The 72,089-nt window shown below is 36.5% G+C and overlaps 3 long non-coding RNA genes across 3 annotated transcripts; 1 reads left to right on the top strand and 2 right to left on the bottom strand.

The window, feature by feature from the left end:
* Positions 1–19,229: 19,229 nt before the first annotated feature.
* LOC118762802 lies at positions 19,230–35,792 on the bottom strand. The gene is made up of 3 exons (XR_004998550.1): positions 35,717–35,792; positions 26,694–26,699; positions 19,230–19,242 (listed from the first exon to the last, which is right to left on the bottom strand). It is a non-coding gene; the product is annotated as an uncharacterized LOC118762802 (long non-coding RNA).
* On the top strand, positions 23,927–69,274 carry LOC118762800. Its single transcript, XR_004998548.1, has 2 exons — positions 23,927–24,083; positions 69,236–69,274. It is a non-coding gene; the product is annotated as an uncharacterized LOC118762800 (long non-coding RNA).
* Positions 58,506–68,142, bottom strand: LOC118762801. Its single transcript, XR_004998549.1, has 3 exons — positions 68,042–68,142; positions 66,404–66,410; positions 58,506–58,515 (listed from the first exon to the last, which is right to left on the bottom strand). It is a non-coding gene; the product is annotated as an uncharacterized LOC118762801 (long non-coding RNA).
* Positions 69,275–72,089: the final 2,815 nt, after the last annotated feature.

Here is a 72,089-nt window from a genome sequence, read left to right as displayed (position 1 = left end):
TAATATACGATAGCTTTTCATTGGGCTTACGGAAAGGTTTAAATCTATCCGATCTTACATTAAAATTTACGTCTAAAAATCTACACTATTCAGGTTAGTATCTATCGTAATCCGTAAGCCCATCCTTTGAAAGAAAGCTATAAGGTCCTTCCTAAGTCTATCTGATTCATGGCCGTTTAGATTATGCGTGGCTATAAGGCCGTCATCCCTATATAGACCTGCATCTATAAATGGGAATTCTATTTTTAGATTATGGAGAATAAAGGCTCCTATGAGCATACATAATTCAGCCCTGTCGTATGCCCCCATCGGTACATCGAAAAGAGAATCCTCAGTCTTCTTAATCCAGGTGGAATCCTCGAAAAACAGAAGCGATTTCCTCGCATGCATAATAATTTCAATTTCCGAGCTATCGATGTTGACATACTGCTTGGCGAAGTCCAATGCCCTTAGGAGCAACGTCCTAGATATCGACGGGTAAAAGTCAATAATGTCGAATTGTGTGAAACTACAATTATTCTTATAGCTAATACCTTTAAACCACTCTATAACTGACTTACTATTCTTCCAAATTCTCAAGTCTACTTCACTATCTAACTTAACTAAAATACGGTCCAAAATATTTTTGCTAATAATTCCTTGAGATAGGAATTTTGACTCTTAAGCGCTACGACGGATCTATAGCAAAGTCTTATTGTTTCTACATATATATTAGGAAAAACCTACAAACTTTGTTTTCATGTTATTGTATTGCATTGATTACCTTGATTATTTATATTACCTTGATTATTTATAAATGACCCAAAATAGGATGTTATATTTTATTTTATATGTCTTTCGTATATATTTTTATTAATGCACCCATTTTTTAAAAGCAATGTTTTTTTTTTAAAAAGAAAGCAATGTTGTCAAAATTAGAATGTTTATATAAGTATATGTATAGCAAAGCATATGTATTTGTAAGCATGCGTATCTGTGTATGTGTAAGTGAAAGTATGCTTGTGCTTAAGCACGCATACACACGACGGTATGTATATGTATCAATTCAAACTTGTGTATGTATACTGGCCTCTATAGATGCCAATAACATCGCTACAAGTTTCCCCCCCTCTTTCGTTCCTTTTTCTCTCTTTCCCTTTCTTTCGTTCCCCCTCCTTGCTCAGTATATGAGAATTGCTACATAGATGAATTTTAGCTTGCGTGCGAGACGGTTTGCGTGAATATATGTACACATGCTTTTATGTGTATAATTAGATTCATATTCATACGTCTGTATATGTATGTATGGCGTTTACGCGCATCCTTTTGTGTATGTTGATATATATATATGGGATTTTAATATAAATATGTATTGCAGTATTTATAACAGGTTTAATTTCTATGCATTAATTTGTACTGTCTTCATTAACGGCAATAGGTTTTTTCCTCGGTTTTTTCCTCGGATTTTATAATTTTTATAAGTTTTTTATATATATATACATATATTTTTGACCTTTTTGTTTATCGCTCGAAGATTGACCGTTTTTCTAAAGGGCCAATCAAACAAGTCCATTCTTTTTAAAGGTGTAGCGTTTGTAAGAGTATAGATTGAATTAATATATAAGTTCCATTCTAGCAAAAACTGTCTGATGAACGGCAACGAGAAACTCAGAGTAACAGATTTTGTTGAATTTTCTGCTGCTTAAAATAAGTATATATATATATATATATATATATATATATATACAACTTGTTGAAGAAGTAAAGGTATGGAAACATATTATTAAAGTGGCCATTCTCTCTTTAACATGCTGTCTCCTAGTCTGCTTTCCCATAGCTGTGTATTACCAATGAAAATTATCACATTATACAAAATACATTTTGGTGTTAAGGACAGCATATGTCCATGCCTATGCAGACCAGACTAAGCAGTTAACGTGACTGGTAAATTCCACTACGGTAAAATTTCACGCTAGGTATATTCCACTATGGGAAATTCAACTACATTAAACAGTCTATAGAAATCTAATTACACACGCCTTTGTTACACACTTCTCAACTAATTAGACATTAGTTAAAGTATAGGTTTATGCCATTGTTACTAATTCTTTAACTGAATTTCACCGTACTGCCAATTTTTTCCGGATCTTTTCCTTTTGAACGGCAGTTTTCAACACAATTTCTAGTTAACTAAACACTTTTAAACTTCGTATACTGGTAGAATGTGTCAAAATAAAACATTTTTTTCTCTTGGCTTTCTTGAGAAAATTGTAATTTGTAAGTTTAACAAAGTTTAATTTTTCGAATTTTAACCAATCAATCGCCTCTATTGAGCTAAAATCATTTGCTGCGTCTAAAACTGAGACAACATCCTGTCACTTATGTTTACGTACGGAATGTTTACGTACAGAAAGCGTGTGTATAAAATTATAGAATTATTTTGTTTGTTAATTGTTTAAATTATTTTCCATTGCTTTCGTTTTTTTTCTCCCTTAAGCAATGGAAAATAGTTTAAACAATACACGTATATCTCAAAACAAAAAACAAAACGAATTTTAGACACGCGTAACAAATTAGTTTAACAATTAAGAAAAAAAAACGAAAGGCTAAAATTTAGGGTTAGGGTTAGTGACAGGATGTTGTCTCGGTTTTAGACGCAGCAAATGATTTTAGCTCAATTGAGGCGATTGATTGATTAAAATTCGAAAAATTAAACTTACAAATTACAATTTTCTCAAGAAAGCCAAGAGAAAAAAATGTTTTATTTTGACACATTCTACCAGTATACGAAGTTTAAAAGTGTTTAGTTAACTAGAAATTGTGTTGAAAACTGCTGTTCGAAAGGAAAAGATAATTTTTTTCCTATTCAGTTTAACTTTGAACTTTGAAACCCTCAACCATGGCAACATTTATAACATCAGGGAAGAACAGACATAAGCTTTGCGATGAAGAGAACCATAGATACGAAAAGAATGGAGTTAACAGTAGCAAAACAATAACATATTGGTGTTGTGAACGTTTTTAAAAAGGTTGCCAAGTTGCAAAATTTTTTTCCCACAAGAATTCCAGACCCCAGTAATGAATTCATTTGCACACAGCCAATCAGAGCTCACCTTGACCTTGTCAAGTTAACAAATGCATTCTACCAAGTCAACTCAAGACGAAGAACGGTATTGTAAGTCACCCGATTGATAAGTTATGCCTGATTTTAGAAGGAGACAAGGAATTAGAGAGATTTGCATATATACCTATTATCGGATTTTGTTAGGGCCCCATATGGTAAAGATGTGGATGGGAAAAATGTGGGTAGAGGGTGATGTGCTAGCAGCCCTCTCCACTTACTGCTTTACAAAGTAAACAACACAGATAACTACGCAGAGGCAGCCATGGTTGAAACAAAAACAAGAACAACAAGCATTCTTAAAAGAGAAAAGAAGCATGGTCATTCCTTATCCAAGTGACCTTATCTTATCGCTCATCACTTGTTATGCACTCATAAATTAGTTTGATAGTTGAGCTCTGATTGTATGTAAATGAGTTCATAACTGGGGTCCAGAACATCGTGGGGAAAAAAATTCACTAACAGACTAGACTACATACCACTTTCAACTCCAGTGTACCAGAAGTTATTTTTTCAAAGGCTCCCATAATCACTCAGCAATCAGTGTAGACTTTAATGCCTGAAAGGCAGTTAATTCAATGAAAAGTGGAGTAATGAGAACGGGCACAGTATCTTCGTGGGAAGTAATAGCGACTGCTGTACAAAATCTCGATGAGGAAGCACAGACATTGTTGCAAAATATTCCTAGACTTTCACGTAACATACGTAAATGGAAGCAACACGCTTTAGGAATACCAGCATTTCCAACTTAAGGGTTGAAATTCCTGATGCAGTTAAGTACTTAAAAAATAGGTCCTAGTTTTTGATCTTCGACAGTAGCATTGATGACTCAGACAGAATTTTAGTTTTTTTCTCAGAAAAAGGCTTGGATGATCTAGAAAGCTCTGAAAATTGGTCCTGTGATGGAACTTTTAATGTCTCCTAGTTTGTGGTGTCAGCTTTTCATGCTACATACCATCACTAAAGGGTAATGCGAGCCCAGGCTATTTTCCTTACTTCTTGACGTAAAAGAAGCCTCATACCATCATGTTTTGTCTGCTGTGCAGGATTTAAGGGCAAATTGTCAACCCGTGACCTGTCTCAAGGGCTTCGAAAAAAGCTCTCCATGATTCATATGTTTCTGTATTTCCTCATTTAGAAGTAGTTGGATGTGTTTTTCATCTCGGACAGTCTATTTGGTGGAAGATATGTGCACTTGGTGAGAGTAGGCGATACAACACGGATGAAAGTTTACAGCTTAAAATTAAGTGTTTTTGTGCTTTTGCATTTTTACCAATTAATAACGTTGTCAATGGATTTGAAGATCTGTCTGATTTTTATGTACTCGCCATCATTTTTATGTAAATATATGAATAAAATGTGAGCTAAAGTGTATTCATATTACCTATAGTGAAATTTACTGTAGTGGAATTAACCTAGAACTGCAGTAAAATTCTGTCTTTGTTTTGTTTATTACTTCAAGTTAACTCCCTTTGTAATGAAGATAAGGTGGTACTCATTGTAAGATATCAAGCACCATGTTCCAGAGGATCAAGTTTGTGCATTGTATTTCAGTATTCAGAGTCACCAAACTCAGTTTACTTTTAATTTTTTGATACCAGTGAAAAAAAGAGAACAAAAACTAACAATGAATATTTACCTTTTGTAAACAACATGGAGTTAATTGCTTAAGTCTCCTTATTCAACTGCCTACATCAGTTAGTGATTAAGTTGTGCTGACTTAAGGCAAGAGAATCCCCAAGTTATACAAGTGCTAGATTCTTCAGCTATACAAGTGCCAAAGAAACTTTCTTCAATTATGCTTCAGTTACTTGCAACAGTAAGAATTGATGGAGTGGGTCAGTAAGTGATCAATCTTGGTGATTTATATAAATGTGTCAAAACATCAGTTAGTATTTGGTAAAAAAAAAAAAAAAAATAGCAATAATAAACTAAGATTGATTAAACCAAACTTTGCCCCTCCTATTACAAAAACTTTGAGTGTTGTTACAAAAACATTACTTCCATGTATGTTGATGAAACAACCTGTTTTCTTGTGATATTTTTGAATACCAGTTTAAACTGGATATTGTGCTAATTTGATAATTAAAATTGAGCTCATCTTAATAATTCTAAAACTCTAGAAGATGTCATTTTGTACCTGAAATATCTCAGAAATAGTATACCTTATCTTAATTTTTTTTTTTTACATATGAAATTTGATACTTACTTTATGCAGGGCAGTACGAATTTTATTTATTAATGGAAACGATTAAATACAATTTTTGTTTGTTATTTCTTGACCAAAAAAAAACCCAATCCAGGTAAAAAAAAAATACAGGAAAAAGTCACAGGGGTTTTGTCCGAGGAGTGTGTGTGTGTGTGTGTGGGGGGGGGTTCCAAGTTTGTTTTTTTTTTACCTGGGGGGATGGATCCCATCAATTAATTATGACTTTTTTGCTGTGACTTTATTACTGGTCACCATAAGTTAATTGTGACTTTATTCCTAGCCAAAATTGTGACTTTATTATTGCGCCTTTTTCTTGTAACTTTATTACCGGTCACCAGAAAAACATGGCTTCCATGACGTCAACACACATACAGAATACACACACATATGATGTAATAAATGTCATGACGTGTGAATCAACGCAAACAGTTTCGTGCTCTCTCTCTTTCGTTTAGAGTCCGTTAGATTTAGCAATCAGCTAAGGATAGATAGGGCTAGTCTAGAGGGCGATTTAGTTAAGAATCTAGACGAGGCAATGGAAGCTGGCTCCGCATCCGGAGTGTTGGCGGCAAGGACGGTATTGTACCGTCACCTTAACTCCAAACACGAAGGTTGCAGAGTCAGAGCTAAGCTGCGCGCTGGGAAACGAGAAGGTATTAACGTGGCCGGATGGGCCCGTCGTGTGGAGAGTCAGAGAGGCAACAGAGCCTCAATCAAATCTTTGACTGACGAACAGGGACAAAAGATCTATGGACAGGAGGAGATGCAAAAGTTTCTTCACCAGCATTTCGCTCGCGTGTTTGGGGGTGGTGGTCCGCTGGATCGGGGGAGAGCCTTAAAGGACTTCCTAGCCGGCGGGCCGCGGCTCGCGGCGCGTGAGGTGGAGTGCTGTGAAGGAGCGATCACTTCCGCAGAGATAAAGGAGATACTGGCCGAATGCGCCGGGGAGAAGTCGCCGGGGTTGGATAGTCTGCCCTACGAGTTTTACCAAAGTATGCCGGACTTGTTCGGGGGAATACTGGCAGGCGTCTACACGAACTGGCAGCAGAATGGGAGAATTCCCAGTTCTGTAAGCCGGGGAGTGGTGACGCTAATCCAGAAAGACCCGAGCAAGGGGGATAATATTAGTAACTACAGGCCCATAACTCTACTTAATGTAGAGTTAAAGATTTTGGCCAAGGTATTAGCAAAAAGGTTGACGGTTGTCGTGGAGAAACTTGTAGGGAGAGCACAGACATGTGCAATTCCAGGCAGGTCGATCCAGGACAATCTTCACCTTATACGCTACACCTTAGATAGGGTGGGTAAATTAGCCGGCAAAGGCGGGGTAATGGTCCATTTAGACCAAAGTAAAGCCTTCAATAGGGTAGACCATAGGTACCTGGCGACGGTCCTCGAAGCGGCTGGGCTGGGCCCTGAATTTCGCGGGTGGATCTCCGCTATGTATAGCGGCATCAAGTCCACCGTCCAGATAAACGGTTACCTAACTGAACCGTTTTCGATCGAGTGTTCAGTGCGTCAGGGGTGCCCCTTGTCACCACTTTTGTACGTATTGGCCCTCGAGCCACTGCTGCGAAAGTTGGAGAGGCTAGGGAGTAACTCGGATGAAATCGGAGGTGGAGGACGGTTACTGCTTATGCGGATGACGTCACCCTCATCGTGTCCAAAGAGGCCCAACTACCTTGTGTAGAGGAGGCTATCAGAGGATACGAGGCGGTGGCAGGAGCAAGGTTAACAAGGACAAATCGGTTGGCTTGCGCCTCGGCACCTGGAGGAGCAAGTCGATATCGTCCAGTGTCGTGGGACACTGGACGGATGGCCCTGTTAAGTTGCTGGAGTTTGGTTTGGACCAGACTCCCAAACGGAGAAGAACTGGAGTGAGGTGACAAGCAAGGTGGAGGCCATAGTACGGACCTGGTCCGGAAGGTCTCTGTCCTTGAAAGGAAAGGCGGAGGTGGTGCAGATGTTCATTGCATCTGTAATCACCTACCGCCTGACCGTTGTCCCTTGCCCCGATTCATGGCTTAACAAGTTGGAACGAATCCTTTTCCGCTTTTTGTGGAAAGGAGGAAAGCCACTTGTGAGGCGCTCCGTTTGCTGCCAAGAACCGTTAAAGGGTGGGTTAGGGATGCCTTGGTTGATGATGCGCAGACATGCGTTGAGGCTAAGGCATCTCTGGCACCACCTGGAAGGTGATAAGGTGTGGAGTCCGCTGGCAGGGGGATTTTTCCCGAGACCGGCCTCCTTAGTGAATTTTAAACCCGGTTACATCAAAAGATGGAAACTGACTCCATGGCAAAAGGAGTGCCGACAGGCACTCACGCTGATCCACAAGGCGGGCAAGGCCGGCTGCGGAAATACCACCTCGTATTTTATAGAGGGCTGGTAAAGGCAAAAAACGACGACGTCCTAGGAGGGGCTCTGGGGTTTGATGAAGACCAGCTTGCCAACCTGTTTAAAAAAACTTTCAGGTCGGGGTATTTGGATAATTTCCAAAGATCCCTGGCCTGGCAGTGTTATAGGAATGCTTTACCTGTTCGCGAGAAGTTATCGCGGCACGGAGTTTCAGTGCCACCGACGTGTCCAAGGTGCGGGTTGGACGATGAAACCGTCCAGCACGCTTTTGTTCACTGTCGGAAGTTGTCCGACTTGATAAGTTACGCAGAACACGTGTTATCGCATCTGGGACGAGTACAGCTGTCGGCTGAGTCTATGATTAAGATGATACCGCCAACTGGACTCTCGAAGGAAGGTGAGGCATGTTTTCACTGCACGGTTGCAGTAGTAAAGGAATGCATGTGGAGAACGAGAATGGAAGGAGCCGCGATAGGATCCTTTGTCTCCGGCCCCAGCCTGCTCACTTACTTCAGATATCATCTGAAGAGCAAAATGGGGCTGGAAAAGAGGATCTTACCACGGCGTGTGTATGAGAAAAGATGGAAGGAAGTAGAAAAAAAGGTGGGTGTCAGAAACCCAGCTTGACCATGGAGGAGAGAGAGGAAGTGGAAGCTGCAGGGCCTCATAAATTGCCGGGGTGTAAAAGCTCCAGTGAGACTACAAGTTCATCTACTGTTGTTTGTTATACTGGTTATGCAAAGGATATTATTTTATAATGAATGTAAACAAAATTTTTAATCGAATCTCTTAAATGTTTTTTGTATGTATGTCCTGTATTTGTCCTTCTATGTTTGATTTTATAATCATAATAAAGAAATATCTCTCTCTCTCTTACTCAATATAAAAAAAACATCGACTTTTTGACATACACAATATTTTAATCATTTATAAATATTTTTAAGTGAATGTGATTTCAAAAATGGGAACTAGTCGCGGAGACTGGATCCGGTGCGCGCATCCGCGCTAGCCAGTCGTAGGTAGTCGATCCTACAGTGACTTGCGTATGCAAATGAGCTGATTAGAGCAACACTGCAAAAACTAAGTTAATAGCGAGCCCCTATTGAAGCTTAGGAAATATTTTTCAACGATATACAGTGTATATTATTTTAAAGACAATTGCGTTTTTGTTTTTCGTTACAAAACAATTAGAAGCATTGAAAAAAGAGCCAAACAACCTTAAGGACAGTCAAACATTTTTTTTTTGCAAAGTAGACCACTACAGGCGACAATTCACTTGTGTTTACTTTGAATAGCTACGGCAAACTTCGTTAACCATTCAGCTATGCTCGTTCTCTTTCAACTGGAATTTAACCCCTGACCAACCCTAAATTATTTGACATTTTGGTCGTGGCCATCCTGCTTTGTTGTAAATCCAATACTGCATTGTTCAGTTTGACTTAAAAAAAAAATTCGGCTGCTATTTCTAACAGCTCAGTGGAAGATATCTCTTGACCGAAGTTGTACAAGGTCTGTGTTTGCTACTTGTTTGCAGTTTCTCCAAAGACCCAACTGAACTCTCGTCTTTAACTTCAGCTGAACAGTTCCCAGTCCCAAGACTGCCCTGGTCGTGCAGACCTGATCAAAGGAGTTTATTTTTAACCAGACGTAAAGTAACTCTTTACTTCATAGAAATGTTTTATTTCTACGTGGGGGAAATTTGGTTTACTATAAGTTTACATTGAAGAGACTTGGTCGTTGACAGGAGCCTCATAAGTTAACGCAGTGAACCATTTCATACGAGGCAATTAGTGTTATCTTCGTCTGTGATCTGTCACAGTACTACCCTTCCTCTATCTGCCTGGCAACTAAATTCTGACCCCACGTTGTTGGCTTGTCACCAGTAACCGATTTTCCTGTTGAAGCCTACAGTAAAATTACCTTGTTGGGGAGGGGTTAAGCTAATTTTTAAAAACTTTTTTTTTTAATTTTCATGCTGCAGTTTGCCGTAGGTATTCAAAGTAAACACGAGTGAATTGTCGCCTGTAGTGGTCTACTTTGAAAAAAAAAATGTTTGACTGTCCTTAAGGTTGTTTTGCTTTTTTTTTCAATGCTTCTAATTGTTTTGTAACGAAAAAAAAAAAAAAACACAATTGTCTTTAAAATAATATACACCGTATATCGTTGAAAAATATTTCCTGAGCTTCAGTAGGGGCTCGCTATTTACTTAGTTTTTGCAGTGTTGCGCCAATCAGCTCATTTGCATACGCAAGTCGCTGTAGGATCAACTACCTACGACTGGCTAGCGCGGATGCGCGTCTAGTCTCCGCGACTAGTACCCAAAAATGTAAGTTGTTTGTACAGTAAGTATCTATATTTTAGCTTTCTTTAAAGACTATATTTTAGTGTAAAGTATAGAAGCCATCTTATCATGGCTAACCACATTGGGGAGGGGGTGTTACTGTAGCTTTATAGCCCCAAGAGATCTTCGACTCTAGCTGGCTTTAGACACAATATCAGTGTCCTTGGAGTATTTGCAAAGGGAGGCCATCCCTTCCTCGCAAGCCTGGGTGATACGCTCGAACTAGTTTCGGGATTGTTGTCCCTCGTCAACGGGCGGTAACCACCAGGTCGCGATGAAAGTGAAGGCTGCTTTGCAAACATATATAAGTTTTTCTAATGGCGTCTGCCACTGATGTCGAAAAACGAAATTATTTTTCAAGTGAATACCATTACAAACTTTTTTTTTTGTATATTTAAAAGATATTTTAAAGTGAAAATTACTTTAAAAATACGGTAAATATTTTGTAAAAGACCCATTCATAACCTCGGTGTGAAATAATTTTTTTCCGTTGGTTTTTTTCGAGTGCATTCAATGTATCACACCTCCAAATATTTGGCTGCTATTTCTAGCACGCCCTGCTACCACGTAACAGCTATTTGCGATAAAGGGCGTGCAAGAAACAGCAGTTAAATCTTTGCTTTTGTAGCGGGGAAGGATCCGTTTACACATGATTTCGATGTCACATTCGTTGAAAGCATACAAAATAATCTGGAAAAGAAAAAAAAAAAAAACCCACGAAACGAAACTCTGTTGCTGGGAAACTCAGACTTTCCTGGTAACCCAACAGGCAACATAATCACACGTACGCTATCTGTGACATATAAACACACATAGTCTTCACGTTAGCTCTCTCTCTCTCTCCTCTTCTCGATTCTATTCTCGAGTTACTTTTCATCTGCGTTCTGAGGAATTAGCTGCCTTCATTTAAGAGAGTTCGGATTTGTGCTATTATTGTTTGTGCTGATTGTTTTGAACAGTGCCCGTTGTATAACGGTAATTTTCGCCCTACGGGGCGGAAATTTTATATTGTATTAACTGTATTGTTATTACCTTCGAGGTAATTTTTGAAATGGAGTTCGACTTGGCGTCGAAGGATGATTTTCCTGTGATGGGAAGGAGTGAAACAAGGGAGACAGAAGTACCCAAACAGTCATTTTCGGCCGCGGTGGGCGGTGCCATGATGGATGTGGAGTTCAAAATCGAACAATTGTACAAATTCAGGAACCTGGTAAAGGTGGAAGGAGGCGAAATAAGGCTTGTACCGCCGCAGGCAAAGGTACAAGAGATTAAGGAGAGAATAGTTATTTACAAAGTATACAGCTTCAAAGAGAAGAAAATAATGGATGTAAAGAATGAAATGGTCGAAAAGTGCCTGTCCCCGGTGTGGGACAAAATTCGTCATGTCGCCCGAGGTGCGCGCAGTGCTACGGTTGAGGCACATTTTGACACAGCCGAGGTAGCGAGAGAGGTGTCGTCGTTGACCCTGAAAAACGACGACATCATGCTGCTACCCTCGTACATGGGGAAACGTACAGCAAAACTGCTGGTTGAGGACATACCCAGAGGGTACGACATTATGTGGGTAGCAGCAGCGGTCCTGCACAATATTGAACGGGAGATATCGATACTGCAGATGAGAAAGAAAGAGGTGGTACGATGGAAGGGACAGACCCTGGAACTCCTCGTGCAGGCGGAGAACAAAATTTTAGAAAACCTGCCCGATAGAATCTTCAATGAAGACGGTACGTCAATGAGAGTTTCAGTAGAGGGACGTAGACCCAGATGTTTTAAGTGTGGAGAGAAGGGTCACGTCCGATCGAATTGTATAAAAAAGAAGAGAACAGATGAAGCGCCTCCTCAAAGTGTCCCCAACACTGAAGGGGAAAAGACAGAAAAAGATAACAAAAAGACGAAGACAAGCATTGAAACAAAAACGGACTGTACCGAACCAATGGACTACACTCAAGTCACACATAAAAGAAAAAAAGACAACACCCAGGACTCCCCTCCCCAAACAAAGAAAAAAACAGCAAGCACAGCAGACACACACACCAAGCAAATCCCCCAACCCTACCCCCATGGCACTGTTTTCATTGGGAAACAGTTTGCCAAGCCCCTCCCCATAAAACAAGACGTAAAAAAGTGTTTACAGAGGAATGAGAGGATCATTGCTTTCGATGAGAAAAACGAAAGAGTGTATAAGTGTTGTAAATTTTCAAGATTTGTGTTGTATAGTAGGGCCACAGATGTGAAAGCAACCGCTCGCTTCGCGAAGGTAGGGGAGGACGAGTGGAAGGAGGAGGTTCTTCAGGAACATCTGAGGAACCGACTGATCAGAGACGTGACCAAAGAGGTAATGGAGGGCAAACTTGTAATAACCCCGGCAACCACACCCACCCAGAGCCCGGTGGCAACGCCGGTCAAGAGCCCTGCAGCAGCAACTACAAGGGAGGAAGAAGGGGAAGCAGGCAGATTTAAACTGTCATGCTCCCTTTCCCAACCGTGAGTACATTTATTTTTCTCTCTCACCTACAATGGCTAAGCTGGGTTGTATAAATGTACGTGGAATGGGGTCGAAACGGAAACAAATTAGTTTCCTGAACGACCTCACGACACATGGTGTAGATATAGCTATTGCAACCGAGTCCAAGATGAGCGAGACCCAAGCGTTCTCGCCTCTTCTAAATGGTTTCGAGAAATTTATTTCTCCTAGCCGAGGAGGAGGCAGAGGCGTGGCAGTCTTCATCAGGAAGAGCTTGGACTTGCAGGTAAGTACTGTCTTTCTGGACCCAGAAGGCAGGCTGGTTGTCCTGGATGTGACTCACGTAAGTAAACAGTCCTTCAGGTTGGTAGCTGTCTACGCCCCGAACGAGGGTAGACAGACGGGTTTTTTTCGGAACCTGGAGCCCTTTTTAGCGACGTCGAAAACAGTAATCCTAGTAGGGGACTTTAACACTGTCCTTGAAGCGCAGATCGACAATGTTGGCTCAACCAATAGGAAGGGGAACCCTAGCCTCAAGGGTCTACTAGAGAGCTTTGATCTAGTGGACCGTTACCGACTGGATGAGCCGAGCATTCCACAGTGGACGTGGAGTAACAACGACGGCTCACACAGATCGTATCTAGATAGGATATTTATTAAGAAAAGAGATAAGGATACGTTTAGTTGTCCACAATTTCATATTGTACCTTACTCGGATCACAAATTTGTGACGGGTAGGATGCAATTAGACAAGTGTCATAGACAGGGACCCGGGTACTGGAAGCTGAACAAGGCTATTTTGAATTGTGAAGACTTCCGTACCCGGATTAAGGTGTTAGTTCAGAGGGCATTGTGTGGCACCATCATTAACAATAGATGGTGGCACGCCCTCAAAAGAGCCATTCGTTCAGAGTCCGTTAGATTTAGCAATCAGCTAAGGATAGATAGGGCTAGTCTAGAGGGCGATTTAGTTAAGAATCTAGACGAGGCAATGGAAGCTGGCTCTGCATCCGGAGTGTTGGCGGCAAGGACAGTATTGTACCGTCACCTTAACTCCAAACACGAAGGTTGCAGAGTCAGAGCTAAGCTACGCGCTGGGAAACGAGAAGGTATTAACGTGGCCGGATGGGCCCGTCGTGTGGAGAGTCAGAGAGGCAACAGAGCCTCAATCAAATCTTTAACTGACGAACAGGGACAAAAGATCTATGGACAGGAGGAGATGCAAAAGTTTCTTCACCAGCATTTCGCCCGCGTGTTCGGGGGTGGTGGTTCGCTGGATCGGGGGAGAGCCTTAAAGGACTTCCTAGCCGGCGGACCGCGGCTCGCGGGGCGTGAGGTGGAGTGCTGTGAAGGAGCGATCACTCCCGCGGAGATAAAGGAGATACTGGCCGGATGCGCCGGGGAGAAGTCGCCGGGGTTGGATGGTCTGCCCTACGAGTTTTACCAAAGTATGCCGGACTTGTTCGGGGGAATACTGGCGGGCGTCTACACGAACTGGCAGCAGAATGGGAGAATTCCCAGTTCTGTAAGCCGGGGAGTGGTGACGCTAATCCAGAAAGACCCGAGCAAGGGGGATAACATTAGTAACTACAGGCCCATAACTCTACTTAATGTAGAGTTAAAGATTTTGGCCAAGGTGTTGGCAAAAAGGTTGACGGTTGTCGTGGAGAAACTTGTAGGGAGAGCACAGACATGTGCAATTCCAGGCAGGTCGATCCAGGACAACCTTCACCTTATACGCTACACCTTAGATAGGGTGGGTAAATTAGCCGGCAAAGGCGGGGTAATGGTCCATTTAGACCAAAGTAAAGCCTTCGATAGGGTAGACCATGGGTACCTGGCGACGGTCCTCGAAGCGGCTGGGCTGGGCCCTGAATTTCGCGGGTGGATCTCCGCTATGTATAGCGGCATCAAGTCCACCGTCCAGATAAACGGTTACCTAACGGAACCGTTTTCGATCGAGTGTTCAGTGCGTCAGGGGTGCCCCTTGTCACCACTTCTGTACGTATTGGCTCTTGAGCCATTGCTGCGAAAGTTGGAGAGGCTGGGGAGTAACTCGGATGAAATCGGAGGTGGGAGGACGGTTACTGCTTATGCGGATGACGTCACCCTCATCGTGTCCAAAGAGGCCCAACTACCTTGTGTAGAGGAGGCTATCAGAGGATACGAGGCGGTGGCAGGAGCATAGGTTAACAAGGACAAATCGGTTGGCTTGCGCCTCGGCACCTGGAGGAGCAAGTCGATATCGTCCAGTGTCGTGGGACACTGGACGGATGGCCCTGTTAAGTTGCTGGGAGTTTGGTTTGGGCCAGACTCCCAAACGGAGAAGAACTGGAGTGAGGTGACAAGCAAGGTGGAGGCCATAGTACGGACCTGGTCCGGAAGGTTTCTGTCCTTGAAAGGAAAGGCGGAGGTGGTGCAGATGTTCATTGCATCTGTAATCACCTACCGCCTGACCGTTGTCCCTTGCCCCGATTCATGGCTTAACAAGTTGGAGCGAATCCTTTTCCGCTTTTTGTGGAAAGGAGGAAAGCCACTTGTGAGGCGCTCCGTTTGCTGCCAGGAACCGTTAAAGGGTGGGTTAGGAATGCCTTGGTTGATGATGCGCAGACATGTGTTGAGGCTAAGGCATCTCTGGCACCACCTGGAAGGTGATAAGGTGTGGAGTCCGCTGGCAGGGGGATTTTTCCCGAGACCGGCCTCCTTAGTGAATTTTAAACCCGGTTACATCAAAAGATGGAAACTGACTCCATGACAAAAGGAGTGCCGACAGGCACTCACGCTGATCCACAAGGCGGGCAAGGCCGGCTGCGGAAATACCACCTCGGTATTTTATAGAAAGCTGGTAGAGGCAAAAACCGACGACGTCCTAGGAGGGGCTCTGGGGTTTGACGAAGACCAGCTTACCAACCTGTTTAAAAAAACTTTCAGGTCGGGGTATTTGGATAATTTCCAAAGATCCCTGGCCTGGCAGTGCTATAGGAATGCTTTACCTGTTCGCGAGAAGTTATCGCGGCACGGAGTTTCAGTGCCACCGACGTGTCCAAGGTGCGAGTTGGACGATGAAACCGTCCAGCACGCTTTTGTTCACTGTCGGAAGTTGTCCGACTTGATAAGTTACGCAGAACACGTGTTATCGCATCTGGGGCGAGTACAGCTGTCGGCTGAGTCTATGATTAAGATGATACCGCCAACTGGACTCTCGAAGGAAGGTGAGGCATGTTTTCACTGCACGGTTGCAGTAGTAAAAGAATGTATGTGGAGAACAAGAATGGAAGGAGCCGCGATAGGATCCTTTGTCTCCGGCCCCGGCTTGCTCACTTACTTCAGATATCATCTGAAGAGCAAAATGGGGCTGGAAAAGAGGATCTTACCACGGGGTGTGTATGAGAAAAGATGGAAGGAAGTGGAAAAAAAGGTGGGTGTCAGAAACCCAGCTTGACCATGGAGGAAGGAGAGGAAATAAAAGCTGCGGGGCCTCATAAATTGCCGGGGTGTAAAAACTCCAGTGAGATTATAAGTTCATGTACTGTTGTTTGTTCTACTGGTCATGTAAAGGACATTTATGTTATAATGAATAATCCAAATGTAAATGAAAATTTTTAATCGAATCTCTTAAATGTTTTTTTGTATGTATGTCCTGTATTTGTCCTTCTGTGTAATCGATTTTTATAATCATAATAAAGAAATATCTCTCTCTCTATCACTCTCTAAGAAAAAGAAAAACATCGACTTTTTGACGTACACACACTGACATAGGTTGTTTCTATTCTTTATTGCAGAAAACATTTATCAATATGAACTGTAGCGTGGAATATGTTTGTAAACCATTTAAGAACACACAAAAACCCTTAGTTTCACTTCAACATTTAAATTTAATTTGTGTCAGAATATTTTCGTCGCTCACGAAGTTTTGCCAGTTAACAGGTTGTGGTTTCAAAGTGACGAAAATATTTTGACACAAACTAAATTTAAATGTTGAAGTGAAACTAAGGGTTTTAGTGTGTTCTTAAATGGCTTACAAACATCTTCCACGCTGAATTGTTTTTGTTCAGTGCATGATCTCAGATCAAGTCACTTGCTATGCAAGTACATCTCCATAATTATTAATATCCTTTCAGACAATGTATTCATCTTAATAATACTAGAACTCTATTAACACAAACACACGTATGATATCTGTGATATATATGCACATACAGTCTTTGCGCTCTCTCTCTCTCTCTCTCTCTATCACTCCCTCAGGAAAAAAAAAAAACGTCTTTTTGACCTACACACACACTGACATAGATCTACCAGAAACGTTCCCCTTTAAATAACCAAGAGGTAAAGTTGTCTCTATTCTTTATTACAGAAAACATTATCAATATCCTTTCAGACAATGTATTCATACTCACAATTTTCTTCAGACAATGTATTCATACTCACAATTTTCTTCAGACATTAAATTGATTACTATTGTTTGGACAGTTCCAATTAAATAAGTCCATGAATTCCTATTCTACAAACTGACAAACAATTCCATGAATACTTTACCTGGCAACGCTGGGTAGTAAGTCTAGCCTTTTTTTTTTTAATCCTGATACTAAATTCCTTGTCTTCATTTGTTCTTTTAATAATCTAGTAGCAGTAACCAACCAAATACAGTGATTAAAATTTAGTTGAGGGAAATTGCTTACATCTTCCAAAGTAGTAACCAATAAAAGCTGAACTACCTAATAAAAGTCAAGATACTCAATAAAAGTCATAATACTCAATAAAAGTCATAGGGGGATTAAATTCAAACATATCCATTTCTATACACATAGTACCATCTTTTGTTCCTCTCAGACTTTATGCATTCAAGCATTATTCACAGCTATCTTACGCTAAACCTGCTTTAACTTATTGATTATAGTCTTTGAAAACATTCTACAAAGTAACTGTGCCAATCTTGTTCCTTTCAATAACACAAAGACATAACTACACACAATAAAAACAATATCATATTCCTGTTCTAAATGTAAACAGTATGCCACCAGAACCCTCAAATTCACCACAAATATTAGGTCTCTCTTTCACTGAAGAACTTTCCTGGCAATTACACATCCTCTACTTAGCAAAGGTTTCATCACAAAGCTGACCTTCTTCAGAGTCTGAACATCTTTCCCACCATCCACATCAACCACCAACCCTTCAAATCTTAAGGAAACTTACAAGGGAATACTTCTCTCATATTTGGGATAGGGTTGCTCCTTTTCATATAGATATTTTAGATAACATCAAAGACAAAAGTGGGAGGGAGGTCACCTAATGTCGATGGGCATGAAGTAATTCATTAACACTCTCTAAACTCTGGCCTACAGGTGTGCTGCTTTTTCATTCTACCTATCACTACTACTTTGACCACGGCTCTTTGGAGCTGGTTGTTCTTATATCACTGTCACCTTCACTCAGTTCCTCATAGCTCACTTGTTTCTCCTCTTCTCATTCATATTGTATCTACTCCTCTCAAATTCCTGCACAAACTACTAAATCCAATTCTTCCATCTCCATAGAACATCACATCTCTAGAATACCCTCCCTACTCCTATTCTTTCTGGTAACTATCAACTTGCATTGGTTCAAGAACATTGATTTTTTTTTTCATGTAGACACAAGGTCAAAACTTTGGGGAAAGGGAACAGTCAAGTATATCAACCTGTGAAGGATGAAAGGCAATGTTGACCTTATTAGGATTTGAACTCAGAATGCTAAGTGCTATAACAAATACCAAATGGTATAATCAATCTCATTGGTTTTGAAGAGCCTGAGAAGGCTATGAAAACAATCCCTTTCTCCAGATCAAACTACTTAAAAAAAAACCCCTCAAAGATAAATATGCAGTAAAACTGAAAAAAACATCTTAACCATTCATAGATCATAATTTCTTTGATTTTTATCATCATCATCGTTTAACGTCTGTTTTCCATGCTAGCATGGGTTGGACGGTGCAACCAGGGTCTGGGAAACCAGGAGGCAGCACCAGGCTCCAGTCTGATCTGGCAGTGTTTCTACAGCTGGATGCCCCTCCTAACGCCAACCACTCCATGAATGTAGTGGGTGCTTTTTATGTGTCACTGTTACAGGTGCCAGGCGAGGCTGGTAATGGCCATGATCGGTTGGTGCTTTTTACGTGCCACTGGCACGGAAGCCAGTCAAGGCGGTGCTGGCATTGGCCATGTTCAGATGGTGCTTTTTACGTACTGAGTGAAAATGGTGTACTCATAACAGAAGCAAAATATTTATTCTGGAACTATATCCTGTGTTCAATATGCCTTTTGACATCTGAATTTCAGTGTACTTTATGTAGACACTAGTTGGGTGGAAAGTTTTGTCTAATTTCAATTCCCACTGAGAACTAATTCCATTCTTTTACATTGTTAATGTTGTTGAATAAGTCATGAGCATTGTAATTTTTGAATTAGTTTTACTTCCCTGAATATTTCTGGTTCTGTGCTTATGTAAGAAACCATTATTTGAAAGAATTTTATATATTGTGCTCGTCAATGCTAAAATCGTTTTCTGTTAAAGAGAATGGGAGCTGTGCATGTATATGTGGACATGTGTATACACACTCACAAGCAGACACACACATGTACATGCACACACACACACACACACATGCATGCACATATAGGTTGAACATGTAAGCTGATTCCTACTGGGGTTTTTCCTGACACTTTTCTTTCTTTATCTCCTTCTCTTGCTACACTTCTGAGTTTCTCCTTGACTTTTCTCTAGCACTGGAAGAACTGTGTTCAAGACATAGTACCATTTACTCTTTTCTTTTTTCTTTGGGTGTCAAACTAATAATATTGACAATGAACATCTCTTGTATTCTTGTTTTGTGTTTTGCATTTCCATATAGATATATATACAAACACACACACACACACACATACAAATAGATGTTAGTGTGTATAAGAGATAGGTAGGATACAAGTATTGTTACATTCCAAAAATGATAATATACATGTGTATATATAAAATAAATGCAGTTGATAAATTCCATAAGGTTGTGTGTGTGTGTATGAGCATGTGTGTATTTACATTCTAAAGGATCTTCCTGAGGTTCATAAACAAGCAATTCTTCACTTTACTCTAACTAAACCAACTGAGCTTGGATGGAATTAACTTCCTAGTAGAAAAATATATTTTATGTGCTAACAAGAAAAAGCTTTAATTTACCTCTCACTTCCCACACACTGACACAAAAATTTTGTGGTGAGTAACACTTTAGTTGGCATATGACTTAAAAGGTATATTAGTGCATTTACTTGATAGATAATGAAAATAACAGTAAAGTCTCTACTAGAATTGAACTTTTTCCTGTTACACTCTTTCCTGTTCTTTCTATCTATTCTCTCATACTTTCATTCCAATTTTCGACTTAAACAATAAATGCAATGACTGCAGCATTGAGATGTAAAAGCTGCCTTTGATATAAACCAAAAATCTCTGAAATTTTAACACTTAAATTCGATTTGTTTTGTTCAAGGGCAAAATCAATTTTGAAGGATTCAAATTGCAAGACAATGTATTTATTTGAATGAAGATATAATTAGGTGAGAGGTGTGTTTGCGATAATTCAAGCACACTTAGCTACAGTAATAGAGAAATGAATAGGCATGAGATGTTGCGAATTTAGAAATATGATTAAATTGTGTATTGAAAGCTGACTTTTAATTGAACCAATAACCAACAAATTGGTAAGCTGTAGTGGATCAGTATAAATGTGGTTATGAAATTATGGTCATGTAAGCAAGGAAAAATTTGCTGCATTAAAAGGCAAGAAAAGTTGCTGCATCAGATTTGGATATCATTATGATAATAGTTTGTGTAGTCAATTATTTTAAGTACACTAAGTATAACAAAGTAATGTCTAATGTAGCAACACTATTATTAACTGTTATACAAAAAATTATAATCAAGATGATGGATCTTCCTCATCCTAATTGTTTTAATATCTGTCTTCCATGCTGGCGTGGGTTGGATGGTTTGACAGGTGGTAATGAATCAGAGGACTATGACAAGCTGTACTTTCAGCTTTGGCATAGTTTCTATGGCTGGGTACCCTTCCTAATGCCAACTACTTTACAGACTATACTGGGCGCTTTGTACATAACCCCAGCACCAGCAAGATCACCAAATAACTTGCAAGACAAGACTTCTTAACTGAGGTGGGAGTAGTATTGTGAGGGGCAATTTTATGTCTGATGATTATAGATCAGAGTATGACAGAGGGGATAGAAACTAGTATCTTGCAGTAAAAGTGAGAAAAATCTTTTCTATTAAAGTCACAAGGCCTCAAATTTTGGGGGAAGGGACTAGTCACTTATATGAAAGGCAAAGTCAACCTCAGCAGAATTTGAACTCAGAACATAAAGATGGATGAAATGCCACTAAGCAATTTGCCTGGCATGCTAACAATTCTGCCAGCTCACCACCTTGTAAAAGGGATAAAATATATCTTTTATATAATCAAAATAAGGAAAACAATGTATAAGTTAGAGTTCACCAGAGAATTATCTTGTTACTTTTTCTCAACTATAATTTACAAGGCAAAAACTGAGTAGTTTAGGACTCCTTGTTCTTTGACAATTGATATCCTGGTTTCTCTTTTAAAACCTATTCATACTTCCAGCTTATGGAATTTATTAACCCCATTCATTCTATATAATAATTCCAGTGCAGCTTTTTTTTTTTTAGTTGAAGTATTTGATACATAAATACTCTTTCAACTAAATTATAATTTTTAACTTGTCTCCACAAATTCTCATTTCTTTTAAGTGTTTTATTATTAAGTCTTCTCTATTCATTGCTATATTGCATCATGATATAGCAAAGGTTATATAAATCTGCTTTATATCAAGAGTAGTCTGTTATCATTTGCACTGGAAATGCAAGCCAATGAAGGAGTTTCAAGGAGAGTACTTAACATACTAAATATAACAGCTAAAATCTCCTTCATATCACATCCCCTCATCTTAAAGATGTTGTTATATTTGATAATGTGGTCCAAGATACACTCTATCTGAATAAAATATGGGAAAGTTACAGGTAGAATAATTTTGATCAAATGTCTATTCCATCAGAGATGACTTTGGGTTGAACAACATGAACCATTTCTTTAAGGTAACTACAAATGTTCAGCCTTGTAATCTTTGAATATCTCACATGGTCAAAGACTAAGCTTCTACAGAATAAGAAAGTACTTCTACTGTGATAAGTTGCTGACCTTCAATGATCAAGTGCAACCAACATTTATTAATCAAATACGTGAGATGGTACTTAAATGCACAAACATCCTTGACTTACCTCTTTAAATCCTTTCACTTCCTTAGTTCTTCCTAAACCCTTTAGCATTCAGATTACTCTGTCAAATGTAATGCTTATTTATTCACAGTTGTCATTTAATTATGTATTATCATGTAGCTTTGGGATTTCAATGATGATTATATTTCTTTATTAAAGGCATTGTTTGGTAGGTGTGAGAAGCCAGATCTGACCAGTTTGAACATAAAGCAGGTAGAAAATGTTGGGCCGGATATGGACAATTTAAATTTTAAAGGATTAAAGTATCAACCAATGGATGTTAAAGCTGAGCACAATTGGGTTGTTCACTTAGTGTGGAGTACTTAATTTTATCACCTGATTCCACACCAAAACCTGGCACATGGGATACTTTTAGTAGTATCATCCACCCTGTTGCAGACCCTTGATCGGGACTCTCCAGTTTGAGGTTACCTTATTCCTTCCCATCAGTCTCAGAAACCCTATAAGAGATCATAAGTGCTACCTTCTTTCCAGACTAAAAGTTTAAAAAAGAAACTGCATCAAACTCATCTGTCTAAGAAGGCCTAAAAGTGGCAAAGGAGCAAAAATTCCTCCTCCAAGTAAATAAATCACCATCATCATTGTTTTTACAACCAGTTTTCTATGCTGGTATGGGTTAGATGAGTCTGTTCCAACACAGCATTTCTCTACTTGTCATATATAATGTAAAAAGTACTTCCTCATTGCACTTTATAGAATACTCACTTCACAAGATTAAACTAAAAATTTATAATTTTTCGTATTACCAACAAAGAATTTCTTCCATAAACACAATGTAACTTCTTGTTATCTATTTCCATATTGTTTCCTCTTTTATTTATTTTTATGATATTTTTATTCTATTTTTTTAAGTCAAAAATTTCATTTTTATTCCAAGTCAGCTTCAAAAATGATTACTCAGGTCTTCAATTCTAGTTTTTTTTTTATCTTTAACCCAAAGATCACATCAAATTATAGACACAATTTCTTTTGTGACTGTTACAAGCAATAATATGTGTAAAATTATATTTCATTTTCAAATTGAAATGTTCCAACAGAGCAAATTTATTTTTATTGAAACAAAATTATTAAATTCTGTGCAATAATAATTGCTTGATTGAAGTAAAAATGGACAACCATTTTATAGGTTATGAGCTCACATCTGCTGTAGACGTTTTATTATATTTCTGCATTCCTCAGTTTAATTAGCGATGAAGACTAGTTCCTCCAGTGAATGTTGTCTGTGAAAACTGCTTACCTATCCAGATGTAAATTCAGCTCTCATTAATTAATAGATATTGAGTTCAAAGTTGATCATCCAATCTGAGACCCTGGTTCTTTACAGATTTTTGTTAAGCCCCAGTTTCCTTCAGATTTTAGCAATTTAGAATCTAATTCTAGTTTAGTGCTTTTAATATAAAAGGGAATTTCAGATGTTTCTGATGAATAATAGAGAACAGTCATCCATTCTTTATTGTTTTTTTTCTTTTCTATGATCTTTTCTTTCTTTCTTTAACTTGCTTTCTCAGTTTACTCTCTTAACCTTCTTTCTTCTAATAAGGTTGTCAATAAGATTCCGTTGGAAGAGATTCCTTCATTATATTAATAATACTTAGCCACAAGGCTTCCTTCAATGGCTTCAGTTCTAATCTTTGTTTCCAACTGAGTATCTAATTATCATAACTAATCTAATTAAAATTTTGAATTCCTTATTTCATGACTAAAATTAATTTAAAAAAACAAAAAAAAAGAACCAAATGATATCTTGGTAATACGATGCTTTATATCTCTTGAAGTTTGATATATTTTAGATATGACTCATGCATACTGACAGATGCTCACTAAGATATTCTGGAAACAGGGATAATGGTTTATGCAGTTGTTTGAACATCATGCATTCCTTTAATAATACTTTATATTAATCCAACAGGAAACAAATATCTGCATTCAGAATTATACTAAACTTGAAAAATTATAGTTTGATATTCCTTTGGCTAATGAAACTTTTATGGAATTTTAAAAAATATGACAATGAACTATTATTAGCTTTATTACATTTTCATTCAATCTTTTTGCTCGTTATATTCTTTAACATTTTGTTTTCTTATTCTTTACAGAACTTGTCTTTGAAAATAGTTTTTATCTGCAGGAGTGATCAAATGGGCTTAGAAATTCTACCATCTGCCAATAATTTTTATAACCTAACTCAATCAGTTGTAAAGAATATTAAGAAGACAAAAGAAAAAAACCAAAACAGAATACATCAAAAGAGAGAACAGTAAGTTTCATTTCATGCAGTATCCTGTATTAATAAACTGAGATGCCTTTAAGGTGCATTAATTCTTGTGAGAACTGATTAAAATAATTTCATTGTAGCAACATAAAATTGGACTTGCCCTCTCAGTTCTCTTGTTGGATACTTTATTGACTAGAGTACTAATATCTGAACAAGGTTAACATGCTATTTATTAGATGCTGAAAGATCAGGCTAAATATATCTCAACTAGACTATCATATTATTGGATGCCGAAATATTTGGAACTTGGAATTATATACTTACATTAGATGATTGTTCAGCTTTTGCTTGAGGCAATTTAAAGATATTAAAAGTAAAATTCTCCCACTTTTATATAATGACGCACCTGTTCTATAGCTGACTATCATGTTTTTATTTGTGTAAATATATAGTTGTAATAAGTTGTTCTTGTAAAAATTATGAAAAATTCTAATAAAAAGAGCAATAATCAATCTGCTGGATAAATTTCCTTTTCTATACCAACATCAGTGAGCTTTTGTTAAACATTCATTCTAGCCATTATCTTCTTCTAGTAACATGTAAGCCATATTACTACTCAACAAGGTATTCCTATCTCTAATACAGAGCATACTCTATATTCCATCTTGTTTCTAAAAGTTGGCATCTACATTATCTATAATTTCCCACTCTCATCTGGGAAGGGAAGCAGCTATAAACATGTCTGATCATTCTAACCCAAAATCTGTCATCTCTATTTCTTTACATTCAGCAGCAATCTCTACTGTTTGAACTCCACCTGCATTCAGCATTTGTTTGACCTCCAATCCTTAATGAGAGGTCATATGTCTCAGTCTATCTCTGTATACAGATATATTCCTTAGTGACAATGATGATAGAAAGGACAAATCATCAGCTATTTTGAACTGAATGTGCTCATTAGTGTTCTTGCTAAACCCATGTCCCTGATATGCAGTCTCTTCCAATACCCTTCACATTTTTGGCATCTCCAAACCTAACCTTAAACTTGTCATCACTGACTATATTAACATGGATTCATTTGATAGCTGTTTAATCAAGTGAATCCATCTCACAACTTCCTAGCAGAAAACAATACCTTCCTCCATCTCTGGAACTTTAAGTTAGTTAACTAAGTATGGCTCAAACCTGTTCTGAGCTAACTAATTTTTCACCTCTGTCCCATCCAAGACAGTGAAATAGGCAACTGGTGTCATTTTATTTTGTTGGATCCCTATGCTATGTATACAACCAAATATTACAAATCCCAAATCCCTTCAGTGTTTCCCTTGCTGATGCTCTGAAGATGGGTCTTCTGGCTCTTACTTGAAGGCTTTCTACTCCGTAGAATTCTTTTACTTTCCACATCTCCATAAAAATATCTCAATATCTTTCTCTTTCATTGATAAAGCCACCATATTTGGTGTATGTTTTGTTTCAAATGTTACATTACACATATGCAGCGAAACTCCTCCCTCACTCTTCTTATCCAATCCAACTGTCGCACCAAAGTATATAAGTACAATAAAAAAACTCCAAAAAACTCTTTCTCTCTGATCATTTTAACCCAACAAAGAGACTGCTTTTGTCATTGTCATTTCCATTAATCTCACTCTGTACACTAGAATTTGATCCTATTATGTTTAAATTCTCTCTCTCTCTGAACTTAATTATCTTCTCTTAACTAGATTCAGGTAAACTAGGCAGAGTGAATCTCATTCTCCAAAACAATAACCTCTCTAACCCACCAACTACAGCACTCGTGTCAAAGGTGATAGGAAAGCCTCAATTTTTATAACTTTTTGTCTTGATAATTGGTATAGCTTCTGTACAATGAGATCTACTGACTGTAGTCTTGCTCTGCTACATCATGCACCAATGCTCTTTTGACCTTCAGTGATTCTGCATAGCAATGCTGGTGCCATCAATATCAATGAAATATTTGATTGTATTTACCAAATGAAAATATGTTATCTACAGTAAGTTATCTGTGTGTAAAATCCCTTCACTTTTGATCAGATGTTTTCTACCAGACTATTTATTTTAGTAGGGCATGCATTGATCAATCTCTTTCCCGATGATTATCAGTGGAATCTGGTATGACTCAAGACTTGGTTATGTTTTATACACTTTTTTTTAAATCATGTATTAATAACCTATTTCCACATCTAGCCCCACACACTCTTGTACTTCTTTACTTCTGAATTTTCAACACATCCACACTTATGTAGTTATGACAACTTGCACTATGCATGCTCTGATTACATGAGCAAAGATAGCAACAACATCTTCCAATAGAGACATGACAACATAAGTACTTCTAATAGAACAAAACACTCTTGCTACAACTATGGAAATAATCTTGCAGTACCCTCCATATATCTCAACAAAACACAATTAAAACACTCAAATTTTATAATGATTGTTGAGTCCCACAATATGTAATCTTTCATGGCCAAATTGCATATAATATTGTCAAATATAAATCCAAAGTTTGGGTTTCCTCTTCAATTCTATGAAAAAATTAGTTGCTGCACCTCTGAAAATAAATGCAAGGCTCACAATGTTGTACTGCTCTGCTCTCATATTTATGATAATGTTACATGGCTGTCTTACAAACAACTTGATCACATCCCCACCAAAAACTATTGGTTGATTGACTAAGACTCATTCCCTATGTTTTATAACTGCTAACTCATAGGCATGCTTTTTCTATGTGATTCTTCTGTATCTTATAAAAATCTCAGCTTCTCTGATCAAGCTATGTAACATTCCCTTCTCGGTATTGTCTCTCATATCCTAAACTCCACTTGAAACACATTTGCAGTCAGTCCTCTCCTGAACTACTGTCCTTAATATCGACTTCCTTATTTACTGACACTTAAACTTTAAAAAAATTATCGGAGTGGCTGTGTGGTAAGAAGCTTGCTTCCCAACCATGTGGTTTCAAGTTCAGTCTCAATTCATAGCATCTTGGGTAAGTGTCTTCTACTATAGCCTCGGGCTGACCAAAGCCTTGTTAGTAGATTTGGGAGACAGAAACTGAAAGAAGCCTGTTGTGTGTCTGTGTGTATATATATGTGTGTGTGTGTATTTGTGTATCTGTGTATTGCTTGAAACCCAATGTTGGTGTGTTTACATACCTGTAACTTAGCAGTGTGGCAATAAAGACTGATAGAATAAGTACTAGGCTTACAAAGAATAAGTCCTGGGGTAGGTTTGTTCGACTAAAGGTGGTGCTCCAGCATGGCAGCAGTCAAATGACTGAAACAGAATAAAATAAAAGAATAAGAATAAAAGAATATTCATTAAAGAGAAATTCAATTTTTGTATCTGATTCATCTAAATTCATGGAAGGAATGGGCAGAGATGATGTAAGGCAGAGGGTATTCATTTAAGTTATATGTAACTACCTCTCTAATATCAGTACTACTATAAAATGACCCAGTCTATTCTGGAGATTTGTTGCTGATAGGAAGATGAATGACCTGTAAATTTCATGTCAAACTTATAAGATAAAACAATAGATCAGGCCATTCTTTATACCTCTTGCTGTGTGAGTGTCTGATGCTGATGGACTGTAAGAAGTCACAACACACAGTTAGATCTGGCTGACCCATGCTGACAGAAAAGATGGAAGTAAAATGATGAAGATGAATACTCCTCTGTTTTAATAAGGAGTAAATCAGAGTTTGCATTCAACTGTAGTATATTAGACCCCACTTTTGTGTCAACAAGGGTGCATTGATCATTGTTATATGCTTTTAAATGCACTCACATACGATTTATGTATACACAAAATAACAACATATAGCATTATGTGTATCTATATGTAGCGATGCCATCTTGGAAATCTCCAGCATGCATGCACAGAGTTGGAGTCTTCCGGGAGGTCTGCCGGAAGTTTCCTCATGCTCATGTGCAGAAAACTAGCTGCAGCGAAATTTCTTTGTATCGTTCTCTTGAACTCCGGCAGCTGAACAAGACAGTTGTGTTTTATCAGCTCTCTCAAGCTGCTATCTCGTGGTATATCTTTGCTATGATTGAATGGAAAAGGATTTGGCTCACTGCACTTGACTACTGCGATATGCTCATAGGCTGCTGATTCATCCAGAATGAAGAATGTATATATTGTGAATCAAGAAATAAAATATTTATATGTTGAAGTTAATTGGAAGTTTCGACTCTTTCCTTCGATTAATATTTAATGTAAAGGATGCGAGTTGCACCCATCCAGTGCAGGAACCTCTCATCCTGTTACATATACATGACTGTGCATTACAACATTTTAATAGGCATTTTTCTACAAGAATCATTTACTGATGCACTCTTTGCCCCGCATGATCCCAATGATCCATTGAAGTTAAACTGATGGATTTATTTCATATATAGGAAATTTATTTTAATGCCCAGCTAAGTTTCATGAAGAGGTTGTAGTTGCTGTATCCCCTCTCTCATATTTACCATATTTCCGAAATGTACATTTATATATATATATATATATATATAACTTAGTCACCAACAAAATGGCAATATCAACAGCTATGTTTACTATACTTGCTTCTTGTTATTTTTATACTACACTTGTACACAAGATCCACTTAGTATTGTTTCAGTGATTCACAACATCATTAATTACAGTTATTATGCAGTATTGAATTTCTATTTACTGCAATTATTGTTTTATACTTGAAATGCTAAGTATTGTAATGGTATTGAGCTTAGTACTACTTACCCTTATCTAATAATGTGTTCAATCTCAGATCGCTTAGCTATGTTTTATGTTAGATCTTTTTAATTGAGTTCTTCTCTACACTGTTTCATCATTGCTTCAGCTCTTGTATGAAAAGTAAGTCATCAATATACAAAAGCCATTGAGTGTGTTAAGTCCTCAGTAATAATTCCAAAGGAGAGGATGGAAGGGGAGGACTTAAAATTATTCTTTAGAGGATAGTTATGATTTATTTAAATGTCTTCTCATACATTATCTGAACAGCTTTCATTACACCTTCTTTGCTATTGTCTAACAAGCGAATTAATACAGGATTCTGCCAGATAATACATATATGTTTATAAATCCAAAGTAACATTTGAATTGTCAAGTACTTCTTACTATCTCACATGAAGTTATTACACTTTTATGTCCAATTATTTATTATCCATTTATTATAAAGATATATTACATAGCAGACAGCATTTCCTACATAACTACCATTAACCTATTGGTTTGACGTTTGACTCAGAAGAGCTTTGGGAATATGTACAATACCAAATTCATACACAGCAACAATCTTGATGCAATAGGTCTCAAGATACATGGAGTAAAGCAGAGCATTTAAATGTGTAAATAATTCCCCTCCCTGTGGTAGTTGTCTGATATTTATTTAGTTGTTGTTGCTGTCAAACCCATAGTCACACCATTTTGTCTTTCTGTATGTCAAGAATAATGTTGTCTAATGTCTCTACAATCTACAAACTGTAAATGACATTCTAAGGCATTTTAACAGCCTTATTTAGCAGATCAAGTGATTGTGTAAACCAGTGATTCTCAATATACCATACTGGTAGGGCAAGGGATCAGAAATGTTTTTCTGTTTTCTTTAGTAAGACATGGAATTGTGAAAAGCATTTTTCACTGCAAACATACTAACCCTATACTCAGCCTAGCCAAAGTGACTACTCTGGTCAAACATACTGTGTGAAGACTGTTTGCAACAATATAAAGAAAGTATATAATTATTTGCATTAAATAATTGTGATAAAATATTAAAAATAAAGTTGTTTTTTTTTTCAACTGCCTGTGAGAAATACATTTTTCAGGAAAGTTGTAGTGGGGCCAGGGAGGAAAATAGATTGGGAAACATTGGTGTAGATGTTCATTCATTGACTAATATATTTAGTTGATAACAGTGGCAGTCACTACAGTACCTTCCTGTGGTACTTTATTTCTGTATTATATTTTATGTCAGATTTCTAAACAATATCATCAGTGATCACTGGTTTGCTGCATTTACAATTGTGAGAATGACAAATAAACGTTTATGCAATTTAGGTGGAACAGCTACTACCATATATTTGGTGTACAAAACAAAATTTGAGCCTCAAAAAAGAATGAAAAAGAAAAAAAACCTTTCTAAAACCAGAGATAGTTTTAACCCTTTAGTATTTAAACTGGCCTTACCTGGCCCAAATATTTTACTTGCCTTATGTTCAAACTGGCCAGCTTCATCCTCTCACACCTACCTTGCAATGTCATTCTATAAGTAATCTAAATGCTAAAGAGTATAAAATCTGAACCATAACATGCTGTAGTTTACAGTGTCCCCAATGGTGGTGGACGACTCCTATGATGCTAACACTGAATATTTTTTTACCAAAAGTATTTTCTAGTAAAAACACTTGGTGATAAGGACGATACTCCAACAGCCATAGAGGCATTGGACTCTGCTTCACCCCCACCCCCATAAGCCACTGCACCAAGAGTGAAGTATTACCAGGTAGTCTTATACAATGGGTATAGCTCAAAGCCTCCTTTTAAAAAACAAATTCTGGGATTGTATTATATACCCAGTTGGCTTTTACTCTGGCATATATGGTATCTTTTGTATTTTAGCTTTTACTTGTTTTAGTCAGTAGACTGTGTCTGTGCTAAGGTACTGCCTTGAAGAATTTTTAGTCAAATGAATTAACCCCAGTATGTGCTTTTTTTTTTTTTAATCTTGGTACTTATTTTTTCAGTCTCTCTTGTTGAACTGCTAAGTTATGAGAACATAAACACATCAGCACCAGTTGTTAAGTGGTGGTGGGTGACAAGCACAGATATAAAGACATGAACACACACATATATATATATATATATATATATATATATATATATACATATACACACATCACATACACAACAGTCTTCTTTCAGTTTCTGTCTACCAAATTCACTCACAAGGCTTTGGTTGGCCCAGGGCTATAAAAGAAGACACTTGCCCAAGGTGCCACACAGTGGGGCTGAACCCAGAGTCATGTAGCCTGAACGCAAACTTCTTATCACATAGCCATGCCTACACCTGTATATGATGTATTTTAGTTCAGCAACGCTGATTTATCAGTTTTCATGTTGACATTCACAAAATATTAGGACACACATATATCAGGTTATCCCATATGTTCTGTCGGATTTTACCTTTTTTAAAATTGAATGAAATTTAATAGTATTTTAGAATGTCTAATGCAATTAAAAATTATTTTTATGCATTTGTGTGCATTTAAATTAATTAAATATTATTTTACAGAATAATAGAATTAAAATTTCTTTGATTAAAACCCTTTCTAACATGGAAGTATCCAAAGAGCATTTGAGGCACATAATGCTTTATGAGTACAAAAAAGGAAACTCTGCAGCTGAAGCAACTTGAAACATACTCAGTTTATGGGAAAGAATGATTAAATGAAAGAACTTGCAGAAGATGCGAAATTCAGTAGTGGAGATTTCAGTCTTGAAGATGAATATCGAACAGGACATCCAGTTGAGTTTCATAAGCTCCTTGAGGCATTACTTGAAAGTCCTGCAATAAAGCTTAGTTCAAACCATACAACTGTTCATCGTCGTCTTCAACAACTTGGAAAGGTTCCTAAACTCGGAAAATAGGTGCTTCATGAATTGTCTGAAAGCAACCGCAAATCCCAAGTCGACATCTGCTCTTCTCTCCATTCTCCTGAACTCATTTCACCCTTTTTGGATAGACTTGTAACTGGTGACGAAAAATAGATCTTGTATCAAAATGTTAAACATCATAAACAGTGGCTTGGTACAAGGGAACTTCATGGGAAAAAGGTTCTCTCTATCTGGTGGGATTGCAAAGGAGTAATTCACTTTGAATTGTTACCATCTAATACAACAATCAATGCTCAAGTCTACTGTCAGCAATTAGAGTATTTGAACCAAGCTTTGAAGAAAAAAAGACCCGCTTTAGTGAATCAAAAAGGAGTGATGTTTCATCAGGACAATGTGCGACCCCACACTGCAAAGATCACATCACAGAAGATCGAAGACCTTGGTTGGTAAAAAATTCTACCTTATTCTCCCAACCTTGCTCCTTCAGACTACCATTTGTTTCATAGTTTACAGAATCATTTGGGGGAACATAACTTCTGCAAGCCAGGAGGAGGTCAAAACTGGCATTTCAGAGTTCTTTGCTTTGAAACGAAAAGAGTTTTACATTGATGGGATTAAAAAGCTTGTAAATAGATGGAAGGAAGTCATAGATAATCAGGGAAGTACATTGATAAATTTCAATAAATATAACACTTGATCACTGTTTTCTTTATTCAAAATTCGGACAGAACTATGGGATGACCTGATATATTATATATATATATTATCATCATCATCATCATCATCATCATCATTAACGTCCGCTTTCCATGCTAGCATGGGTTGGACGGTTCAACTGGGGTCTGGGGAGGACCCGAAAGCTGCACCAGTCCAGTCAGATCTGGCAGTGTTTCTACAGCTGGATGCCCTTCCTAACGCCAACCACTCCGAGAGTGTAGTGGGTGATTTATGTGCCACCGACACAGGTGCCAGACGAGGCTGGCAAACGGCCGCTCGGATGGTGTTTTTTACGTGCCACCGGACACAGGTGCCAGACGAGGCTGGCAGACGGCCACGCTCGGATGGTGTTTTTATGTGCCACCGACACAGGTGCCAGATGAGGCTGGCAAACAGCCACGATCGGATGGTGCTTGTTACGTGCCCACAGCACGGAGGCCAGTCGATGCGGTACTGGCTACGGCCACGTTCGGATGGTTTTCTTGTGTGCCACGTGCCACCGGCACTGGTACCACAAAGATACAAATTCCATTGATGTTCATCTATTTTGATTTGTTTTGATTTTCACTTGCCTCAACAGGTCTTCACAAGTGTCACAAGAAGGAAGGTATGCACAGGTGGACTGACTACGTCCCAGTAGGGGCCATTGGTTATGGCCTGACTAGTCTTGCCGGGTCTTCGGATGGTGTTTTTATGTGCCCCGACACAGGTGCTAGATGAGGCTGGCGAACGGCCACGATCGGATGGTGTTTGTCATGTGCCCACCGCACTGACTACAGCACTGATGGATTTCTTGTGTGCCACAGGCACTGGTACCACAAGATACCAATTCCATTGATGTTCATCTATTTTGTCTATTTTGATTTGATTTGATTTTCACTTGCCTCAACCGGTCTTCACAAGTGTCACAAGAAGGAAGGTATGCACAGATAATTATAATAATAATATTAGGGGGTATATCCAAACTTACAAATTATATATATATATATATATATATATATATATCCCTTGTTGATCAAGTGCCACGTATCAGAGGTGGATTCACAAACTAGTGTAGCTCATTCAGCGGTGGTGCCCCAGCATGGCCGCGGCCTTCTGGCTAAAACATTTTTAAGGATTTAAGGATTTATATATATAATATATATATATATATATATATATATATATATATTTATTATATAGAAGGAGCTTCTACAGGACTAGTACTGTTCATTCAAGAGAAATCTTCAGGAAGCTCCTTCTATATAATAAATTAATTAATTACTCTGCTATGTATTGAGTACCTTACTTACTGTGGTTAACCCCGATCAACCCGGGACCTACATATATATATATATATATATATATATAATTTAATATATATATATATATATATACCGGAGTAAGCACATAAATGTGAAACAAGGTGGAAAAAGAGTACTCAAACACTAGAGGTAGAGTAATATGCTTTATTTAAAAGCAGCAGAAATATAACAAAAGCTGTTACTCAGAGTTTCACGTTCCCGTTTATTGGGCAGTTTTGCTAAACTAGAACCTATTTTAACAAAACTGTCCAACAAACGGGAATGTGAAACTCTGAGTAACAGCTTTTGTTAAATTTCTGCTGCTTTTAAATAAAGTATATATATATATATATTATATAATTAGGGCTTATTTTGAATTCGCCTTAAATGGTCCTTTTACATACTGAACACTTGGTGAAATTGATTAATTAATTTTACCCTCAATTGTATATATATATATATATATATATATATTATATATATATATATACTTACACACATGACAGACTTAACACAGTTTACACCAAGAAAAATTTCCATTCATGAGGTAATAGTTATCGCAAGGCTATGTTAGAAGACACTTGTTCAAAATGCTGCATAGTGAGTTCAAAACAAAGAGCCATGCAATTGTGAAGTGAACTTCTTAACTGTTTAGCTTAACTGCTAAATACATCCCTGTATTTTTTACAACTTTTGGATACCTTAATATAGTCTCATTATTTGCACATTAACTTTTTTTTCATCAACAATATTCGTGGATACCCATGGAAAATTCATGATTGATAAATATTAATTTGTGTAGTTAATTACTTGTGGCAAACTCTATTTTGCCACAAAGTATGATTTAATAAAATCGACTTTCTCTTTAGCATTTAATAAATAATAAAATATACATGCAAATATATCATATATATATATATATATGTGTGTGTGTGTGTGTGTGTGTAATATATCATTTGTGGGTATGTATATATGACTACACATGGACAGTTAAACTTATATAATGTTCAGTATTCAGTTAACTAAAGTGCAGACATAATGAGAGAGTCACATCTCAGCTAACTAAATGATCTGTCAGTATTTTCACTGTGGGCCAGTGGACTAGACAAAGAGAAAAGTAGATAGAGGGGGTAGGGAGAGAGAGAGAGAGATAGACATTGCAAATTATATCAGCAATTTTAATCTATAAAACTACCACTGGCTAATATATTTCAGGTTTGTTTTATAATTATTCTAGTTTTGCAATAACTCTTAATATCATTAACCCTGTTTTTGTAATATTGTAACTGCAGTGAATGATTATTTGATATTGAAGTTTATTAAATTTGTTTCATCATCATCATCATCATCGTTTAGCGTCCATTTTCCATGCTAGCATGGGTTGGACTGTTTATTGTTATAATATTTCCAACTAAAGCTAAGCTTTGCAGTGCTCATTTACTGGCATATATTATATTTAGAAATACTTTTAGGGAATGAAAGATGTCCACCTTTTCATATGTAATCCTGTGTATAATCTCCAGTAATTCATATTTTGAATCAGCTTCTCTAATCTTATACCAAGACATGCTATTATCTGTGTGTGTGTGTGTGTGTGTACTCGCACATACAAATATATATTTATTGTGTGGAGTCGGAAGGTTGAAACTATGAAAAGGCATGGCTGTGTGGTAAAAAGTTTGCTTCTCAACCACATGGTTCTGGGTTCAGTCACACTGCCTGGCATCTTAGGCAAGTGTCTTCTTTTAGAGCCCAGACCAACCAAAGCTTTGTGAGGGGATTGGGTAGACAGAAACCGAAAGAAGCCTGTCATATATATATATATATATATAATCTATTGCTGCTAAATGTGTCAAAACAATTGTAGTGATTAATAAAAATTCTTGTACCTTCCATCTTCCATCTTGTTATCTGTTTAGTGGGATATGAAAGGTTTAGTCTGCATAGAACTTTTAAACCCAAACTAAACAATAACAAAGAAGATCTATTGCAAGCAACTTGAGCTTAAATCAGCACAAGAAAAAAACGACCCCCTTTGGTTTCAAAACAAAAGATGTTCTTCCATAAAGATAATGTTCGGCCACATACAGCAAGGATGACATTCCAAAGGATGGAACAGTTTGAATGGGAAGCAATACCCCACCCACCATATTTGTGGACATTGTCCCATCTGATTATCATTTTTTCTGCAGTCTTCAAAATCATTTGGATGGAAAAAATAAAAATTCTGTAGATGAGGTCAGAACAGTACTGGTGGAGTATTTTTCATCACGGACAAGTGAATTTTGGAAGAAGGGCCTTGCAAGTCTGCCAGATAGATGGTAGAGCATTGGTAGCATTTACCAAAATTACATAAAAATATCTTAAAATACTAAAGAGTAAATTTATCCAATAAAATCACCATTGGCTTCAGCCATAGCCTACAGATGACTTTGGAATCTTCTGCAACTCTTCTGAGTAGTCTCCTTATTTAAGTTGGTGAATATTACCATAATCCTTGCCTTCAGTTCATCTTTGGTGTTACAAGGAGTTTTGTTGCTCAACTGTGCCTCACACATAATAATCTAGTAAGTTGCAGTCTGAGGAGTTAGTTGGCCAGATGTTAGGGGTGATGTGGTCACAGAAATTGTCTGACAGCCGTGACTGGGTTCTTCTGCTTGTGTGGCATAGTGCAGAGTCCTGTTGCTAGACATGTGGTCTTCCAGTAGCCACCCTCTTGGCTCAGGGCAGCACTAACACCACCAGGCACTTGATGTAGGCCTCCATGGTGAGGCCATGTGGGTAGATGAATGGATGCATAACATCGCTATCACTAGTGATCACTCCAAACATCATGATGTTGACTGGGTGTTTGATTTTCATCACTCTCAGTACATGACTTAGGGACATGGCAAGCCAATGGTTGTTCTGTGTGTTCACTATCTGTTTGTATTGGAGCTTCCTGCACAAATGCCACGCAGTAGTACAAGCATGTCGTTTCCAAATTTCTGGCAGAGAGAATTGGATCATGGTGATGCTTTTCCCACAGACAGTGCCCAACTGACCCTACTATACTGTATAGTCGACAAAATCAAAAATCTAGAATGGCGACAATTTATTTATCATGTCCTATATATATATATATATATATATATATATAAATAAACACACATGCACACATACACTAGCCAAAATAAGTTTAAGACTGATGATGACAGTTCTGTTCTTTCATTAATTTATTTTTAACAAAACTGTATAAAATTATTTTACTTTATACAGTTTATGTAGAATTTTTTTCTCTTTCAAATGATATAGATATTATATATCTTTCTGCAATTTGAATAATGTTAATGTGCAATTAATTCAAATGATTAGAAATTGTCATTAAAATAAGTTTAAGACCATACCAACATTATTTTGTTTAAATTGAAAATTTACAGCACAAAAGATCAACAAACAAAAATTTATTATTAGTATCTAGTTCCATAACATTATTTTCAATCTTGGACTTACGAGGGTGGGACATGGAGTTTCACAAATGAGCACAAAAATCACTTGGAATTTTCTACCATATTTACTCTTTACCCTTTTACTCTTTTACTTGTTTTAGTCATTTGACTGTGGCCATGCTGGTGCACCACTTTTAGTGGAGCAAAGCGACCACAGGACTTATTCTATCGGTCTCTTTTGCTGAACCACTAAGTTACAGGGACATAAACACACCAGCATCAGTTGTCAAGTGATGTTGGGGAGACAAACACACGCACATACATATATATATATATATAAATACTGGTCTGCTCGCTTAGCCAGCGGGGTGGCGTCATTTGAAGGCTAAAACAATGCGAAACGCATTGTGACCAGCGATGTGTAGCAACATCTGATAGCCTGGTCGGTCACGGTGATATATATATATATATACATACATACGACAAGCTTCTTTCAGTTTCTGTCTACCAAATCCACTCACAAGGCTTTGGTCAGCTTGAGGTTATGGCAGAAGACACTTGCCCAAGGTGCCATGCAGAGGGACTGAACCCGGAACCACGTGGTTCGTAAGCAAGCTACTTACCACACAGCCACTCCTACACCTATTTCTTCAGTAAAATTATATAATTGATTGTAAAAGCATTCCAGCATCATATATGAGTGTTGATCATTTCTACTGTTCCATGGAAACATGTCTGGCTATGGAAAAAATAGCTTAGTTAGTTAAAGCAAGAGTTGGTGACTGAAAAGGCATCCAGCAATAGATCTATCTTAACAAATTCCAGCTCATCCATACAAGTGTGGAAAAGTGGATATTAAATTGATGACGATGTTGATGATGATGGCAACGATGATGAAAACAGCAATGAAGATGTTGCTGCTGATTAAATTTAAAAAGGCGAAGGAAAAATTAGGAGAAGAAACAGTAATCACAAAGCGACTTAAACCACTTAACCTTGCTATGGTCCATGTATATTACTATAATGTTTCTGGTGCTGCACCATTTCGCACATGGCTGATTGGTTTTTGTAGTCCTTTCATAGTTTGATGACACTTTATATTCATCACTCTTGATTTTAAGCTGAAATTTCATCAAAGGCACTTTTGCCTTTCATTTCTTAAGTGTTGATATAATAAACAGTGTTGTGTACTGGAATAGAGTTACTGAGCTGTATCTTTCATTGAGAAACAACTGGCTTGTTGCCCGTTCAGAATAAATCAATATTATGTGTTGCTTCTGGTGATTGTGATCAGCCAATAGCCCTTATATCCCAATATTTGTAGCTTTAAATATATGACCCCTAATTTAAAGGAGTGAAATATTTTCCTACAGTCTCTTGGGGTAGTTCAAGTGAATATACATAAGTTTCTTCATTGACTTTTAAGTATAGTATTTCACTAAGACAAAACACTGTTTAATATCTGAAGTCAAAAATATATTCTTTTATATTTTATTAAATGCTGTCACCCAATTTCATGTCAGTGACAGTATTTTATCAATAAATTTAGTTAGACTGACACAATTAAGAAAAAAATTTATGCTCCATTTAATGAAGCACTAAATCTATTATTAAACTAGAATTGTTCACAAACCTCCTTTAAAGTTATTAATTTATGCTTTTATCTTTTACTTGTTTTTCTCATTAGTGGTGCACCAGCAAAAGTCAAACAAATAAGTCTGGTTCTTATTTTATCGGTCTCTTTTGCTGAGCTGCAAAGTTATAGGGACATAAACTGACACCTGTTGTCAAGCAGTGGTGGTGGGACAAACACAACTACTCACACACACATGCATTTATGCACAACATGCTTTCAAGGCATTGGTTGGCCCTGGGTTATAGCAGAAACAATTGCCCAAGATGCTGTGCAGTGGGACTGAACTTGAACCTATATGGTTGCAAAACAAGCTTCTTGACCACACACCATGCCTGCAAAGAAAACACTTATAAGACCATGTATTACTGCAGTAGTCCTCACTAATACTTGCTTTGCTTTCCTAATCTGTTTGTTTACACTTGTTCACATTTATTAAATAGAAACACATCTGATGAAGAATCCAAGTTTAATTCTTTAATTTATGGATAATGTAATATTTAAAAGCACATTTATTTTTAATTATTGTAATTAATTGGTAGAAGATTTCCACTGAATTGGAAAGAAAGTCTGTGACATTTAGCCAGCCAATTATAGTGTGTAACCAATCACTGTATACTGTTGAACTCTGTACACAAGCAGCTATTATTCTACAATAATGAAAATTATTGCAACCACCTTAACTATCAACAATCAGATTGAATACGGATGTAAGGCTTACACCTTTATGATAAGGAATTTGGGTAATAATGAAATTAAGTTGGATTGGTTTCTAAATGGAATTTCCTGCTATTCTTGCTTGTTAATGCATGATATCTTCCAATGTAAAGCAGTAAGCTGGTAGAATTGGACAAAGCACTTAGCAGCATTTCATCTGTCTTTCTGAGTTTGAATTCTGCCAACGTTGACTTTGCTTTGCATTGTTTCATAGAAGATAAAATAAGTACCAGCCGAGCACTGGGATTGATACAATTGACTCAACCACTTCCTAAAATTGCTGGAACCGTGCCAAAATTTAAAATCAATAATAAAAGTGAGTACATGTGTTGTGCAATTACTGGTCAGTGGTGTATGTATGTATGTATATATATATGTCTTCCTCATTTTCCCTATTTTTCTCTTTATCTCCTTATTCCTTTACTCCTGTCCTCTATGCCATCATTTCATTAATCTATATCCTTCTCATTTTGCCTATTTGTCTCTGATGACAGAATATCTCATACTCTGAGATATTCCAGAAACAGCTGTAAGACTTTGAATTTTTTCCAATAATAATAATGTATATGACTTGAGATGTTTGCCTTGCCTTAACGTTTGTTGTCCTCTTTAGCAATTATGTCTTTCGTTTTTGGATTTGGTTTGCAAGATTCTTTATATGAGTTCGTGTGTTGAAGCATATTCTGTTGTGTCTGGGGAGAGTCATTTTCTTTGAGTGTGAGTGTGTTACATAATAAGGCGCAAAAAGAAAATGACTCTCCCCAGACACAACGGAATTATATATCTGCTATATCAGAAATCTGTAATGGCTCCATAACTACCATCTCGACTACAACCTTGAAGCTATAGTAATCCGTTACAGCACTTACCTAGCATACTGATCGTTTAGATCACCTTTGGAATGTCATCATCGCTGTATGTGGCTGAGCATGATCCTGATGGAAGAACACCTTTCGTCTTGAAACCAAAGACGGTCATTTTTCTTCTAGTGCTGACTTGAATGACTGGTTGAATGACCACATCCAAGCTTTTCTGCTAGTTCCTTAACAGTTACGATGGGATTTTGTTCCTCCAGAGTTTTGCAGGACATCCTTATCGAGCTCTACAAATCTTCCAGGACAAAGTTTGTCTTCTAGGATGTAGCTTCCAGCTCAGAATTTCTGGAACCACCATTGTCACTGGCTTACACTTATTGTCCGATCCCCATATACTGCATTAATATTCCTCACATTTTACGTTGTGTTGTTGCAGATTGAATAAGAGAAGGGCACCCCAAAAGGTTGGTTCCTGATGCATTGGAAGACACTGTTGAAGTAAACCTGACTGTTACAGTTCAGGAACTAAGCACGGGCTTCAACATGAGCCATACCACCATTCATCATGTATCAAAGCTTGGAAAATGAGTTCTGCATGGTCCCTTTGCAGATAACCACAAGCAATGTCTTGACTGCTGTGCATCAATGCAATCTGATGGGCTTCAAATGCCTTTTTTGAATAGATTCATTACTGGAGATGAAAAGTGGATATCTTACCATAATGTCAAACAAAAACGTCAGTGACTCTGTCATGGTGAAGAGCCAGCTGAGTAGCCCAGAAGTAGCTTGTATCCAAGGAAGATTTTTCTGAGTGTATGATGGGATATGCATACAATAATCCATCATGAGCTGCTAGATAATAATTAAGCAATAACAGCTGATGCTTACTGCTAACACGTTTGAAAACATCTTTACAGCAAAAACTTCCATTATTAACAAACATAAAAAAAGTCACCCTTTATCATGATAACGCTAGACCTCACACTGCAGAGAAGAACAAAGATCTCCTAGAAATGTATACCTAGGAAATTATGCATTACCCCCAGACCTTGCACACACAGATTACCATCTCTTTGGAAGTTTACAAAATCATTTGAGTAGATTAAGATATACCTTAAGAGTAGAAGTGGAAAATGAGTTAATTTCGTTTTTCACTTCTAAACCTCAGGAATTTTATAAACATGGCATTAAAAAGCTCATTCACAGACAGAAAGTAGTCATTAGAGAAGAATAGTAACTATATTAACGATGGAAAATATCAGATATTGTTTTGTTTATTGTTTTTTTTGCCTTAAAAAATGGACAAATTTTGATTGAACCTGGTACATACATACTATACAAACGTGTGTGTGTGTGTGTATGTAAGTATGTGTATATATGCATGTATATGTATGTATATATATTTATGTATGTATACCCCCCTTCTCTAGAAAACGAAAGAAGCATCAACGCCTCACACTTGATCTTGGCACTATGTTCCCAACAGGTATGAATGAACGTTTTTGATATATATATATATATATATATCATCATCATCGTTTAACGTCCACTTTCCATGCTAGCATGGGTTGGACGATTTGACTGAGGTCTGGCGAGCCAGATGGCTGCACCAGACTCCAATCTGATCTGGCAGATTTTCTACAGCTGGATGCCCTTTCTAACGCTAACCACTCTGAGAGTGTTGTAGGTGCTTTTACATGTCACTGATATGATGGCCAGTCAAGTGGTACTAGCAACAGCCATGCTTAAATGGTGCTTTTTATGTGCCACCTGCACAGGAGCCAGTCCAGCGGCACTGGCAATGACCTCTCTCAAATGTTTTTTCACGTGCCACCAGCACAAATGCCAGTAAGGCGATGCAGGTAACAATCACGTTTGAATGGTGTTTTTTACCTGCCATCGCTATGGAGGCCAGCTTGTTGCTCTGGCAATAATCTCGCTTGTATGGTACTCTTAGCGCTCCACTAGCATGGATGCCAGTCATCGAATTTGATTTTGATTTCACTTGCCTCAACAGGTCTTCGCAAGCAGAGTTTAGTGTCCAATGAAGGAAAGGTACGCATAAGTGGACTGGTTACACCCCTGGCATAGGCCACAAGGTTATGGTCTCACTTGTGCTTGCTGAGTCTTCTCAAGCACAGCATATTTCCAAAGGTCTCGGTCACTAGTCATTGCCTCGGTGAGGCCCAATGTTTGAAGGTCATGCTTCACCACCTCCTCCCAGGTCTTCCTGGGTCTATCTCTTCCACAGGTTCCCTCAACTGCTAGGGTGTGGCGCATTTTCTCACAGCTATCCACATCCATTCTCACCACGTGACCATATCAGTGCAGTCATCTCTCTTGCACACCATATCTGATGCTTCTTAGGTCCAACATTTCTCCCAAGGCACTAACACTCTGTTGAGTATGCACACTGACATTACACATCCATCGGAGCATGCTGGCTTCATTCCTTGCTAGCTTACGCATGTCCTCAGCGGTCACGGCCCATGTTTCACTGCCATGTAGCATGGCTGTTCGTACACATGCGTTGTACAGTCTACCTTTTACTCTGAGCGAGAGGCCCTTTGTCACCAGCAGACGTAAGAGCTCTCTGAACTTTGCCCAGGCTATTCTTATTCTAGCAGCTACACTTTCAGCACACCCTTCCCTTCTACTGACTTGGTCACCTAGGTAATGGAAGCTATCAACTACTTCTAGTTTTTCTCCCTGGAATGTGGTGGAAGTTGTTCTCTGCACATTTTCTGCATTTATTGCTCCGGAGGATCTGCCACATAGAAAAATTATCTTCCCAGTTAGCCTTCACTTGATATTGCTGCCCCTCTTATGTGTCCATAGCTTATACTGGGTACATCTTGTAGAGTTTCTACCTACACCTTTTCTACAGATTGAGCAGGGCATCTAGCTGAAGGGATTTGTGGTTTGCCTGCCTTCCTACTTATTAGGACTTTGGTTTTAGCTAGGTTGACTCTAAGGCCCTTAGATTCTAATCCTTGTTTCCACACTCGAAAATTCTCCTCTAGTTCACATATATGTGTGGATATATATATATATATAATATATATATATATATATATGCGGGCATGGCTGTGTGGTTAGGGAGCTTGCTTCCTAGCTACATGGTTTCGGGTTCAGTCCCACTGCGTGGCACTTTGGGTAGGTGTCTTCTGCTATAGCCCCGAGCCGACCGAAGCTTTGTGATTGAATTTGGCAGGCGGAAGTTACTGCCGTGTGTGTACATGTACGTGTAGGTGCTTGTGCCTCTCCGAAAGAGAGAGAGGGATATATATATATATGTGTGTGTGTGTGTGTGTGCATATCTATAAATATATGCATATATATATATATGTGTGTGTGTGCATATCTATAAATATATGCATATATATATATATGTGTGTGTGTGCATATCTATAAATATATATATATATATATATGTGTGCATATCTATAAATATATGCATATATATATATATATGTGCATATCTATAAATATATGCATATATATACATATATGCATATCTATAAATATATGCATATATATACATAGATGCATATATGTATATGCATATCTATACATATATGTGTGTGTATATATATATATATATATATATATATATATATATATATGCATATCTATACATATATGCATATCTATACATATATGCATATCTATACATATATAGGTGCTGGAGTGGCTGTGTGGTAAGTAACTTGTTTACCAACCACATTGTTCCGGGATCAGTCCCACTGCGTGGCACCTTGGGAAAGTGTCTTATACACTCACAAGGGTTTGGTAGATTGAAACTGAAAGAAGCCCGTCATATATGTGTATATATATATATATATATATATATATATATATATATATATATGCGTTTGTGTGTCTCTGTTTGTCCCCCTAGCATTGCTTGACAACCAAAGCTGGTGTATTTATGTCCCCGTTTCTTAGCGGTTCGGCAAAAGAGACCGATAGAATAAGTACTGGGCTTACAAAAGAATAAGTCCCGGGGTCGAGTTGCTAAATTAAAGGCGGTGCTCCAGCATGGCCGCAGTCAAATGACTGAAACAAGCAAAAGTGTATATATGCATATATATATATACACACATACATAATACATATATTATTTATATTATTTGATTGAACACAACACATCCATTTCCAATTAAGTTTACCTTAATCTATATGTATATATATATATATATATATATATGTGTGTGTGTGTGTGTGTCAGGTCACTTATGAGGCTCTCACAAGTGCTACTGCTAACATGGAATCCAGTACAACCTGTTGCATGACCGGGCTGTTGGCAACTAGGCTGACGAGAGTTGCTACACACACAGACACACACATACACAGACCCATATTCACACACCACAATAAACTCTGGGACCAATCAAAAATGGCCCACACACACAAACACATGTATATACACACACACATAGAGACGTGCACAAACACATACACACACACACTCAAACCATTCTGACCTCTAAGACCAGTCCCAAAAACCATTGAACCATGATACACTAGCCCAGAAACCCCAAAAAATCCTTATAATACCACATTGCTCCTCCTTCCCCCACCCCAACTAACCTCCCACACTGTCCCTTAAAATAGCAAGCTTTCCTTAGCTGCACACAAAATAGAAAAAATGCCAAAAAGACAGGTTGGTTCCTCTCCAATTTTTTGTAAATTCTTAAATATATCTCCTTCTGTGTATGTGTATAAATATATATATATATATATATATATATACTACCAAACAAACATGATTTATATTGAACTCCTAATACTTTTTGTTGAATATTTTCTTAAATACTTTCTTGTAAATTGTTTTTAACATTTTCTTATTATTATCAAAGAATGTATATATGTGTTTTAATACTTTTGTGACAACCAGTACTTAACACAACAAAGCTTATATAAAGCTTTACATTTTACTTTTGACAATCTTTTTCTAAAAAAGTGAAACCGGTCAAGTGAATAAGCATCTTTAAAATTGCATTTTCCAACCTTCTTTCATATATATATATATATATATAGATAGATAGATAGATAGATATGAGAGAGAGAGAGAGAGAGAGAAAATGTTAGATACTGCTAAGATTTTTTTGTAGCAGCGTTAATTGGCATGCATATGTCAATTTAATTTGACTGAAAGCATTGTAAGTTCTTCATCTAACCATCTATATGTTCAACAGTTATACTGGAAGGATATCATCATCTTTACATTTAAATTGAGATGCAATTTTAAGTTTAAATATTTATATATTTATACTGCAGCATATACATGCATTCATACACATTCTCATATATCTAATACCAAAACAAACCAACCAAAAATGAAATATAACAATGAAGAACTTACGAGAAGGAGAGTAAAATTTTCTCAAAATTAGTATTGTTATAGTGCTTATACATAATTTATAGACAGCTCATATATTATGGAGAGAACTCTTCCGTCACAACAAATGAAAAGAAAGTACTTTATGAGAAACAAACACAATCCTCATGCATTTACTAACAAGCCAAAAGCATTTATCAAGGTTTCATGTATTTCTGTCAAATAAGAATTGAGAAAGCTAAGCCTATGACTATGTCAATGAAGTAGGATGGAGCTAAATGTTGGGTTGAAATTTGCTAAATATTTAATGTGGTATTTATAGTCCATTAAAGTGTCTATGAAACCTCTCAGAACCATCTTTGTTCAATAGCTGCTTCACAGCTTTCTGACTGTCCAATATAGAAGGCTGTGAAGGAACTCTTGAACAAAAGTTGTTAAAGTGTTAATCCAGTATTTACTTGTAAAATTTTAGATTACTAAAAATAACACAATAACAACTACTGAAAAGTAGCAACGAAAACTAATAGCAGGATACCCATAGTCTTTTAACTTTTACTTGTTTCACTTATTGTACTTTGGCCATGCTGGAGTATTACTTTGAAAGGTTCTGTTAAACAAAGCAGCCCCAGAGATGGGGTACAAAAACAAGGACATACACACTATTGATATATATATATATATTATATATATATATATATATATATATATATATATCCGTAATAATGAAGGGTGAAATTAATTAATTTGGAATAATTATCAATTACACCAAGTAGTCTTCGGCATGTAAAAGCCTCATTCGAGGAAAATTTAAGTAATACTAAGCAATAAAGGGTTTAGCAACGAATTGCCTTACCACATACCGAATTTAGAAATAGCAGTCAAAGAGTTATAGCTATTTCTTCTACTAAAAAGGGAGATCTCAGTAAAAACAGCAATTGGAAGGCAGACACAAACAGGTAAGAGAGAATGAATTGACGGCAATCTATCATACATTTTTAAGTTATCTACGGACGTACGTTTCGAAATCAAGTTTTTAGGAAAGCATAAGAATTAAATATTAAATATTAAATAATTCTATCTTACCGAAACTTCTTTTCTCTTCAGCGTAGAATACTATAATCATAAATGATTATATATTAAATTTTGAGATACTAGAAGGCACCAACTCAACTCAGTATCAGAGCGAGCTAGATTGCCGTCAATTCATTCTCTCTTACCTGTTTGTGTCTGCCTTCCAATTGCTGTTTTTACTGAGATCTCCCTTTTTAGTAGAAGAAATAGCTATAACTCTTTGACTGCTATTTCTAAATTCGGTATGTGGTAAGGCAATTCGTTGCTAAACCCTTTATTGCTTAGTATTACTTAAATTTTCCTCGAATGAGGCTTTTACATGCCGAAGACTACTTGGTGTAATTGATAATTATTCCAAATTAATTAATTTCACCCTTCGTTATTACGGATAACCATATTTTATCTCAGTAGATGACCACAGCATCTTGTTTTGGCTACACGCGGGTGGGAAGGGGCTGGTGACACAATCGTTTCATTCACACATTGAATTTGGTGATACTGGTTGCGGATTCTAGCTCGCTCTGATACTGAGTTGAGTTGGTGCCTTCTAGTATCTCAAAATTTAATATATAATCATTTATGATTATAGTATTCTACGCTGAAGAGAAAAGAAGTTTCGGTAAGATAGAATTATTTAATATTTAATATTTAATTCTTATGCTTTCCTAAAAACTTGATTTCGAAATGTACGTCCGTAGATAACTTAAAAATGTATGATAGATTGCCGTCAATTCATTCTCTCTTACCTGTTTGTGTCTGCCTTCCAATTGCTGTTTTTACTGAGATCTCCCTTTTTAGTAGAAGAAATAGCTATAACTCTTTGACTGCTATTTCTAAATTCGGTATGTGGTAAGGCAATTCGTTGCTAAACCCTTTATTGCTTAGTATTACTTAAATTTTCCTCGAATGAGGCTTTTACATGCCGAAGACTACTTGGTGTAATTGATAATTATTCCAAATTAATTAATTTCACCCTTCATTATTACGGATAACCATATTTTATCTCAGTAGATGACCACATCATCTTGTTTTGGCTACACGCGGGTGGGAAGGGGCTGGTGACACAATCGTTTCATTCACACATTGAATTTGGTGATACTGGTTGCGGATTCTAGCTCGCTCTGATACTGAGTTGAGTTGGTGCCTTCTAGTATCTCAAAATTTAATATATAATCATTTATGATTATAGTATTCTACGCTGAAGAGAAAAGAATTTCGGTAAGATAGAATTATTTAATATTTAATATTTAATTCTTATGCTTTCCTAAAAACTTGATTTCGAAATGTACGTCCGTAGATAACTTAAAAATGTATGATAGATTGCCGTCAATTCATTCTCTCTACCTGTTTGTGTCTGCCTTCCAATTGCTGTTTTTACTGAGATCTCCCTTTTTAGTAGAAGAAATAGCTATAACTCTTTGACTGCTATTTCTAAATTCGGTATGTGGTAAGGCAATTCGTTGCTAACCCTTTATTGCTTAGTATTACTTAAATTTTCCTCGAATGAGGCTTTTACATGCCGAAGACTACTTGGTGTAATTGATAATTATTCCAAATTAATTAATTTCACCCTTCATTATTACGGATAACCATATTTTATCTCAGTAGATGACCACATCATCTTGTTTTGGCTACACGCGGGTGGGAAGGGGCTGGTGACACAATCGTTTCATTCACACACATTGAATTTGGTGATACTGGTTGCGGATTCTAGCTCGCTCTGATACTGAGTTGAGTTGGTGCCTTCTAGTATCTCAAAATTTAATATATAATCATTTATGATTATAGTATTCTACGCTGAAGAGAAAAGAAGTTTCGGTAAGATAGATTATTTAATATTTAATATTTAATTCTTATGCTTTCCTAAAAACTTGATTTCGAAACGTACGTCCGTAGATAACTTAAAAATGTATGATAGATTGCCGTCAATTCATTCTCTCTTACCTGTTTGTGTCTGCCTTCCAATTGCTGTTTTTACTGAGATCTCCCTTTTTAGTAGAAGAAATAGCTATAACTCTTTGACTGCTATTTCTAAATTCGGTATGTGGTAAGGCAATTCGTTGCTAAACCTTTATTGCTTAGTATTACTTAAATTTTCCTCGAATGAGGCTTTTACATGCCGAAGACTACTTGGTGTAATTGATAATTATTCCAAATTAATTAATTTCACCCTTCGTTATTACGGATAACCATATTTTATCTCAGTAGATGACCACAGCATCTTGTTTTGGCTACACGCGGGTGGGAAGGGGCTGGTGACACAATCGTTTCATTCACACATGAATTTGGTGATACTGGTTGCGGATTCTAGCTCGCTCTGATACTGAGTTGAGTTGGTGCCTTCTAGTATCTCAAAATTTAATATATAATCATTTATGATTATAGTATTCTACGCTGAAGAGAAAAGAAGTTTCGGTAAGATAGAATTATTTAATATTTAATATTTAATTCTTATGCTTTCCTAAAAACTTGATTTCGAAACGTATGTCCGTAGATAACTTAAAAATGTATGATAGATTGCCGTCAATTCATTCTCTCTTACCTGTTTGTGTCTGCCTTCCAATTGCTGTTTTTACTGAGATCTCCTTTTTAGTAGAAGAAATAGCTATAACTCTTTGACTGCTATTTCTAAATTCGGTATGTGGTAAGGCAATTCGTTGCTAAACCCTTTATTGCTTAGTATTACTTAAATTTTCCTCGAATGAGGCTTTTACATGCCGAAGACTACTTGGTGTAATTGATAATTATTCCAAATAATTAATTTCACCCTTCATTATTACGGATAACCATATTTTATCTCAGTAGATGACCACAGCATCTTGTTTTGGCTACACGCGGGTGGGAAGGGGCTGGTGACACAATCGTTCATTCACACATTGAATTTGGTGATACTGGTTGCGGATTCTAGCTCGCTCTGATACTGAGTTGAGTTGGTGCCTTCTAGTATCTCAAAATTTAATATATAATCATTTATGATTATAGTATTCTACGCTGAAGAGAAAAGAAGTTTCGGTAAGATAGAATTATTTAATATTTAATTTTAATTCTTATGCTTTCCTAAAAACTTGATTTCGAAACGTACGTCCGTAGATAACTTAAAAATGTATGATAGATTGCCGTCAATTCATTCTCTCTTACCTGTTTGTGTGTCTGCCTTCCAATTGCTGTTTTTACTGAGATCTCCCTTTTTAGTAGAAGAAATAGCTATAACTCTTTGACTGCTATTTCTAAATTCGGTATGTGGTAAGGCAATTCGTTGCTAAACCCTTTATTGCTTAGTATTACTTAATTTTCCTCGAATGAGGCTTTTACATGCCGAAGACTACTTGGTGTAATTGATAATTATTCCAAATTAATTATTTCACCCTTCGTTATTACGGATAACCATATTTTATCTCAGTAGATGACCACAGCATCTTGTTTTGGCTACACGCGGGTGGGAAGGGGCTGGTGACACAATCGTTTCATTCACACATTGAATTTGGTGATACTGGTTGCGGATTCTAGCTCGCTCTGATACTGAGTTGAGTTGGTGCCTTCTAGTATCTCAAAATTTAATATATAATCATTTATGATTATAGTATTCTACGCTGAAGAGAAAAGAAGTTTCGGTAAGATAGAATTATTTAATATTTAATATTTAATTCTTATGCTTTCCTAAAAACTTGATTTCGAAACGTACGTCCGTAGATAACTTAAAAATGTATGATAGATTGCCGTCAATTCATTCTCTCTTACCTGTTTGTGTCTGCCTTCCAATTGCTGTTTTTACTGAGATCTCCCTTTTTAGTAGAAGAAATAGCTATAACTCTTTGACTGCTATTTCTAAATTCGGTATGTGGTAAGGCAATTCGTTGCTAAACCTTTATTGCTTAGTATTACTTAAATTTTCCTCGAATGAGGCTTTTACATGCCGAAGACTACTTGGTGTAATTGATAATTATTCCAAATTAATTAATTTCACCCTTCGTTATTACGGATAACCATATTTTATCTCAGTAGATGACCACAGCATCTTGTTTTGGCTACACGCGGGTGGGAAGGGGCTGGTGACACAATCGTTTCATTCACACATTGAATTTGGTGATACTGGTTGCGGATTCTAGCTCGCTCTGATACTGAGTTGAGTTGGTGCCTTCTAGTATCTCAAAATTTAATATATAATCATTTATGATTATAGTATTCTACGCTGAAGAGAAAAGAAGTTTCGGTAAGATAGAATTATTTAATATTTAATATTTAATTCTTATGCTTTCCTAAAAACTTGATTTCGAAACGTACGTCCGTAGATAACTTAAAAATGTATGATAGATTGCCGTCAATTCATTCTCTCTTACCTGTTTGTGTCTGCCTTCCAATTGCTGTTTTTACTGAGATCTCCCTTTTTAGTAGAAGAAATAGCTATAACTCTTGACTGCTATTTCTAAATTCGGTATGTGGTAAGGCAATTCGTTGCTAAACCCTTTATTGCTTAGTATTACTTAAATTTTCCTCGAATGAGGCTTTTACATGCCGAAGACTACTTGGTGTAATTGATAATTATTCCAAATTAATTAATTTCACCCTTCATTATTACGGATAACCATATTTTATCTCAGTAGATGACCACAGCATCTTGTTTTGGCTACACGCGGGTGGGAAGGGGCTGGTGACACAATCGTTTCATTCACACATTGAATTTGGTGATACTGGTTGCGGATTCTAGCTCGCTCTGATACTGAGTTGAGTTGGTGCCTTCTAGTATCTCAAAATTTAATATATAATCATTTATGATTATAGTATTCTACGCTGAAGAGAAAAGAAGTTTCGGTAAGATAGAATTATTTAATATTTAATATTTAATTCTTATGCTTTCCTAAAAACTTGATTTCGAAACGTACGTCCGTAGATAACTTAAAAATGTATGATAGATTGCCGTCAATTCATTCTCTCTTACCTGTTTGTGTCTGCCTTCCAATTGCTGTTTTTACTGAGATCTCCCTTTTTAGTAGAAGAAATAGCTATAACTCTTTGACTGCTATTTCTAAATTCGGTATGTGGTAAGGCAATTCGTTGCTAAACCTTTATTGCTTAGTATTACTTAAATTTTCCTCGAATGAGGCTTTTACATGCCGAAGACTACTTGGTGTAATTGATAATTATTCCAAATTAATTAATTTCACCCTTCATTATTACGGATAACCATATTTTATCTCAGTAGATGACCACAGCATCTTGTTTTGGCTACACGCGGGTGGGAAGGGGCTGGTGACACAATCGTTTCATTCACACATTGAATTTGGTGATACTGGTTGCGGATTCTAGCTCGCTCTGATACTGAGTTGAGTTGGTGCCTTCTAGTATCTCAAAATTTAATATATAATCATTTATGATTATAGTATTCTACGCTGAAGAGAAAAGAAGTTTCGGTAAGATAGAATTATTTAATATTTAATATTTAATTCTTATGCTTTCCTAAAAACTTGATTTCGAAACGTACGTCCGTAGATAACTTAAAAATGTATGATAGATTGCCGTCAATTCATTCTCTCTTACCTGTTTGTGTCTGCCTTCCAATTGCTGTTTTTACTGAGATCTCCCTTTTTAGTAGAAGAAATAGCTATAACTCTTTGACTGCTATTTCTAAATTCGGTATGTGGTAAGGCAATTCGTTGCTAAACCCTTATTGCTTAGTATTACTTAAATTTTCCTCGAATGAGGCTTTTACATGCCGAAGACTACTTGGTGTAATTGATAATTATTCCAAATTAATTAATTTCACCCTTCATTATTACGGATAACCATATTTTATCTCAGTAGATGACCACAGCATCTTGTTTTGGCTACACGCGGGTGGGAAGGGGCTGGTGACACAATCGTTTCATTCACACATTGAATTTGGTGATACTGGTTGCGGATTCTAGCTCGCTCTGATACTGAGTTGAGTTGGTGCCTTCTAGTATCTCAAAATTTAATATATAATCATTTATGATTATAGTATTCTACGCTGAAGAGAAAAGAAGTTTCGGTAAGATAGAATTATTTAATATTTAATATTAATTCTTATGCTTTCCTAAAAACTTGATTTCGAAACGTACGTCCGTAGATAACTTAAAAATGTATGATAGATTGCCGTCAATTCATTCTCTCTTACCTGTTTGTGTCTGCCTTCCAATTGCTGTTTTTACTGAGATCTCCCTTTTTAGTAGAAGAAATAGCTATAACTCTTTGACTGCTATTTCTAAATTCGGTATGTGGTAAGGCAATTCGTTGCTAAACCCTTTATTGCTTAGTATTACTTAAATTTTCCTCGAATGAGGCTTTTACATGCCGAAGACTACTTGGTGTAATTGATAATTATTCCAAATTAATTAATTTCACCCTTCATTATTACGGATAACCATATTTTATCTCAGTAGATGACCACAGCATCTTGTTTTGGCTACACGCGGGTGGGAAGGGGCTGGTGACACAATCGTTTCATTCACACATTGAATTTGGTGATACTGGTTGCGGATTCTAGCTCGCTCTGATACTGAGTTGAGTTGGTGCCTTCTAGTATCTCAAAATTTAATATATAATCATTTATGATTATAGTATTCTACGCTGAAGAGAAAAGAAGTTTCGGTAAGATAGAATTATTTAATATTTAATATTTAATTCTTATGCTTCCTAAAAACTTGATTTCGAAACGTACGTCCGTAGATAACTTAAAAATGTATGATAGATTGCCGTCAATTCATTCTCTCTTACCTGTTTGTGTCTGCCTTCCAATTGCTGTTTTTACTGAGATCTCCCTTTTTAGTAGAAGAAATAGCTATAACTCTTTGACTGCTATTTCTAAATTCGGTATGTGGTAAGGCAATTCGTTGCTAAACCCTTTATTGCTTAGTATTACTTAAATTTTCCTCGAATGAGGCTTTTACATGCCGAAGACTACTTGGTGTAATTGATAATTATTCCAAATTAATTAATTTCACCCTTCATTATTACGGATAACCATATTTTATCTCAGTAGATGACCACAGCATCTTGTTTTGGCTACACGCGGGTGGAAGGGGCTGGTGACACAATCGTTTCATTCACACATTGAATTTGGTGATACTGGTTGCGGATTCTAGCTCGCTCTGATACTGAGTTGAGTTGGTGCCTTCTAGTATCTCAAAATTTAATATATAATCATTTATGATTATAGTATTCTACGCTGAAGAGAAAAGAAGTTTCGGTAAGATAGAATTATTTAATATTTAATATTTAATTCTTATGCTTTCCTAAAAACTTGATTTCGAAACGTACGTCCGTAGATAACTTAAAAATGTATGATAGATTGCCGTCAATTCATTCTCTCTTACCTGTTTGTGTCTGCCTTCCAATTGCTGTTTTTACTGAGATCTCCCTTTTTAGTAGAAGAAATAGCTATAACTCTTTGACTGCTATTTCTAAATTCGGTATGTGGTAAGGCAATTCGTTGCTAAACCCTTTATTGCTTAGTATTACTTAAATTTTCCTCGAATGAGGCTTTTACATGCCGAAGACTACTTGGTGTAATTGATAATTATTCCAAATTAATTAATTTCACCCTTCATTATTACGGATAACCATATTTTATCTCAGTAGATGACCACAGCATCTTGTTTTGGCTACACGCGGTGGGAAGGGGCTGGTGACACAATCGTTTCATTCACACATTGAATTTGGTGATACTGGTTGCGGATTCTAGCTCGCTCTGATACTGAGTTGAGTTGGTGCCTTCTAGTATCTCAAAATTAATATATAATCATTTATGATTATAGTATTCTACGCTGAAGAGAAAAGAAGTTTCGGTAAGATAGAATTATTTAATATTTAATATTTAATTCTTATGCTTTCCTAAAAACTTGATTTCGAAACGTACGTCCGTAGATAACTTAAAAATGTATGATAGATTGCCGTCAATTCATTCTCTCTTACCTGTTTGTGTCTGCCTTCCAATTGCTGTTTTTACTGAGATCTCCCTTTTTAGTAGAAGAAATAGCTATAACTCTTTGACTGCTATTTCTAAATTCGGTATGTTGTAAGGCAATTCGTTGCTAAACCCTTTATTGCTTAGTATATATATATATATATATTATATAAAAGGGCTTAGTAAAATAAATTACTTTGCCGCATACTGAACTCATTAGAAATAGTAGCTAAAAAAACTTTTTTAAAACTATTTCTAATACTTAAAGAAAACCTCTCTCATATAGTGTTTGCTCAATTCAACTCACGAAAGTATGGGGGTAAAGACATTAAAAAATCAAATGCAAAGGTTATTTGAGAACGTACGTTTCAAGATTAGTCAACTCGACATTTCTATCATCAGCTCAGAACTCCTTGGTTTGGATTTGAAAACTCTGAAAGTGGGAGCATACGCTTTCGGCTTCTTATCGCTTCTGAAGATCTGCTCGAAACTAACAGTGCCAGCAAACTCAAATATGCAAGCGAAGAATTTCTGCTCTCCCCTTTCCACCAGCGTGGGTTAAAATCAGTAAACACTATGCTTTTTTCGGTAAAATCCGAGGCATTAAATAGAGATGAATTATAATTTCAACAATTGAGGGTAAAATTAATTAATTATTAATCAATTTCACCAAGTATTCAGTATGCAAAGGGACCATTTAAGGCGAATTCAAATTATTACATTATATAAAAGGGCTTAGTAAAATAAATTACTTTGCCGCATACTGAACTCATTAGAAATAGTAGCTAAAAAAACTTTTTTAAAACTATTTCTAATACTCTCTATTTAATGCCTCGGATTTTACCGAAAAAAGCATAGTGTTTACTGATTTTAACCCACGCTGGTGGAAAGGGGAGAGCAGAAATTCTTCGCTTGCATATTTGAGTTTGCTGGCACTGTTAGTTTCGAGCAGATCTTCAGAAGCGATAAGAAGCCGAAAGGGTATGCTCCCACTTTCAGTGTTTTCAAATCCAAACCAAGGAGTTCTGAGCTGATGATAGAAATGTCGAGTTGACTAATCTTGAAACGTACGTTCTCAAATAACCTTTGCATTTGATTTTTTAATGTCTTTACCCCCATACTTTCGTGAGTTGAATTGAGCAAACACTATATGAGAGAGGTTTTCTTTAAGTATTAGAAATAGTTTTAAAAAAGTTTTTTTAGCTACTATTTCTAATGAGTTCAGTATGCGGCAAAGTAATTATTTTACTAAGCCCTTTTATATAATGTAATAATTTGAATTCGCCTTAAATGGTCCCTTTGCATACTGAATACTTGGTGAAATTGATTAATAATTAATTAATTTTACCCTCAATTGTTGAAGGTATATATATATATATATATATATATATATATATATATATACACATACACACACATATATATACACACACACATACATATATACAATATATACAAGGTGGCGAGCTGGCAGAAATGTTAGCATGCCAGGCAAAATACTTAGCGGTATTTTGTCTGTCATTACGTTCTGAGTTCAAATTCCGCCGAGGTTGACTTTGCCTTTCATCCTTTCGGGGTCGATAAATATAGGATCAGTTTCGCACTGGGGTCGATGTCATCGACTTAATCCCTTTGTCTGTCCTTGTTTGTCCCCTCTATGTTTAGCCCCTTGTGAGCAGGAAAGAAATATATATACAATAGGTTTCTTTCAATTTCTGTTTACCAGATCCACTCATAAGGCTTTGGTCTGCTTGGAGTTGTAGTAGAAGATATTTGCGTAAGGTACTACACAGTAAGACTGAACCCAAGGCTACCTGGTTGAGAAGCAAACTTCTTAACCAAAAACAGTCAGGCCATAAAGAATAGTGTAGAAAGGAAATATTGGTTTAAAATTTTGGCTCAAGGCCAGCAATTTGCAGGGAGAGGGTAAGCTGATTATATCGACACCAGTCATCAACTGGTACTTATTTTATTGATCCCAAAAGGGTAAAAGACAAAGCTGACCTCGGTGAAATTTGAACTCACAATGTAAAGATGGAAGCATTTTATTTTTTGCCCAGTATGCTAATAAATTGGCCAGTTTGCTGCTTTATAGAAAAGAAATATTAAGAAGCTCAATGATGATTAAACAGTTCAATCACTAAATATTGTTTAGTTGGAGGGTATGTGATTAAGAAACAGTGATAAAAATATTGCATAATAATAAACATGTGCACTGAAGGTATACTCTTCACTCTTTTACTCGTTTCAGTCATTTGACTGTGGCCTTGTTGGAGCACCACCTTTAGTCGAGCAAATCTACCCCAGAACTCATTCTTTGTAAGCCTAGTACTTATTCTATTGGTCATTTTTGCCAAGCCGCTAAGTTAGGGGATGTAAACACACCAGCATCGGTTGTCAAGCGATATTGGGGGGGGGACAAACACAGACACACAAACACACACATATATATGCGATGGGCTTCTATCAGTTTCCATCAATCAAATCCACTCACCAGGCTTTGGTCAGCTCGAGGCTATAGTAGAAGACACTTGTCCAAGGTGCCATGCAGAAGGACTGAACCTGGAACCATGTGGTTGGTAAGCAAGCTGCTTATCACACAGCCACTCCTATGCCTATATATAACTTGAGTGATTTGAAATTCATGATTCGAATATAATTCAATGAGTGTGAAAGAAAGATAGCAACTGAACATAGGGGTATTTTCTATTTTGTGCAAGAAAGAACCTATATTTGGTAGTGCAAGAGGAAAATATTTGATAAATAAGAATAAAGAATACACAGCATAAAAGAAGGATTATGAGGTGCTAGAGAAACATTAGATTTTTCATCACAATATTAAACCTCATAAGATGTATGACATAAACCAGTTAAACCATGGCTTGTATCTGGGGGGAAAAATATGTTAATGACAGCATTCACAGCTGGTAGAGGGTGTGAGAATGCTGTTGTTTATCTGCAAGATAGTCCTTATTAAACAGACCTATAACCAATGGCATTTCAACCATGAATCTCCATCCCTTCTCTTTAGCATTGTATATCTAAGACAAATTGCCTATGGTGACTTTTTCAAAACAGTAGTGTGTAATTTGAAGCAAGTTTGACTGTTATTTCCAGCAAATTGAGTAACCATGTCTATGTTCTTTGCTTGGCTTGTGGTGGCGATGATTGTTGAAGTGATTTGTAAATGAAGCAGAAATCTGAACTTGAAGCACTACAGGGAAAAATAATCATTTGATACTGTAAGAATATTTAAGAAAGTGAGAAAGACTTCATACTCTCTCGCCTTCTTTCTCTCTCTCTCTCTCTCTCTGTCTCTCATTTATACCATTTATACACATTCTCTCTTTCACAATTACACATGCATAAGCACTCACCCCCAAGACTTGTATCGTATATATGCCTCATACATTTAAAACAGAAAAGATGGCGATAAGACTTACATCTAAAGTATGTTTGAAAGATATACATTTGTCTTGACTGCATGGTAGAATTTAGTGTCACTCAAATGACAGCTTTTGCTTTCAAAGAGGAGATAATGCCAGTTATAGATTTTAATGGTGATTTAAAAGAAATAGATGATAGCTATGGAATTGTGCACTGGGTATGGATAAAAGGATAGAACGTTAGGAATGGCATAAAAGATGTGCGGTATATGCTTTTTTTTTCTTAAAAAAAAAATAAATGGTAAACAATAATGAATATAATAGAGAAAAATATAAATATTGATTGTTGGAGAAGACAGTAAAAGTATTAAAACTCAAGGTATTCCAAGCCTGCACCAATGACCATGCAGTTATTTGTGAGCCAATATTACTGATGATTTATACTTATAGTGTTAGAATTACAAATAGAAAAGAAAAAAAGACATAAGGAATCAAAAGAAAAAAAAACATAAATCTATAGAAGCAGAATTAAAAAAAACAAAACTACTGTAATAAAACATTAGCAACTAGAAGCTACTAAAATGTCTAAATAGAATTGTGAAATAGTAAACACAAGTTTTAGAGGAGAATGGACTGAAACGTTTTAAGGACAGATGGTTGAAAAGACATTTTGGATCAAGATGTAGTCAGTAAAAGAATATTTCCTAAAACTATTGCATGCTTTCACTCCCAAAAAAGATTGTAAGGAAGATAATAAGGAATAAAGAAAGATATTGATAAAACGATGGAGAAAATGTATGGTGGGGGAAAATACATAACAACAGTTAGAAGGTTAGAAAACAAAATGTAAAAAAGAAGTTCGGCTGAAGGAAATAAATGCCTGAGGAATTCTTATATTTCAGAATGTTAGCATATCTAGTGTAGTTTTGTCATAAATCATTCAAAACATTGTCTCAGAAAAACAGCCAGAATATGAAATACTACTTGACATTAAATTGATCTCAATCTAAATTCCACATCTGTAGAGTATTGAGAAATAGACACCGTACTTATTATATCGCTTCCTTACAAAGTGACTGAGATTTATCTAGGGTGGGGTTTTTGATGATTCTGACATTTTAGAAACTATGACAAAGATAAACCTCTCTATCATTAATTATGAATATACACATAATTATTTTCAAATATAATTTATATTTCAAAAGCAAGAAATGTTTGTAAATGTCCTGTAAATGAATTTTACATTGGATATCACTTTATATTAATAAGAATAGGAAGGTATTATCCGTAGTTGAATTTTACTAGCCATTTGATATGATGAATTAATATTTATATCCAAGACAGATAGTAAATAAAAGCTTAAGTGAGACATGCATCACTATCATGGATTTTCCCCCTTTATCTTATTTTTTTTTACAATTTAGTCAAGAAGGGAAGGATAATTCTTTTAACTATTTTCCCTAGGCTTCTAAGACTGGTAGGAAGATGGTAAGAATCCAGAATCAAACACCAGTTTTCAATACATTCAACAGAGTAAAAACTGTTAAAAGCATTCAAGGATTAGCAAGTGTTGTTAAACTGAGTAATGGAATAGATCTCCCACCAAATAACTCACACCACTAGCAGCTTAAAGAAATAGCACAAGATATGCTGTTTGCTGCTCTAACAAGTCTAACAAGTCTATTAATCTATCACCTAGATTGGTTTCAAATTTTGGCACAAGGCCAGCAATTTTGTGGGAGAGGATAAGGTGATTACATCACCCCAGTGTTCAACTAGTAATTATTTTATCGACCAATGAAAGGCTAAATCAATCTCCATGGAATTTGAACTCAGAATGTAAAGACTGACAAAATGCCACTAAACATTTTGCCCAGCATGCTAATGATTCTGCCAGCTTGATGCCTTCTGCTACCCTAGGTTAATACTTTATTATGTTGGTTTTATGACCACACACAGATTCCCATCTTTCTTTTTCAAGCGAAGTGTATTGAAGACTACATTATCCGAGATGTCTTTCTTTCCTTAAAATGTCAGAGAAGGGGAGTTGATCTGAAGATTTGATTCATTGCTTGTCAATTTGATAAAAGGAGTGAGCTAATGTACAGCATATATATTTGACCACTATAAACAAATCATCTGTGCAGGTTGTTTGGCAGAAGCTGAACGCTCATACATTGTCTCTTTGGTGGGAGAGTCCATTGGATATATATATATCATCATCATCATCATTCATTGCTTACTTTAGAGCAAGCCTGACTGAACAAACCTCTGGAAGGGATAGCTGAGAATGCTTAGGAGTAAAAAATTTAAAGGCTTCATAAATAATGAAGAGCTTCAAATAAAATATTGCACAATGCATATATAGATTCATTTATTCTTTTATTTGTTTTAGTTAGTGGAAGCCATGCTGGAGTACTACCTTGTAGGGTTTAATCCAGCAAATCATTCCCAGCACTTAATTTTATTTCAAGTCCAGTACTTATTGTCTCAGGTCTTTTGAACTACCAAGTTACATGGCTATAAACAACACAACGCTGGTTGTCAAGTGGTGGCAGGGTGGATGAACACAAAGACATACACAGATGTGTACACACACACACACATACTCATGCATACATGTATGTAGCCGTTCAAGAATTTGGACCTGGAGATCTCCATTTCCAGTGACTTCGAGGGCCACCTTCCAGTGGCGTCAGGCGTCAATGAAGAACCCTCGACTACAAGATGACCAGTTTTTTTTCCAAGGTCTGGGGTTTCCTGCCCCTGAGATCTAGACCATGACCTAATCACCCTTACTCGTCTTGTTGGTTAACAACAACAACAACAACTACATGTATGTACAACATAGGCCTCTGCAGTTTTTGTCACCAAAACTGCACTCATGAGGCATTGGTCAGACAGGGTTCTCAGTAGAAGTTATTTGTGAATGTATTCATTGTGGAAATGAACCTAAAACCATGTGGTTGCAAAGCGAACTTCTTAACCAGACAGCCATAAGACTTCTAGGTATTCTTAAGCCATAGAATTCACCAAATGGAATAAATTTTTGTTTCTTAATGAGAAGAGAATTATGACAATTTGATCAAGGCCTTCCATTTTATGAACTTCATGCAATTGATTTTTTTACTGATGTGAACCATTATCGCAAAAACTCGTGGTTGTTGGTGTTTTGTTGTATTCTTTCAAAATACAAAAGTTCAAGCTATGGACCAAACCTGTTGCTGTGTACCAGGCAATTATTATAATGGAATAACATAGTAAAGCTGTCACATAAAAAGTAAAAGAAAGGCTTAAATGGTACCCAAAGAAGTTAAATCTATAAATGGGTTAGAATATTATATGACAGATTTACAGAGCTAGAAGATAATCATAAAAAAAAGGAGAGATTTCCAAATATCTGACATCTTGAAGATAGGGTATAAAAAAGTAACCAGAAGTGCATCTGTGTCAATATAAACCTAGATCTAATAAAGAAGTAGATGCACAGAATGGCTGGGATAGAATTGTAATAGAATCATAAGAGTGTTATTCATAACTTATTTCAATACAGAGCCATTCTAAAAAACAAACATATTTTGAAGAAAATATCTCTGCCAAAGAGAGATGTAACTACATCACCTATTATTCTTTCCACATAGTAACAATTACCCTTTGGATGACAAGATGTCAACATGGTCATTAGAGACAATTTTGTAATTAGTACTCTAGACAGAGTAGATAAACAGAATAAACTACAATAACATCTGTATCTCTGCACTGGTGTATTTTGTGTGTTTGTATGTATGTATATATATAATTATATATGTATGTAATTATGTATACATATTTGTGTGAGTGTGTATTGATATATATATGTATGTGTATATATACATATATATACGTATATATATGTATATGAGCATATATATATATATATATATATATAATATATATATATATATATATGTGTGTATATAATATATATAGATAGATATATATACATATATACTATACACACACACACACACACACATATATATTGCCTGACCTAGTGGTTAGGGTGTTGCACTCATGATTGTAATATCATGGTTTCAATTCCTAGACCAGGCGGTGTGTTGTGTTCTTGAGTAAAACATTTCATCTCATGTAGCTTAGAGATCACTTCAGCATTTGACATGTGGTGCACTCTGCAAAGTCAGTTTGATAAAGGGAGTGTGCTAATGTGCAGCATATACATTTGACCACTGTAAACAAATCATTTGCGCAGGTTGTTTGGCAAAAGCTGAACACTCGCACATTGTCTCTTTGGTGGGAGAGTCCATCGGATATATATATCCTCATCATCATCATCATCGTTTAACGTCCGCTTTCCATGCTAGCTTGTGTTGGACGATTTGACTGAGGTCTAGTGAACCAGATGGCTGACCAGACTCCAATCTCATCTGGCAGAGTTTCTACAGCTGGATGCCCTCCCTAATGCCAACCACTCCGAGAGTGTAGTGGGTGCTTTTACATGCCACTGGCACGAGGGTCAGTCAAGCAGTACTGGCAGTGGCCACACTCAAATGATGCCTTTTATGTGTCACCTGCACAGGAGCCAGTCCAGCAGCACTGGCAATGACCTCGCTAGAATGTTTTTCATGTGCCACCAGCACAAGTGCCAGTAAGGCGACGCAGGTAGCATAAGAGCCAGTAAGGTGACAAATAAAATATATAGTTTAATTAGAGCTTGTTGTTAACAATAACTCACATTAATACAGTAGTGTAGTGCTTGGTTTGAGCCATATTCAAAATAATATTATTATGGAGGCAACAAAGGCAAAGTCTAAAAGAACATAATTGAAATAAGCATCTAAAACCTATGACACTGCCGCTGATGGTGGACCGGCCTTGGTATGTAGATGTATTTATGAATTTAGTGTAACATCCTGATGAGGGTGCCTTGATTAATAATGAAATATGTCATATTCCTTGGCACATCTCTAAAATGGCCCGTAGAGGCGATGTTTATATATTTTCTTTTTTTTTCTTTCATTGGTTTTAATACATTATCCTTTCAAGTTAAAATTTTAATTTCATCATACAATGTACAATTTTAAATGTAATTATAAACGATATTTTCTTAAATTCAATTGTGTTTTATGCTTTGTGTTGATATTGTCTATTTATATATATTTGTGTATTTTGGAATTTTATTTCCATTTTATAGAGAATATATGTATTTATATAAGTTTTGGATGTGTATTTCAATTATGTTCTTTTAAACTTCGCCTGTGTTGCTTCCATAATAATATTATTTTGTGTGTGTGTGTGTGTGTGTGTACTCTTTTACTTGATTCAGTCATTTTGACTGCTGCAATGCTGGAGCACCTCTTTTAGTTGAACAAATCGACCCCAGGACTTATTTTTTGTAAGCCTAGTACTATTCTATTGCCTCTTTTGCTGAACCACTAAGTTACAGGGACGTAAACATACCAGCATTGGTGTTAAGTATTGGTGGTGTGGGGACAAATACATATAGATATATATATGTATATATATATATATATATATATATATATATATATATACGATGGGCTTCTTTTAGTTTCCATCTACCAAATTCACTCACAAGTCTTTGGTCAGCCTGAGGCTATAGTAGAAGACACTAGTGGGACTGAACCCGGAACCATGTGGTTGGGAAGCAAGCTTCTTATCACACAACCACTCCTGCACCTAGGAAAAATAGAAGTTGAAAATTCACTGAGAATAGTTAAAATATTTTTTAATATAGCAGCGAGCTGGCAGAATCATTAGCATGCTGGGTGAAATACTTAGTGGTATTTTGCCCATCTTTACTTTCTGAGTTCAAATTCTGCTGCGGTTGACCTTTCTTTTCATCCTTTTGGGGTCGATTAAATAAGTACCAGTTATGCACTGGAGTCGATGTAATCAACTTAATCCCTTTGTCTGTCCTTGTTTTGTTCCTCCTGTGTTTAGCCCCTTGTGGACAATAGAGAAATAAATATATTTAAAGCTTTAACTGGTTTCACAGTTTACACTGATTTTCAAAAAGTTTAAATAGACAGATTCTAAACAATACTTACTGTTCTCCTTATACCATTCCAGACACATAAAGAATAATATCCCCTTTAATCTAGCAAGAAGAATCTGCACAATTGTCTCAAACTCTAAAACTCCCAATAAAAGAATCTAGGAACTAAAACAAGTCCTACTTAAAAGATAATATCCATTAATGATAATAGACAATGGAATAGAATGTGCCAAAGCATTAAATATTGAAGAACTAGGAAAAGCGAAAAACATTCCAGATACATCCAATGCTCTACCCTTTGTTACAACACACAACCCAAGAAACACAGAGGTTTACAATATTATCCACCAGAGCATCCTACTACTAAAACAAGATCCAAGAATGAAACAAGCACTCGAAATACACAAAATAATGAAAAGTAAAAGACAATCAAAGTCCCTCAAAAGTGCTAAATTACCTTCCATAATTCTTACACCAACAGTCAAAATGTGTGGCTGCCCCAATTGTCCGACCAACATCAACCTTTTTGAAGACACAACATACAAATTCAAATCAGGACAGACTTTTACTGTAAAAAATCTCTTTACATATTCTTCAAGGAATTTAATATACACTATCAAATATCAAGGATGTGATGAAGATTATATAGGTCAAACAAAACTTACTCTTAGAAATAGACTGATCATTCACCGACAACAAATACAAGACCCCAGTACTAGACAGATTCCACCGAGTGGACACATAGACATATGTGCAAAACATAAGTCTCTTAAATTCTAGGTCTTTCCACTCTACCTATGTTCTGCAAATACCACAGATGAAGCATGGATAAACCAAACAAAACTACTTTCATGCAAAATTACAAACATTAACAGAGTACATACACAAATAACTATTCACACACAAAATTTATTCTGCTACTTATCATGAGGAAGCTACACAGCTAACAACCTAAACTTTTGCCACTGAACTACATACAAACGACTCCTGTCACTCTCGCATAAGACAAATTAAATTTGAAGTGCCTTGATTATAACTAAACATGTTCCCTCAACCGTGTTGACCTTTTTAGGTGCAAAATATACTGTCACATGACACTAATGCATGAACATAGTGAGAAACGTACAAAAGGTTATAAACTTAATCATGTGTTCATTCTCTACAAACACTTGACAGAAAACATTCAGAGCATTGATTTTTTTTGGACATGTTCAGTCAACCGTGTCATCCTTATGACACTAAGCATTGTCATTTGATACTAACACACGGTGGTAGCCAGGAGCCTACAAAAATTCTAAGACCAGTCATGTGACTATCCTCTATCAATCAAATCCTATTCAAAACATAAACTAATTTGAGCTATGAACTCCCTATAAAAATAGGGCAAGCTTCAAACACTAGTCAGAAGCAAAACATCTGTGGCATAAGTCATGTCTTTATATTTGAACTTTGAGAATCAGTGTAAACTCTGAAACCAGTTAAAGCATTAAATATGTTAATAAAAAATATTTTAACTATTTTCAATGCATTTTCAACTTCTATTTTTCCTATATTTCTACCTGTGTGAAATAAAATAACAGTGTTTTCTATATATATATATGTGTGTGTGTGTGTGTATGTATGTGTATATATGTATGTATGTATATAAGTATATGTATGAACGAATGTATGTATATATATATGTACGTGTATGTATGTATATATATGTATGTATATGTATGTATGTATATGTATGTATGTATGTATATATATGTGTATGTATGTATGTATATATATGTATGTATGTATATGTATGTGTATGTATGTATGTATGTATGTATGTATGTATATATATGTATGTATATGTGTGTGTATGTATGTATATATGTATGCATATATATATGTGTATGTATGTATATATGTATGTATATATGTATATATATGTATGTATATATATATATATATATATATATATATATACAGCACTCTGTTATTATGACAAGGGTTCCAGTTGATCCGATCAGTGGAACAGCCTGCTCATGAAATTAATGTGCAAGTGACTGAGCACTCCACTAACACATGTACCATTAACATAGTTCGCAGGGAGATTCATCAAGACACAGCATGGCCCTTTAAAATACAGGCACTATTCATTTTGCCAAATGAGTGGCTTTAGTGGTTAGGGTATTTGGCTCATAATCTTAAGGTTATGAGTTAAATTCCCAGCTACATGTTGTTTCCTTGAGCAAGACACTTTATTTCACATTGCTCCAGTTCACTCAGCTGGCAAAAATGGGTAGTATCTGTATTTCAAAGGGCCAGCCTTGTCATATTCTGTGTCTCGCTGAATCTCCCTGAAAACTATATTAATTTATGGAATGCTCAACCACTTGTATGTTAATTTCACAAGCTGGCTGTTCTGGTGATTGAATCAAATGAACACCATATATATATATATATATTATATATATATATATATATATATATATATATATAATTTAAATAATAAGGGTAAAAATTGATATTAATTAAATTAATATCAATTTAAACCAGTGGCCTAGCATAGTGAAAAAATCTGAAGATTCAGAAAATTATATTACATACATGTAAAAGGAATGATCACTAGGTGGACTCCTAATATGCTAAATGTAGATCCCTTATGGTCTGGCCACTAAGAACAATTGTTCTCAAGAAAATTCGGCAAATGCCAGAATGTAAAGCGAACAAGACAAATGGAAAGATAGAAAATATAATGATTAGTCACATACCATGGTTTCATTGTTACCATTTACATTACTTAAATGTCTACAAATCCTCATGGTGTGACCGTCATAAAAAATATAATTTTCAGAACTATGCATGAAACCTCCTTCGGAGAGAGAACATGCATACAGTTCTATCAATTATATTTGGTGATATATTTCAAATGTCTTTGTTTTGGCACACCAAAGCTGAAAATGACTCTGCAGAAAATAATTTTCTGCATTGAAGCTTGCCGATTAAAAAACATTATTTTTCATAGTGATCAGACCATATGGGGTCTACATTTAGCATATTAGGAGTCCACCTAGTGGTCATTCCTCTTACATGTATGTTATATATGTGTGTGTGTGTGTGTGTATATATATATATATATATATATATACACATGGAGGCAAAGTGGCTAAGTTCCTTTCAAGTGTTGGGTCTCATGGAGGCAATGACCAAACCTTTGGGATTATGTCATACTTGAGAAGAAGAACAATTCAAGCCGAGCAAAATCACAGTTGTAGCAGATACCAGTGTCATGCAAATGATACCCATGCTGGTGGCACATAAAAAGCACCCAGCACACTCCTGGAGTGGTTGGCATAAAGATTGGTATCCATCCGTAGAAAACCATGCCAAATAAGACTGGAGTCTGGTGCAGTCTTCCAGCATGCCAGCATGGACAACGGCTATACAATAGTGTGATATAAGCCATTCAAAAATTCCCATTGCTTTTTTTTACACATTTATTATCATTAATAATGTGTTTTCTTCCTGCTTCCTTGATATTAATGATATTTTGTTTAAGCCTCTTTTCAGTTGTTGATAACATTTTATGTTGAAACCTTTTCAGTAGTAGGATTTTCTCATATGTTACAGCTTATGCTTCATTGTCTTTTGTTTTCCAGTTAATAGGTTTCATTCATTCATCATTGTGTTTTCAATATTTAAATGCACATTCTGTTAATAACAGTTTTGTAATATTTCATCTTAAACTGTTTGCTTTACATTTTCATTTTCAACTGTTGCATGCTTTCATTGCTTTAACAACAGTAATTATACTTTTAGTATTTTTCTTTTCAAAATAAGTAATAGTAAGATTACATTGTTATTAAATATCTACATATTGGGTTGCTTCACTTCCATTTTGTATGTAACAATATTTCATCATATAACTACATGTCATATATAAACAAACAATACACTTCTTTTGTTCAGTTTTCATCAAAAGGGTGACAATAACGTACATTAGATGGCCTTAATTTCTCACTACACATAATTGTAGATAGGATAACACTGTTTATAATGATATTGTGCTTAGTAACAAATACTAACTGTATTAAAATGCATCAAAGTGTGTGTGTGTGCACATTTATATTTTTATGTATTAAAATTTAATGGCAGTATTTAGGCAGTGTTTTTTCATTGCTATATAAATGTATGTTTTTTGACATAGTTGCATTTCATCTTGTAGCCTTATTTTATGTTTTCCGCCGGTGACATTTGGGCTTACTTAATGTTGCATGCCTTACCAGCATTTGTCCCACATGCATGCATATACACTATAGGAATATATGATACAATGATATAGAATAAAGTAAAACTGCTATCTTAAAGATAACATGCTTACACTGACTATCTTCTAGTGTTCTTTTGTTTTAACTATTTTTATCATCATCATCATCGTTTAACGTCTGCTTTCCATGCTAGCATGGGTTGGACGATTTAACTGAGGGCTGGCGAACAAGATGGCTGCACCAGGTTTCAATCTTGATCTGGCAGAGTTTCTACAGCTGGATGCCCTTCCTAATGCCAACAACTCTCAGAGTATAGTGGGTACTTTAACGTGCCACCAGCACGAGGCCAGTCAGGCGGTACTGGCAACGACCTCGCTTGAATCTTTTACACATGCCACCAGCACAGGTTCCAGTAAGGCAATGTTGGTAACGATCACACTCGAATGATGTCTTTTATGTGCCACTGGCACAGACGCCAGATAGCCGCTCTGGCAACAATCACTCGGATGGTGCTCTTAACACCCTACTAGCACAGGGCTCGAGTGCCAGTAAGGCGCTCTGTCAACGATCACACTCGTATGGTGCTCTTTGCACCCCATTAGCACGGACGCCAGTTATTGATTATGATTTTGATTTTATATTTCATTATATTATTGCTCTTGACACGAATTCATTTTATATTCATCAAGTTTTCTCCTAAGATGCTTTACATGAAAAAGTTAATTTCATTACATTTGTAAGACAAGCAGTGTGTAGTCTGCGCATGTTATAATATGCAAGCCACGGTGTCAGTATAATTTTTATATTGAATACTTGTACATAGAATATGGAATATGGTGGTATGTATTTAGTATTTTTGTTATCTTTTTTCTTCAGAATTTTAAAAATATTTCCAGTAAACATCCAGAATTGAAACCATAAACCAGACTATTAAAAAAAATTAATTCAGTTATTATATTTTATCCTTTCCACAGTGGTTCGTTCTTCAATTACTAAGAAAGGTATAAAAAAAACATAAGGAAAACCACTACAAAATGAAAGTAGGAATACCTTCTCTGATTTCATTGATATTAGAAAATAGGAAAAAATACAGATAAATTCTTGGAAATATTTGTTCCAAACCCAACTTCTATTATAAGTACTTTTTCTTTTATTATTATTATTATTATTATTATTATTAATTTTTGTAATTTACATCATGTTATTCTGTTAAAGTTAGTTACCTTTTAACCCAAAAGTTTTTGATTAAAAACCACAAGATGTTTTTCGTTTGATCTCTTTTCTTTCACTATCTTTCTTTCTCTCTCTCTCTCTCTCTCTTTTTTTTTTTTTTTGAAATTTCGAATGATCAATACTTACAGTTTATTGATTAACAAAAGCAACTGTGTTTATGCATACAGCTCAAAAATCAATAAAAATGTGAAAATATGTTTAGAAAATTCCAGTAATGTTTTAGTAATACATGCTCAGATTTGTTGCACTCATGTTATATATATGTATGTATGCATGCGTGCATGTAAATATTATGCGTATATATATATATGTGTGTAGGTGTATATATATATACATATATGTAAACATATACATATACATGTTTATATGCATATGTATGTATTTATATATACATACATACATACATATATACACACACATACATATATATACACACACATATATGTATATATTTATATATATATATATACATGCATGCATATATATGCATGCACATACACACACAAACACACTTATATGTATATGTGTGTGTACTTTTATGTAAATGACTGCATAATTATGAAGTTTGCTTCATTATCCAATGTTTTGTGGTCTATCTCGGTTTATCTCACTTTGTGTCACCTTATGCAGAAATGGAACTGGTAACTTCCACTATTCTTTGCTATAGATTATCATTGAACAGTCTCATTTGAAACTGGTAATGGACCTTACTTATAACTATATTATTTATTCAATCATGGAACTGTGTTACACATACCTATCTTAGTCTGATACTTCCCCTATTTTTGAGAAACTGGTAAAACTAGTATCCTTGACTGGGGATATTTTTTACTTTTACATCTCTGTGACTTCTCCCTTCCAGGCATAGTGATTTGGGACAGAGAAGAGAAACTTTTTACAGTTGTGGAAATCAGCTGCCCAGCAGATGCTAACATATAAAGCTAAAGATCAGTGAGAAAGAAAATATCTACACTGAACTATTGAGAAATCTACAGTTACTCTTACCAGATTACAAGATCAGATTTATACCTGTGGGTCTCTGGTATATGTAACACACTGCCAAAGTACCAATCTAGAGAAATTAGGCTTCTCAAAACCAGAAAGCTGATTCAAATACTACAGATTCAGGCCTTCACTGGATCTGCTAAAATCTATAAAACCTTTCAGAAGTTTATCCGTTGCCAGCCTCGGCTGGCCCCCGTGCTGGTGACACGTAAAAGCACCGTCCGCTCGTGGCCGTTTGCCAGCTCTGACTGGCAACCGTGTCGGTGGCACGTAAAAGCACCATCCGTTCGCGTCCGTTGCCAGCCTCGGCTGGCCCCCGTGCCGGTGACACGTAAAAGCACCGTCCGTTCGAGGCCGTTTGCCAGCTCTGTCTGGCCCCGTGTCGGTGGCACGTAAAAGCACCATCCGTTCGTGTCCGTTGCCAGCATCGCCTGGCCCCGTGCCAGTGACACGTAAAAGCACCATCCGTTTGTGGCCGTTCGCCAGCTCTGTCTGGCACCTGTGCAGGTGGCACGTAAAAAACACCCACTACACTCGCAGAGTGGTTGGCGTTAGGAAGGGCATCCAGCCGTAGAAACACTGCCAGATCTGACTGGGCCTGACGAAGCCTTCCAGCTTCACAGACCCCAGTTGACCCATCCAACCCATGCTAGCATGGAAAGCGGACGCTAAACGATGATGATGATGTATGTATGTGCATGTCTAGATATGCAAGTATATGCATGAGAATACATAAATAAAACAAAAAATACATATCTGCTCATGCATTGACTCCAAATATTGGACATGTACATACAAGGGTTGGACAAAACAATGGAAACGTCTAGCATCATAGCATCATAAGTTTGAAATATCTATAAAACCATCAAAAGCTTGTTTATTTTTATGCTTCTTGATTTATTTTTAGTGTTGCTTAATATGTTTTGCTAAAATTGCTGTTTCTCTTCAGATATGATCAGAAAAAGGTAATTAAAATTCATTAAAATGATAGATCTATTGGACTTTCAAAGAGGTCAAATTTTTGGCAGGCACTAGCATAATGAAAACTGCCGAAATATTTGCTTTATCAAGAAGTACTGTCTTGAAAGTAATGACAGCCTTTGAGAAAGAGGGAAAAACCTCCTCATCGAAAAAAAACTCCAGAAGAAAACCAGAACTCTCAGATAAGGACCGTCCGACTCTTACACGAATTGTTAGAAAGGATCACAAGAGTACAGCTCCCAAACTTACTGCAGAGCTTAATGACCACCTCGAGAACCCAGTTTCCACAAAAACTGTTTACCAGGAGCTGTACAAAGCTGGATTTCACAGGAGGGCTGCAATCAGAAAACCACTACTTTCAAAAACAAACGTTGTAAAGTGTTTAGAGCAGAGTAAAAACCTACAGAATTAGTCCCTAGAGCAGTGGAAGAATGTTATTTTCTTGGATGAGTCATCCTTTACCTTATTTCTGACTACTGGCCGGGTATACATGCAGAGTCTGCCAAAAGAAGCATTTGACCCAAACTGCCTTCTTCCAACTGTTGAACATAGAGGAGTGTCTGTGACGATCTGGAGGGTTATATCTTGGAAATCTGCTGGCCCAATGGT

Source organism: Octopus sinensis, linkage group LG3 (genome assembly GCF_006345805.1).
Source record: "Octopus sinensis linkage group LG3, ASM634580v1, whole genome shotgun sequence".
Lineage (NCBI taxonomy): Eukaryota > Metazoa > Mollusca > Cephalopoda > Octopoda > Octopodidae > Octopus > Octopus sinensis.
The sequence above is the reverse complement of the archived record's forward strand: the minus strand, read 5'-3'. Positions and strand labels throughout refer to the sequence as shown.